General features: G+C 46.6%; 1 protein-coding gene across 1 annotated transcript; it reads left to right on the top strand.

The window, feature by feature from the left end:
* Nucleotides 1-36,900: 36,900 nt before the first annotated feature.
* On the top strand, nt 36,901-59,646 carry LOC141171691 (urokinase plasminogen activator surface receptor-like). The gene is made up of 7 exons (XM_073655345.1): nt 36,901-36,943; nt 37,367-37,480; nt 45,943-46,083; nt 46,591-46,731; nt 52,445-52,600; nt 53,399-53,530; nt 56,580-59,646. The coding sequence occupies exons 1-7, from the start codon at nt 36,901-36,903 to the stop codon at nt 56,825-56,827; spliced, it is 975 nt and encodes a 324-aa protein (XP_073511446.1). The 3' UTR covers nt 56,828-59,646.
* Nucleotides 59,647-71,807: the final 12,161 nt, after the last annotated feature.

The following is a 71,807-nucleotide window of genomic DNA, read 5'->3' as shown; positions in this document are numbered from 1 at the left end:
TATAGAGACAGGAGAGCAGGAGTCCCTCATGTCTGTGTGTGCTATACAGACAGAAGAGCAGGAGTCCCTCATGTCTGTGTGTGCTATAGAGACAGGAGAGCAGGAGTCCCTCATGTCTGTGTGCTATAGAGACAGGAGAGCAGGAGTCCCTCATGTCTGTGTGTGCTATAGAGACAGGAGAGCAGGAGTCCCTCATGTCTGTGTGTGCTATACGGACAGGAGAGCAGGAGTCCCTCATGTCTGTGTGTGCTATACAGACAGGAGAGCAGGAATCCCTCATGTCTGTGTGTGCTATAGAGACAGGAGAGCAGGAGTCCCTCATGTCTGTGTGTGCTATAGAGACAGGAGAGCAGGAATCCCTCAGGTCTATGTGTACTATACAGACAGGAGAGCAGGAGTCCCTCATCTGTGTGTGCTATACAGACAGGAGAGCAGGAATCCCTCAAGTCTGTGTGTGCTATACAGACAGGAGAGCAGGAGTCCTTCATGTCTGTGTGTGCTATAGAGACAGGAGAGCAGGAATCCCTCATGTCTGCGTGTGCTATAGAGACAGGAGAGCAGGAGTCCCTCATGTCTGTGTGTGCTATAGAGACAGGAGAGCAGGAGTCCCTCATGTCTGTGTGTGCTATACAGACAGAAGAGCAGGAGTCCCTCATGTTTGTGTGTGCTATAGAGACAGAAGAGCAGGAGTCCCTCATGTCTGTGTGTGCTATACAGACAGGAGAGCAGGAGTCCCTCATGTCTGTGTGTGCTATACAGACAGAAGAGCAGGAGTCCCTCATGTCTGTGTGTGCTATAGAGACAGGAGAGCAGGAGTCCCTCATGTCTGTGTGTGCTATAGAGACAGGAGAGCAGGAGTCCCTCATGTCTGTGTGCTATAGAGACAGGAGAGCAGGAGTCCCTCATGTCTGTGTGTGCTATAGAGACAGGAGAGCAGGAGTTCCTCATGTCTGTGTGTGCTATAGAGACAGAAGAGCAGGAGTCCCTCATGTCTGTGTGTGCTATAGAGACAGGAGAGCAGGAGTCCCTCATGTCTGTGTGTGCTATACAGACAGAAGAGCAGGAGTCCCTCATGTCTGTGTGTGCTATAGAGACAGGAGAGCAGGAGTCCCTCATGTCTGTGTGTGCTATAGAGACAGGAGAGCAGGAGTCCCTCATGTCTGTGTGCTATAGAGACAGGAGAGCAGGAGTCCCTCATGTCTGTGTGTGCTATAGAGACAGGAGAGCAGGAGTCCCTCATGTCTGTGTGTGCTATACGGACAGGAGAGCAGGAGTCCCTCATGTCTGTGTGTGCTATACAGACAGGAGAGCAGGAATCCCTCATGTCTGTGTGTGCTATTCAGACAGGAGAGCAGGAGTCCTTCATGTCTGTGTGCGCTATAGAGACAGGAGAGCAGGAATCCCTCATCTGTGTGTGCTATACAGACAGGAGAGCAGGAATCCCTCATGTCTGTGTGTGCTATACAGACAGGAGAGCAGGAGTTCCTCATGTCTGTGTGTGCTATAGAGACAGGAGAGCAGGAATCCCTCATGTCTGCGTGTGCTATAGAGACAGGAGAGCAGGAGTCCCTCATGTCTGTGTGTGCTATACGGACAGGAGAGCAGGAGTCCCTCATGTCTGTGTGAGCTATTCAGACAGGAGAGCAGGAGTCCCTCATGTCTGTGTGTGCTATACAGACAGGAGAGCAGGAGTCCCTCATGTCTGTGTGTGCTATACAGACAGGAGAGGAGGAGTCCCTCATGTCTGTGTGTGTTATAGAGACAAGAGAGCAGGAGTCCCTCATGTCTGTGTGTGCTATAGAGACAGGAGAGCAGGAGTCCCTCATGTCTGTGTGTGCTATACAGACAGAAGAGCAGGAGTCCCTCATGTCTGTGTGTGCTATACAGACAGGAGAGCAGGAAACCCTCATGTCTGTGTGTGCTATAGAGACAGGTGAGCAGGAGTCCCTCATGTCTGTGTGTGCTATAGAGACAAGAGAGCAGGAGTCCCTCATGTCTGTGTGTGCTATAGAGACAGGAGAGCAGGAGTCCCTCATGTTTGTGTGTGCTATACAGACAGGAGAGCAGGAATCCCTCATGTCTGTGTGTGCTATAGAGACAGGTGAGCAGGAATACCTCATGTCTGTGTGTGCTATAGAGACAGGTGAGCAGGAGTCCCTCATGTCTTTGTGTGCCATAGAGACAGGAGATCAGGAGTCCCTCATGTTTGTGCGTGCTACACAGACAGGAGAGCAGGAATCCCTCATGTCTGTGTGTGCTATAGAGACAGGTGAGCAGGAATCCCTCATGTCTGTGTGTGCTATAGAGACAGGTGAGCAGGAATCCCTCATGTCTGTGTGTGCTATAGAGACAAGAGAGCAGGAGTCCCTCATGTCTGTGTGTGCCATAGAGACAGGAGATCAGGAGTCCCTCATGTTTGTGCGTGCTACACAGACAGGAGAGCAGGAATCCCTCATGTCTGTGTGTGCTATAGAAACAGGTGAGCAGGAATCCCTCATGTCTGTGTGTGCTATAGAGACAGGTGAGCAGGAATCCCTCATGTCTGTGTGTGCTATAGAGACAGGAGAGCAGGAGTCCCTCATGTCTGTGTGTGCCATAGAGACAGGAGAGCAGGAGTCCCTCATGTTTGTGCGTGCTACACAGACAGGAGAGCAGGAATCCCTCATGTCTGTGTGTGCTATAGAGACAGGTGAGCAGGAATCCCTCATGTCTGTGTGTGCCATAGAGACAGGAGAGCAGGAGTCCCTCATGTTTGTGTATGCTATACAGACAGGAGAGCAGGAGACCCTCTTGTCTGTGTGTGCTATACAGACAGGAGAGCAGGAGTCCCTCATGTCTGTGTGTGCTATAGAGACAGGTGAGCTGGAGTTCCTCATGCCTGTGTGTGCTATAGAGACAGGTGAGCAGGAATCCCTCATGTCTGTGTGTGCTATACAGACAGAAGAGCAGGAGTCCCTCATGTTTGTGTATGCTATACAGACAGGAGAGCAGGAGACCCTCATGTCTGTGTGTGCTATACAGACAGGAGAGCAGGAGTCCCTCATGTCTGTGTGCTATAGAGACAGGAGAGCAGGAGTCCCTCATGTCTGTGTGAGCTATACAGACAGAAGAGCAGGAGTCCCTCATGTTTGTGTGTGCTATACAGACAGAAGAGCAGGAGTCCCTCATGTTTGTGTGTGCTATAGAGACAGAAGAGCAGGAGTCCCTCATGTCTGTGTGTGCTATAGAGACAGGAGAGCAGGAGTCCCTCATGTCTGTGTGTGCTATACAGACAGAAGAGCAGGAGTCCCTCATGTCTGTGTGTGCTATAGAGACAGGAGAGCAGGAGTCCCTCATGTCTGTGTGTGCTATAGAGACAGGAGAGCAGGAGTCCCTCATGTCTGTGTGCTATAGAGACAGGAGAGCAGGAGTCCCTCATGTCTGTGTGTGCTATAGAGACAGGAGAGCAGGAGTCCCTCATGTCTGTGTGTGCTATACGGACAGGAGAGCAGGAGTCCCTCATGTCTGTGTGTGCTATACAGACAGGAGAGCAGGAATCCCTCATGTCTGTGTGTGCTATAGAGACAGGAGAGCAGGAGTCCCTCATGTCTGTGTGTGCTATAGAGACAGGAGAGCAGGAATCCCTCAGGTCTATGTGTACTATACAGACAGGAGAGCAGGAGTCCCTCATCTGTGTGTGCTATACAGACAGGAGAGCAGGAATCCCTCAAGTCTGTGTGTGCTATACAGACAGGAGAGCAGGAGTCCTTCATGTCTGTGTGTGCTATAGAGACAGGAGAGCAGGAATCCCTCATGTCTGCGTGTGCTATAGAGACAGGAGAGCAGGAGTCCCTCATGTCTGTGTGTGCTATAGAGACAGGAGAGCAGGAGTCCCTCATGTTTGTGTGTGCTATACAGACAGAAGAGCAGGAGTCCCTCATGTCTGTGTGTGCTATAGAGACAGAAGAGCAGGAGTCCCTCATGTCTGTGTGTGCTATACAGACAGAAGAGCAGGAGTCCCTCATGTCTGTGTGTGCTATACAGACAGAAGAGCAGGAGTCCCTCATGTCTGTGTGTGCTATAGAGACAGGAGAGCAGGAATCCCTCATGTCTGTGTGTGCTATAGAGACAGGAGAGAAGGAGTCCCTCATGTCTGTGTGTGCTATAGAGACAGGAGAGCAGGAGTCCCTCATGTCTGTGTGAGCTATACAGACAGAAGAGCAGGAGTCCCTCATGTTTGTGTGTGCTATACAGACAGAAGAGCAGGAGTCCCTCATGTTTGTGTGTGCTATAGAGACAGAAGAGCAGGAGTCCCTCATGTCTGTGTGTGCTATAGAGACAGGAGAGCAGGAGTCCCTCATGTCTGTGTGTGCTATACAGACAGAAGAGCAGGAGTCCCTCATGTCTGTGTGTGCTATAGAGACAGGAGAGCAGGAGTCCCTCATGTCTGTGTGTGCTATAGAGACAGGAGAGCAGCAGTCCCTCATGTCTGTGTGCTATAGAGACAGGAGAGCAGGAGTCCCTCATGTCTGTGTGTGCTATAGAGACAGGAGAGCAGGAGTCCCTCATGTCTGTGTGTGCTATACGGACAGGAGAGCAGGAGTCCCTCATGTCTGTGTGTGCTATACAGACAGGAGAGCAGGAATCCCTCATGTCTGTGTGTGCTATAGAGACAGGAGAGCAGGAGTCCCTCATGTCTGTGTGTGCTATAGAGACAGGAGAGCAGGAATCCCTCAGGTCTATGTGTACTATACAGACAGGAGAGCAGGAGTCCCTCATCTGTGTGTGCTATAGAGACAGGAGAGCAGGAATCCCTCAAGTCTGTGTGTGCTATACAGATAGGAGAGCAGGAGTCCTTCATGTCTGTGTGTGCTATAGAGACAGGAGAGCAGGAATCCCTCATGTCTGCGTGTGCTATAGAGACAGGAGAGCAGGAGTCCCTCATGTCTGTGTGTGCTATAGAGACAGGAGAGCAGGAGTCCCTCATGTCTGTGTGTGCTATACAGACAGAAGAGCAGGAGTCCCTCATGTTTGTGTGTGCTATAGAGACAGAAGAGCAGGAGTCCCTCATGTCTGTGTGTGCTATACAGACAGGAGAGCAGGAGTCCCTCATGTCTGTGTGTGCTATACAGACAGAAGAGCAGGAGTCCCTCATGTCTGTGTGTGCTATAGAGACAGGAGAGCAGGAGTCCCTCATGTCTGTGTGTGCTATAGAGACAGGAGAGCAGGAGTCCCTCATGTCTGTGTGCTATAGAGACAGGAGAGCAGGAGTCCCTCATGTCTGTGTGTGCTATAGAGACAGGAGAGCAGGAGTTCCTCATGTCTGTGTGTGCTATAGAGACAGAAGAGCAGGAGTCCCTCATGTCTGTGTGTGCTATAGAGACAGGAGAGCAGGAGTCCCTCATGTCTGTGTGTGCTATACAGACAGAAGAGCAGGAGTCCCTCATGTCTGTGTGTGCTATAGAGACAGGAGAGCAGGAGTCCCTCATGTCTGTGTGTGCTATAGAGACAGGAGAGCAGGAGTCCCTCATGTCTGTGTGCTATAGAGACAGGAGAGCAGGAGTCCCTCATGTCTGTGTGTGCTATAGAGACAGGAGAGCAGGAGTCCCTCATGTCTGTGTGTGCTATACGGACAGGAGAGCAGGAGTCCCTCATGTCTGTGTGTGCTATACAGACAGGAGAGCAGGAATCCCTCATGTCTGTGTGTGCTATTCAGACAGGAGAGCAGGAGTCCTTCATGTCTGTGTGCGCTATAGAGACAGGAGAGCAGGAATCCCTCATCTGTGTGTGCTATACAGACAGGAGAGCAGGAATCCCTCATGTCTGTGTGTGCTATACAGACAGGAGAGCAGGAGTTCCTCATGTCTGTGTGTGCTATAGAGACAGGAGAGCAGGAATCCCTCATGTCTGCGTGTGCTATAGAGACAGGAGAGCAGGAGTCCCTCATGTCTGTGTGTGCTATACGGACAGGAGAGCAGGAGTCCCTCATGTCTGTGTGAGCTATTCAGACAGGAGAGCAGGAGTCCCTCATGTCTGTGTGTGCTATACAGACAGGAGAGCAGGAGTCCCTCATGTCTGTGTGTGCTATACAGACAGGAGAGGAGGAGTCCCTCATGTCTGTGTGTGTTATAGAGACAAGAGAGCAGGAGTCCCTCATGTCTGTGTGTGCTATAGAGACAGGAGAGCAGGAGTCCCTCATGTCTGTGTGTGCTATACAGACAGAAGAGCAGGAGTCCCTCATGTCTGTGTGTGCTATACAGACAGGAGAGCAGGAATCCCTCATGTCTGTGTGTGCTATAGAGACAGGTGAGCAGGAGTCCCTCATGTCTGTGTGTGCTATAGAGACAAGAGAGCAGGAGTCCCTCATGTCTGTGTGTGCTATAGAGACAGGAGAGCAGGAGTCCCTCATGTTTGTGTGTGCTATACAGACAGGAGAGCAGGAATCCCTCATGTCTGTGTGTGCTATAGAGACAGGTGAGCAGGAATACCTCATGTCTGTGTGTGCTATAGAGACAGGTGAGCAGGAGTCCCTCATGTCTGTGTGTGCCATAGAGACAGGAGATCAGGAGTCCCTCATGTTTGTGCGTGCTACACAGACAGGAGAGCAGGAATCCCTCATGTCTGTGTGTGCTATAGAGACAGGTGAGCAGGAATCCCTCATGTCTGTGTGTGCTATAGAGACAGGTGAGCAGGAATCCCTCATGTCTGTGTGTGCTATAGAGACAAGAGAGCAGGAGTCCCTCATGTCTGTGTGTGCCATAGAGACAGGAGATCAGGAGTCCCTCATGTTTGTGCGTGCTACACAGACAGGAGAGCAGGAATCCCTCATGTCTGTGTGTGCTATAGAAACAGGTGAGCAGGAATCCCTCATGTCTGTGTGTGCTATAGAGACAGGTGAGCAGGAATCCCTCATGTCTGTGTGTGCTATAGAGACAGGAGAGCAGGAGTCCCTCATGTCTGTGTGTGCCATAGAGACAGGAGAGCAGGAGTCCCTCATGTTTGTGCGTGCTACACAGACAGGAGAGCAGGAATCCCTCATGTCTGTGTGTGCTATAGAGACAGGTGAGCTGGAGTTCCTCATGTCTGTGTGTGCTATAGAGACAGGTGAGCAGGAATCCCTCATGTCTGTGTGTGCCATAGAGACAGGAGAGCAGGAGTCCCTCATGTTTGTGTATGCTATACAGACAGGAGAGCAGGAGACCCTCTTGTCTGTGTGTGCTATACAGACAGGAGAGCAGGAGTCCCTCATGTCTGTGTGTGCTATAGAGACAGGTGAGCTGGAGTTCCTCATGCCTGTGTGTGCTATAGAGACAGGTGAGCTGGAGTTCCTCATGTCTGTGTGTGCTATAGAGACAGGTGAGCAGGAATCCCTCATGTCTGTGTGTGCTATAGAGACAGAAGAGCAGGAGTCCCTCATGTTTGTGTATGCTATACAGACAGGAGAGCAGGAGACCCTCATGTCTGTGTGTGCTATACAGACAGGAGAGCAGGAGTCCCTCATGTCTGTGTGTGCTATAGAGACAGGTGAGCTGGAGTTCCTCATGCCTGTGTGTGCTATAGAGACAGGAGAGAAGGAGTCCCTCATGTTTGTGTGTGCTATACAGACAGGAGAGCTGGAGTCCCTCATGTCTGTGTGTGCTATACAGACAGGAGAGCAGGAGTCCCTCATGTTTGTGTGTGCTATAGAGACAGGAGAGCAGGAGTCCCTCATGTTTGTGTGTGCTATAGAGACAGGAGAGCAGGAGTCCCTCATGTCTGTGTGTGGTACAGAGACTGAGGAGCAGGAATCCCTCGTGTATGTGTGTGCTATAGAGACAGGAGAGCAGGAGTCCCTCATGTCTGTGTGAGCTATAGAGACAGGAGAGCAGGAGTCCCTCATGTCTGTGTGTGCTATACAGACAGAAGAGCAGGAGTCCCTCATGTCTGTGTGTGCTATAGAGACAAGAGAGCAGGAGTCCCTCATGTCTGTGTGAGCTATAGAGACAGGAGAGCAGGAGTCCCTCATGTCTGTGTGTGCTATACAGAAAGAAGAGCAGGAGTCCTTCATGTCTGTGTGTGCTATAGAGACAGGAGAGCAGGAGTCCCTCATGTCTGTGTGTGCTATACAGACAGAAGAACACGAGTCCCTCATGTCTGTGTGAGCTATACAGACAGGAGAGCAGGAGTCCCTCATGACTGTTTGTGCTTTACAGACAGAAGAGCAGGAGTCCCTCATGTCTGTGTGAGCTATACAGACAGGAGAGCAGGAGTCCCTCATGTCTGTGTGTGCTATACAGACAGGAGAGCAGGAGTCCCTCATGTCTGTGTGTGCTATACAGACAGGAGAGCAGGAGTCCCTCATCTGTGTGTGTGCTATACAGACAGAAGAGCAGCAGTCCCTCATGTCTGTGTGTGCTATAGAGACAGGAGAGCAGGAGTCCCTCATGTCTGTGTGTGCTATACAGACAGAAGTGCAGGAGTCCCTCATGTCTGTGTGTGGTATAGAGACAGAAGAGCAGGAGTCCCTCATGTCTGTGTGTGCTATACAGACAGGAGAGCAGGAGTCCCTCATCTGTGTGTGTGCTATACAGACAGGAGAGCAGGAGTCCCTCATCTGTGTGTGTGCTATACAGACAGAAGAGCAGGAGTCCCTCATGTCTGTGTGTGCTATAGAGACAGGAGAGCAGGAGTCCCTCATGTCTGTGTGTGCTATAGAGACAGGAGAGCACGAGTCCCTCATATCTGTGTGTGCTATACAGACCAGAGAGCAGGAGTCCCTCATGTCTGTGTGAGCTATACAGACAGGAGAGCAGGAGTCCCTCATGTCTGTGTGTGCTATAGAGACAGAAGAGCAGGAGTCCCTCGTGTCTGTGTGTGCTATACAGACAGAAGAACAGGAGTCCCTCATGTCTGTGTGAGCTATACAGACTGGAGAGCAGGAATCCCTCATGTCTGTGTGTGCGATAGAGACAGGAGATCAGGAGTCCCTCATGTCTGTGTGTGCTATACAGACAGGAGAGCAGGAAACCCTCATGTCTGTGTGTGTTATACAGACAGGAGAGCCGGAGTCCCTCATGTCTGTGTGTGTTATAGAGACAGGAGAGCAGGAGTCCCTCATATTTGTGTGTGCAATAGAGACAGGAGAACCGGAGTCTCTCATGTCTGCGTGTGCTATACAGACAGGAGAGGAGGAGTCCCTCATGTCTGTGTGTGCTATAAAGACAAGAGAGCAGGAGTCCCTCATGTCTGTCTGTGCTATAGTGACAGGAGAGCAGGAATCCCTCATGTCTGTGTGTGCTATACAGACAGGAGAGGAGGAGTCCCTCATGTCTGTGTGTGCTATAAAGACAGGAGAGCAGGAGTCCCTCATGTTTGTGTGTGCTATACAGACAGGAGAGCAGGAATCCCTCATGTCTGTGTGTGCTATAGAGACAGGTGAGCAGGAATCCCTCATGTCTGTGTGTGCTATACAGACAGGAGAGCAGGAGTCCCTCATGTCTGTGTGTGCTATAGAGATAGGAGAGCAGGAGTCCCTCATGTCTGTGTGTGCTATAGAGACAGGAGAGCAGGAGTCCCTCATGTCTGTGTGAGCTATATAGACAGGAGAGCAGGAATCCCTCAAGTCTGTGTGTGCTATAGAGACAGGAGAGCAGGAGTCCCTCATGTCTGTGTGTGCTATAGAGACAGGTGAGCAGGAGTCCCTCATGCATGTGCGTGCTATACAGACAGGAGAGCAGGAATCCCTCATGTCTGTGTGTGCTATAGAGACAGGTGAGCTGGAGTTCCTCATGTCTGTGTGTGCTATAGAGACAGGAGAGCAGGAGTCCCTCATGTTTGTGTGTGCTATACAGACAGGAGAGCAGGAGACCCTCATGTCTGTGTGTGCTATAGAGACAAGTGAGCTGGAGTTCCTTATGTCTGTGTGTGCTATAGAGTCAGAAGAGAAGGAGTCCCTCATGTCTGTGTGTGCTATAGAGACAGGAGAGCAGGAGTCCCTCATGTCTGTGTGTGGTATAGAGACTGAAGAGCAGGAATCCCTCGTGTATGTGTGTGCTATAGAGACAGGAGAGCAGGAGTCCCTCATGTCTGTGTGTGCTATAGAGACAGGAGAGCAGGAGTCCCTCATGTCTGTGTGTGCTATAGAGACAGGAGAGCAGGAGTCCCTCATGTCTGTGTGTGCTATACAGACAGAAGAGCAGGAGTCCCTTATGTCTGTGTGCGCTATAGAGACAGGAGAGCAGGAGTCCCTCATGTCTGTGTGTGCTATAGAGACAGGAGAGCAGGAGTCCCTCATGTCTGTGTGTGCTATAGAGACAGGAGAGCAGGAGTCCCTCATGTCTGTGTGTGCTATACAGACAGAAGAGCAGGAGTTCCTTATGTCTGTGTGCGCTATAGAGACAGGAGAGCAGGAATCCCTCATGTCTGTGTGTGCTATACAGACAGAAGAACACGAGTCCCTCATGTCTGTGTGAGCTATACAGACAGGAGAGCAGGTGTCCCTCATGTCTCTGTGAGCTATACAGACAGGAGAGCAGGAGTCCCTCATGTCTGTGTGTGCTTTACAGACAGAAGAGCAGGAGTCCCTCATGTCTGTGTGAGCTATACAGACAGGAGAGCAGGAGTCCCTCATGTCTGTGTGTGCTATACAGACAGGAGAGCAGGAGTCCCTCATGTCTGTGTGTGCTATACAGACAGGAGAGCAGGAGTCCCTCATCTATGTGTGTGCTATACAGGCAGAAGAGCAGGAGTCCCTCATGTCTGTGTGTGCTATAGAGACAGGAGAGCAGGAGCCCTTCATGTCTGTGTGTGCTATACAGACAGAAGTGCAGGAGTCCCTCATGTCTGTGTGTGGTATAGAGACAGAAGAACAGGAATCCCTTGTGCATGTGTGTGCTACAGAGACAGGAGAGCAGGAGTCCCTCATGTCTGTGTGTGCTATAGAGAAAGGAGAGCAGGAGTCCCTCATGACTGTGTGTGCTATAGAGACAGGAGAGCAGGAGTCCCTCAAGTCTGTGTGCGCTATACAGACAGAAGACCAGGAGTCCCTCATGTCTGTGTGTGCTATAGAGACAGGAGAGCAGGAGTCCCTCATGTCTGTGTGTGCTATACAGACAGAAGAACAGGAGTCCCTCATGTCTGTGTGAGCTATACAGACAGGAGAGCAGGTGTCCCTCATGTCTGTGTGAGCTATACAGACAGGAGAGCAGGAGTCCCTCATGTCTGTGTGTGCTATAGAGACAGAAGAGCAGGAGTCCCTCATGTCTGTGTGAGCTATACAGAGAGGAGAGCAGGAGTCCCTCATGTCTGTGTGTGTTATACAGACAGGAGAGCAGGAGTCCCTCATGTCTGTGTGTGCTATACAGACAGAAGAGCAGGAGTCCCTCATCTGTGTGTGTGCTATACAGACAGATGAGCAGGAGTCCCTCATGTCTGTGTGTGCTATAGAGACAGGAGAGCAGGAGTTCCTCATGTTTGCGTGTGCTATAGAGACAGGAGAGCACGAGTCCCTCATATCTGTGTGTGCTATACAGACAGAAGAGCAGGAGTTCCTCGCGTCTGTGTGTGCTATAGAGACAGGAGAGCAGGAGTCCCTCATGTCTGTGTGTACTATACAGACAGAAGAACAGGAGTCCCTCATGTCTCAGTGAGCTATACAGACAGGAGAGCAGGAGTCCCTCATGTCTGTGTGTGGTTTACAGACAGAAGAGCAGGAGTCCCTCATGTCTGTGTGAGCTATACAGACAGGAGAGCAGGAGTCCCTCATGTCTGTGTGTGCTATACAGACAGGAGAGCAGGAGTCCCTCATGTCTGTGTGTGCTATACAGACAGGAGAGCAGGAGTCCCTCATCTGTGTGTGTGCTGTACAGACAGAAGAGCAGGAGTCCCTCATGTCTGTGTGTGCTATAGAGACAGGAGAGCAGGAGTCCCTCATGTCTGTGTGTGCTATAGAGACAGGAGAGCAGAAGTCCCTCATGTCTGTGTGTGCTATAGAGACAGGAGAGCAGGAGTCCCTCATGTCTGTGTGTGCTATACAGACAGAGGAGCAGGAGTCCCTCATGTCTGCGTGTGCTATAGAGACAGGAGAGCAGGAGTCCCTCATGTCTGTGTGTGCCATAGAGACAGGAGAGCAGGAGTCCCTCATGTTTGTGCGTGCTACACAGACAGGAGAGCAGGAATCCCTCATGTCTGTGTGTTCTATAGAGACAGGTGAGCTGGAGTTCCTCATGTCTGTGTGTGCTATAGAGACAGGAGAGCAGGAGTCCCTCATGTTTGTGTATGCTATACAGACAGGAGAGCAGGAGACCCTCATGTCTGTGTGTGCTATACAGACAGGAGAGCAGGAGTCCCTCATGTCTGTGTGTGCTATAGAGACAGGTGAGCTGGAGTTCCTCATGCCTGTGTGTGCTATAGAGACAGGAGAGAAGGAGTCCCTCATGTTTGTGTGTGCTATACAGACAGGAGAGCTGGAGTCCCTCATGTCTGTGTGTGCTATACAGACAGAAGAGCAGGAGTCCCTCATGTCTGTGTGTGCTATAGAGACAGGAGAGCAGGAGTCCCTCATGTCAGTGTGTGCTATAGAGACAGGAGAGCAGGAGTCCCTCATGTCTGTGTGTGGTACAGAGACTGAAGAGCAGGAGTCCCTCATGTCTGTGTGTGCTATACAGACAGGAGAGCAGGAGTCCCTCGTGTATGTGTGTGCTATAGAGACAGGAGAGCAGGAGTCCCTCATGTCTGTGTGAGCTATAGAGACAGGAGAGCAGGAGTCCCTCATGTCTGTGTGTGCTATACAGACAGAAGAGCAGGAGTCCCTCATGTCTGTGTGTGCTATAGAGACAGGAGAGCAGGAGTCCCTCATGTCTCTGTGAGCTATAGAGACAGGAGAGCAGGAGTCCCTCATGTCTGTGTGTGCTATACAGACAGAAGAGCAGGAGTCCCTCATGTCTGTGTGTGCTATAGAGACAGGAGAGCAGGAGTCCCTCATGTCTGTGTGTGCTATACAGACAGAAGAACACGAGTCCCTCATGTCTGTGTGAGCTATACAGACAGGAGAGCAGGAGTCCCTCATGTCTGTTTGTGCTTTACAGACAGAAGAGCAGGAGTCCCTCATGTCTGTGTGAGCTATACAGACAGGAGAGCAGGAGTCCCTCATGTCTGTGTGTGCTATACAGACAGGAGAGCAGGAGTCCCTCATGTCTGTGTGTGCTATACAGACAGGAGAGCAGGAGTCCCTCATCTGTGTGTGTGCTATACAGACAGAAGAGCAGCAGTCCCTCATGTCTGTGTGTGCTATAGAGACAGGAGAGCAGGAGCCCCTCGTGTCTGTGTGTGCTATACAGACAGAAGTGCAGGAGTCCCTCATGTCTGTGTGTGGTATAGAGACAGAAGAGCAGGAGTCCCTCATGTCTGTGTGTGCTACAGAGACAGGAGAGCAGGAGTCCCTCATGTCTGCGTGTGCTATAGAGACAGGAGAGCAGGAGTCCCTCATGTCTGTGTGTGCCATAGAGACAGGAGAGCAGAAGTCCCTCATGTTTGTGCGTGCTACACAGACAGGAGAGCAGGAATCCCTCATGTCTGTGTGTTCTATAGAGACAGGTGAGCTGGAGTTCCTCATGTCTGTGTGTGCTATAGAGACAGGAGAGCAGGAGTCCCTCATGTTTGTGTATGCTATACAGACAGGAGAGCAGGAGACCCTCATGTCTGTGTGTGCTATACAGACAGGAGAGCAGGAGTCCCTCATGTCTGTGTGTGCTATAGAGACAGGTGAGCTGGAGTTCCTCATGCCTGTGTGTGCTATAGAGACAGGAGAGAAGGAGTCCCTCATGTTTGTGTGTGCTATACAGACAGGAGAGCTGGAGTCCCTCATGTCTGTGTGTGCTATACAGACAGAAGAGCAGGAGTCCCTCATGTCTGTTTGTGCTATAGAGACAGGAGAGCAGGAGTCCCTCATGTCTGTGTGTGCTATAGAGACAGGAGAGCAGGAGTCCCTCATGTCTGTGTGTGGTACAGAGACTGAAGAGCAGGAGTCCCACATGTCTGTGTGTGCTATACAGACAGGAGAGCAGGAGTCCCTCGTGTATGTGTGTGCTATAGAGACAGGAGAGCAGGAGTCCCTCATGTCTGTGTGAGCTATAGAGACAGGAGAGCAGGAGTCCCTCATGTCTGTGTGTGCTATACAGACAGAAGAGCAGGAGTCCCTCATGTCTGTGTGTGCTATAGAGACAGGAGAGCAGGAGTCCCTCATGTCTGTGTGAGCTATAGAGACAGGAGAGCAGGAGTCCCTCATGTCTGTGTGTGCTATAGAGACAGAAGAGCAGGAGTCCCTCGTGTCTGTGTGTGCTATACAGACAGAAGAACAGGAGTCCCTCATGTCTGTGTGAGCTATACAGACTGGAGAGCAGGAATCCCTCATGTCTGTGTGTGCGATAGAGACAGGAGATCAGGAGTCCCTCATGTCTGTGTGTGCTATACAGACAGAAGAGCAGGAGTCCCTCATGTCTGTTTGTGCTATAGAGACAGGAGAGCAGGAGTCCCTCATGTCTGTGTGTGCTATAGAGACAGGAGAGCAGGAGTCCCTCATGTCTGTGTGTGGTACAGAGACTGAAGAGCAGGAGTCCCTCATGTCTGTGTGTGCTATACAGACAGGAGAGCAGGAGTCCCTCGTGTATGTGTGTGCTATAGAGACAGGAGAGCAGGAGTCCCTCATGTCTGTGTGAGCTATAGAGACAGGAGAGCAGGAGTCCCTCATGTCTGTGTGTGCTATACAGACAGAAGAGCAGGAGTCCCTCATGTCTGTGTGTGCTATAGAGACAGGAGAGCAGGAGTCCCTCATGTTTGTGTGTGCTATAGAGACAGAAGAGCAGGAGTCCCTCATGTCTGTGTGTGCTATAGAGACAGGAGAGCAGGAGTCCCTCATGTCTGTGTGTGCTATACAGACAGAAGAGCAGGAGTCCCTCATGTCTGTGTGTGCTATAGAGACAGGAGAGCAGGAGTCCCTCATGTCTGTGTGTGCTATAGAGACAGGAGAGCAGGAGTCCCTCATGTCTGTGTGCTATAGAGACAGGAGAGCAGGAGTCCCTCATGTCTGTGTGTGCTATAGAGACAGGAGAGCAGGAGTCCCTCATGTCTGTGTGTGCTATACGGACAGGAGAGCAGGAGTCCCTCATGTCTGTGTGTGCTATACAGACAGGAGAGCAGGAATCCCTCATGTCTGTGTGTGCTATAGAGACAGGAGAGCAGGAGTCCCTCATGTCTGTGTGTGCTATAGAGACAGGAGAGCAGGAATCCCTCAGGTCTATGTGTACTATACAGACAGGAGAGCAGGAGTCCCTCATCTGTGTGTGCTATACAGACAGGAGAGCAGGAATCCCTCAAGTCTGTGTGTGCTATACAGACAGGAGAGCAGGAGTCCTTCATGTCTGTGTGTGCTATAGAGACAGGAGAGCAGGAATCCCTCATGTCTGCGTGTGCTATAGAGACAGGAGAGCAGGAGTCCCTCATGTCTGTGTGTGCTATAGAGACAGGAGAGCAGGAGTCCCTCATGTCTGTGTGTGCTATACAGACAGAAGAGCAGGAGTCCCTCATGTTTGTGTGTGCTATAGAGACAGAAGAGCAGGAGTCCCTCATGTCTGTGTGTGCTATAGAGACAGGAGAGCAGGAGTCCCTCATGTCTGTGTGTGCTATACAGACAGAAGAGCAGGAGTCCCTCATGTCTGTGTGTGCTATAGAGACAGGAGAGCAGGAGTCCCTCATGTCTGTGTGTGCTATAGAGACAGGAGAGCAGGAGTCCCTCATGTCTGTGTGCTATAGAGACAGGAGAGCAGGAGTCCCTCATGTCTGTGTGTGCTATAGAGACAGGAGAGCAGGAGTTCCTCATGTCTGTGTGTGCTATACAGACAGAAGAGCAGGAGTCCCTCATGTTTGTGTGTGCTATAGAGACAGAAGAGCAGGAGTCCCTCATGTCTGTGTGTGCTATAGAGACAGGAGAGCAGGAGTCCCTCATGTCTGTGTGTGCTATACAGACAGAAGAGCAGGAGTCCCTCATGTCTGTGTGTGCTATACAGACAGGAGAGCAGGAGTCCCTCATGTCTGTGTGTGCTATAGAGACAGGAGAGCAGGAGTCCCTCATGTCTGTGTGCTATAGAGACAGGAGAGCAGGAGTCCCTCATGTCTGTGTGTGCTATAGAGACAGGAGAGCAGGAGTCCCTCATGTCTGTGTGTGCTATACGGACAGGAGAGCAGGAGTCCCTCATGGCTGTGTGTGCTATACAGACAGGAGAGCAGGAATCCCTCATGTCTGTGTGTGCTATTCAGACAGGAGAGCAGGAGTCCTTCATGTCTGTGTGCGCTATAGAGACAGGAGAGCAGGAATCCCTCATCTGTGTGTGCTATACAGACAGGAGAGCAGGAATCCCTCATGTCTGTGTGTGCTATACAGACAGGAGAGCAGGAGTTCCTCATGTCTGTGTGTGCTATAGAGACAGGAGAGCAGGAATCCCTCATGTCTGCGTGTGCTATAGAGACAGGAGAGCAGGAGTCCCTCATGTCTGTGTGTGCTATACGGACAGGAGAGCAGGAGTCCCTCATGTCTGTGTGAGCTATTCAGACAGGAGAGCAGGAGTCCCTCATGTCTGTGTGTGCTATACAGACAGGAGAGGAGGAGTGCCTCATGTCTGTGTGTGTTATAGAGACAAGAGAGCAGGAGTCCCTCATGTCTGTGTGTGCTATAGAGACAGGAGAGCAGGAGTCCCTCATGTCTGTGTGTGCTATACAGACAGAAGAGCAGGAGTCCCTCATGTCTGTGTGTGCTATACAGACAGGAGAGCAGGAATCCCTCATGTCTGTGTGTGCTATAGAGACAGGTGAGCAGGAGTCCCTCATGTCTGTGTGTGCTATAGAGACAAGAGAGCAGGAGTCCCTCATGTCTGTGTGTGCTATAGAGACAGGAGAGCAGGAGTCCCTCATGTTTGTGTGTGCTATACAGACAGGAGAGCAGGAATCCCTCATGTCTGTGTGTGCTATAGAGACAGGTGAGCAGGAATACCTCATGTCTGTGTGTGCTATAGAGACAGGTGAGCAGGAGTCCCTCATGTCTGTGTGTGCCATAGAGACAGGAGATCAGGAGTCCCTCATGTTTGTGCGTGCTACACAGACAGGAGAGCAGGAATCCCTCATGTCTGTGTGTGCTATAGAGACAGGTGAGCAGGAATCCCTCATGTCTGTGTGTGCTATAGAGACAGGTGAGCAGGAATCCCTCATGTCTGTGTGTGCTATAGAGACAGGAGAGCAGGAGTCCCTCATGTCTGTGTGTGCCATAGAGACAGGAGATCAGGAGTCCCTCATGTTTGTGCGTGCTACACAGACAGGAGAGCAGGAATCCCTCATGTCTGTGTGTGCTATAGAAACAGGTGAGCAGGAATCCCTCATGTCTGTGTGTGCTATAGAGACAGGTGAGCAGGAATCCCTCATGTCTGTGTGTGCTATAGAGACAGGAGAGCAGGAGTCCCTCATGTCTGTGTGTGCCATAGAGACAGGAGAGCAGGAGTCCCTCATGTTTGTGCGTGCTACACAGACAGGAGAGCAGGAATCCCTCATGTCTGTGTGTGCTATAGAGACAGGTGAGCTGGAGTTCCTCATGTCTGTGTGTGCTATAGAGACAGGTGAGCAGGAATCCCTCATGTCTGTGTGTGCCATAGAGACAGGAGAGCAGGAGTCCCTCATGTTTGTGTATGCTATACAGACAGGAGAGCAGGAGACCCTCATGTCTGTGTGTGCTATACAGACAGGAGAGCAGGAGTCCCTCATGTCTGTGTGTGCTATAGAGACAGGTGAGCTGGAGTTCCTCATGCCTGTGTGTGCTATAGAGACAGGTGAGCTGGAGTTCCTCATGTCTGTGTGTGCTATAGAGACAGGTGAGCAGGAATCCCTCATGTCTGTGTGTGCTATAGAGACAGAAGAGCAGGAGTCCCTCATGTTTGTGTATGCTATACAGACAGGAGAGCAGGAGACCCTCATGTCTGTGTGTGCTATACAGACAGGAGAGCAGGAGTCCCTCATGTCTGTGTGTGCTATAGAGACAGGTGAGCTGGAGTTCCTCATGCCTGTGTGTGCTATAGAGACAGGAGAGAAGGAGTCCCTCATGTTTGTGTGTGCTATACAGACAGGAGAGCTGGAGTCCCTCATGTCTGTGTGTGCTATACAGACAGGAGAGCAGGAGTCCCTCATGTTTGTGTGTGCTATAGAGACAGGAGAGCAGGAGTCCCTCATGTTTGTGTGTGCTATAGAGACAGGAGAGCAGGAGTCCCTCATGTCTGTGTGTGGTACAGAGACTGAGGAGCAGGAATCCCTCGTGTATGTGTGTGCTATAGAGACAGGAGAGCAGGAGTCCCTCATGTCTGTGTGAGCTATAGAGACAGGAGAGCAGGAGTCCCTCATGTCTGTGTGTGCTATACAGACAGAAGAGCAGGAGTCCCTCATGTCTGTGTGTGCTATAGAGACAAGAGAGCAGGAGTCCCTCATGTCTGTGTGAGCTATAGAGACAGGAGAGCAGGAGTCCCTCATGTCTGTGTGTGCTATACAGAAAGAAGAGCAGGAGTCCTTCATGTCTGTGTGTGCTATAGAGACAGGAGAGCAGGAGTCCCTCATGTCTGTGTGTGCTATACAGACAGAAGAACACGAGTCCCTCATGTCTGTGTGAGCTATACAGACAGGAGAGCAGGAGTCCCTCATGACTGTTTGTGCTTTACAGACAGAAGAGCAGGAGTCCCTCATGTCTGTGTGAGCTATACAGACAGGAGAGCAGGAGTCCCTCATGTCTGTGTGTGCTATACAGACAGGAGAGCAGGAGTCCCTCATGTCTGTGTGTGCTATACAGACAGGAGAGCAGGAGTCCCTCATCTGTGTGTGTGCTATACAGACAGAAGAGCAGCAGTCCCTCATGTCTGTGTGTGCTATAGAGACAGGAAAGCAGGAGCCCCTCGTGTCTGTCTGTGCTATACAGACAGAAGTGCAGGAGTCCCTCATGTCTGTGTGTGGTATAGAGACAGAAGAGCAGGAGTCCCTCATGTCTGTGTGTGCTATACAGACAGGAGAGCAGGAGTCCCTCATCTGTGTGTGTGCTATACAGACAGGAGAGCAGGAGTCCCTCATCTGTGTGTGTGCTATACAGACAGAAGAGCAGGAGTCCCTCATGTCTGTGTGTGCTATAGAGACAGGAGAGCAGGAGTCCCTCATGTCTGCGTGTGCTATAGAGACAGGAGAGCACGAGTCCCTCATATCTGTGTGTGCTATACAGACCAGAGAGCAGGAGTCCCTCATGTCTGTGTGAGCTATACAGACAGGAGAGCAGGAGTCCCTCATGTCTGTGTGTGCTATAGAGACAGAAGAGCAGGAGTCCCTCGTGTCTGTGTGTGCTATACAGACAGAAGAACAGGAGTCCCTCATGTCTGTGTGAGCTATACAGACTGGAGAGCAGGAATCCCTCATGTCTGTGTGTGCGATAGAGACAGGAGATCAGGAGTCCCTCATGTCTGTGTGTGCTATACAGACAGGAGAGCAGGAAACCCTCATGTCTGTGTGTGTTATAGAGACAGGAGAGCAGGAGTCCCTCATATTTGTGTGTGCAATAGAGACAGGAGAACCGGAGTCTATCATGTCTGCGTGTGCTATACAGACAGGAGAGGAGGAGTCCCTCATGTCTGTGTGTGCTATAAAGACAAGAGAGCAGGAGTCTCTCATGTCTGTCTGTGCTATAGTGACAGGAGAGCAGGAATCCCTCATGTCTGTGTGTGCTATACAGACAGGAGAGGAGGAGTCCCTCATGTCTGTGTGTGCTATAAAGACAGGAGAGCAGGAGTCCCTCATGTTTGTGTGTGCTATACAGACAGGAGAGCAGGAATCCCTCATGTCTGTGTGTGCTATAGAGACAGGTGAGCAGGAATCCCTCATGTCTGTGTGTGCTATACAGACAGGAGAGCAGGAGTCCCTCATGTCTGTGTGTGCTATAGAGATAGGAGAGCAGGAGTCCCTCATGTCTGTGTGTGCTATAGAGACAGGAGAGCAGGAGTCCCTCATGTCTTTGTGAGCTATATAGACAGGAGAGCAGGAATCCCTCAAGTCTGTGTGTGCTATAGAGACAGGAGAGCAGGAGTCCCTCATGTCTGTGTGTGCTATAGAGACAGGTGAGCAGCAGTCCCTCATGCTTGTGCGTGCTATACAGACAGGAGAGCAGGAATCCCTCATGTCTGTGTGTGCTATAGAGACAGGTGAGCTGGAGTTCCTCATGTCTGTGTGTGCTATAGAGACAGGAGAGCAGGAGTCCCTCATGTTTGTGTGTGCTATACAGACAGGAGAGCAGGAGACCCTCATGTCTGTGTGTGCTATAGAGACAAGTGAGCTGGAGTTCCTTATGTCTGTGTGTGCTATAGAGACAGAAGAGAAGGAGTCCCTCATGTTTGTGTGTGCTATACAGACAGAAGAGCTGGAGTCCCTCATGTCTGTGTGTGCTATACAGACAGGAGAGCAGGAGTCCCTCATGTCTGTGTGTGCTATAGAGACAGGAGAGCAGTAGTCCCTCATGTCTGTGTGTGGTATAGAGACTGAAGAGCAGGAATCCCTCGTGTATGTGTGTGCTATAGAGACAGGAGAGCAGGAGTCCCTCATGTCTGTGTGTGCTATAGAGACAGGAGAGCAGGAGTCCCTCATGTCTGTGTGTGCTATAGAGACAGGAGAGCAGGAGTCCCTCATGTCTGTGTGTGCTATACAGACAGAAGAGCAGGAGTCCCTTATGTCTGTGTGCCCTATAGAGACAGGAGAGCAGGAGTCCCTCATGTCTGTGTGTGCTATAGAGACAGGAGAGCAGGAGTCCCTCATGTCTGTGTGTGCTATAGAGACAGGAGAGCAGGAGTCCCTCATGTCTGTGTGTGCTATACAGACAGAAGAGCAGGAGTTCCTTATGTCTGTGTGCGCTATAGAGACAGGAGAGCAGGAATCCCTCATGTCTGTGTGTGCTATACAGACACAAGAACACGAGTCCCTCATGTCTGTGTGAGCTATACAGACAGGAGAGCAGGTGTCCCTCATGTCTGTGTGAGCTATACAGACAGGAGAGCAGGAGTCCCTCATGTCTGTGTGTGCTTTACAGACAGAAGAGCAGGAGTCCCTCATGTCTGTGTGAGCTATACAGACAGGAGAGCAGGAGTCCCTCATGTCTGTGTGTGCTATACAGACAGGAGAGCAGGAGTCCCTCATGTCTGTGTGTGCTATACAGACAGGAGAGCAGGAGTCCCTCATCTGTGTGTGTGCTATACAGGCAGAAGAGCAGGAGTCCCTCATGTCTGTGTGTGCTATAGAGACAGGAGAGCAGGAGCCCTTCATGTCTGTGTGTGCTATACAGACAGAAGTGCAGGAGTCCCTCATGTCTGTGTGTGGTATAGAGACAGAAGAGCAGGAATCCCTTGTGCATGTGTGTGCTATAGAGACAGGAGAGCAGGAGTCCCTCATGTCTGTGTGTGCTACAGAGAAAGGAGAGCAGGAGTCCCTCATGACTGTGTGTGCTATAGAGACAGGAGAGCAGGAGTCCCTCAAGTCTGTGTGCGCTATACAGACAGAATACCATTAGTCCCTCATGTCTGTGTGTGCTATAGAGACAGGAGAGCAGGAGTCCCTCATGTCTGTGTGTGCTATACAGACAGAAGAACAGGAGTCCCTCATGTCTGTGTGAGCTATACAGACAGGAGAGCAGGTGTCCCTCATGTCTGTGTGAGCTATACAGACAGGAGAGCAGGAGTCCCTCATGTCTGTGTGTGCTATAGAGACAGAAGAGCAGGAGTCCCTCATGTCTGTGTGAGCTATACAGACAGGAGAGCAGGAGTCCCTCATGTCTGTGTGTGCTATACAGACAGGAAAGCAGGAGTCCCTCATGTCTGTGTGTGCTATACAGACAGAAGAGCAGGAGTCCCTCATCTGTGTGTGTGCTATACAGACAGATGAGCAGGAGTCCGTCATGTCTGTGTGTGCTATACAGACAGGAGAGCAGGAGTTCCTCATGTCTGCGTGTGCTATAGAGACAGGAGAGCACGAGTCCCTCATATCTGTGTGTGCTATACAGACAGAAGAGCAGGAGTTCCTCGCGTCTGTGTGTGCTATAGAGACAGGAGAGCAGGAGTCCCTCATGTCTGTGTGTACTATACAGACAGAAGAACAGGAGTCCCTCATGTCTCAGTGAGCTATACAGACAGGAGAGCAGGAGTCCCTCATGTCTGTGTGTGGTTTACAGACAGAAGAGCAGGAGTCCCTCATGTCTGTGTGTGCTATACAGACAGGAGAGCAGGAGTCCCTCATGTCTGTGTGTGCTATACAGACAGGAGAGCAGGAGTACCTCATCTGTGTGTGTGCTATACAGACAGAAGAGCAGGAGTCCCTCATGTCTGTGTGTGCTATATAGACAGGAGAGCAGGAGCCCCTCGTGTCTGTGTGTGCTATACAGACAGAAGTGCAGGAGTCCCTCATGTCTGTGTTTGCTATAGAGACAGGAGAGCAGGAGTCCCTCATGTCTGTGTGTGCTATAGAGACAGGAGAGCAGGAGTCCCTCATGTCTGTGTGTGCTATAGAGACAGGAGAGCAGAAGTCCCTCATGTCTGTGTGTGCTATAGAGACAGGAGAGCAGGAGTCCCTCATGTCTGTGTGTGCTATACAGACAGAGGAGCAGGAGTCCCTCATGTCTGCGTGTGCTATAGAGACAGGAGAGCAGGAGTCCCTCATGTCTGTGTGTGCCATAGAGACAGGAGAGCAGGAGTCCCTCATGTTTGTGCGTGCTACACAGACAGGAGAGCAGGAATCCCTCATGTCTGTGTGTTCTATAGAGACAGGTGAGCTGGAGTTCCTCATGTCTGTGTGTGCTATAGAGACAGGAGAGCAGGAGTCCCTCATGTTTGTGTATGCTATACAGACAGGAGAGCAGGAGACCCTCATGTCTGTGTGTGCTATACAGACAGGAGAGCAGGAGTCCCTCATGTCTGTGTGTGCTATAGAGACAGGTGAGCTGGAGTTCCTCATGCCTGTGTGTGCTATAGAGACAGGAGAGAAGGAGTCCCTCATGTTTGTGTGTGCTATACAGACAGGAGAGCTGGAGTCCCTCATGTCTGTGTGTGCTATACAGACAGAAGAGCAGGAGTCCCTCATGTCTGTGTGTGCTATAGAGACAGGAGAGCAGGAGTCCCTCATGTCTGTGTGTGCTATAGAGACAGGAGAGCAGGAGTCCCTCATGTCTGTGTGTGGTACAGAGACTGAAGAGCAGGAGTCCCTCATGTCTGTGTGTGCTATACAGACAGGAGAGCAGGAGTCCCTCGTGTATGTGTGTGCTATAGAGACAGGAGAGCAGGAGTCCCTCATGTCTGTGTAAGCTATAGAGACAGGAGAGCAGGAGTCCCTCATGTCTGTGTGTGCTATACAGACAGAAGAGCAGGAGTCCCTCATGTCTGTGTGTGCTATAGAGACAGGAGAGCAGGAGTCCCTCATGTCTGTGTGAGCTATAGAGACAGGAGAGCAGGAGTCCCTCATGTCTGTGTGTGCTATAGAGACAGGAGAGCAGTAGTCCCTCATGTCTGTGTGTGGTATAGAGACTGAAGAGCAGGAATCCCTCGTGTATGTGTGTGCTATAGAGACAGGAGAGCAGGAGTCCCTCATGTCTGTGTGTGCTATAGAGACAGGAGAGCAGGAGTCCCTCATGTCTGTGTGTGCTATAGAGACAGGAGAGCAGGAGTCCCTCATGTCTGTGTGTGCTATACAGACAGAAGAGCAGGAGTCCCTTATGTCTGTGTGCCCTATAGAGACAGGAGAGCAGGAGTCCCTCATGTCTGTGTGTGCTATAGAGACAGGAGAGCAGGAGTCCCTCATGTCTGTGTGTGCTATAGAGACAGGAGAGCAGGAGTCCCTCATGTCTGTGTGTGCTATACAGACAGAAGAGCAGGAGTTCCTTATGTCTGTGTGTGCTATAGAGACAGGAGAGCAGGAATCCCTCATGTCTGTGTGTGCTATACAGACACAAGAACACGAGTCCCTCATGTCTGTGTGAGCTATACAGACAGGAGAGCAGGTGTCCCTCATGTCTGTGTGAGCTATACAGACAGGAGAGCAGGAGTCCCTCATGTCTGTGTGTGCTTTACAGACAGAAGAGCAGGAGTCCCTCATGTCTGTGTGAGCTATACAGACAGGAGAGCAGGAGTCCCTCATGTCTGTGTGTGCTATACAGACAGGAGAGCAGGAGTCCCTCATGTCTGTGTGTGCTATACAGACAGGAGAGCAGGAGTCCCTCATCTGTGTGTGTGCTATACAGGCAGAAGAGCAGGAGTCCCTCATGTCTGTGTGTGCTATAGAGACAGGAGAGCAGGAGCCCTTCATGTCTGTGTGTGCTATACAGACAGAAGTGCAGGAGTCCCTCATGTCTGTGTGTGGTATAGAGACAGAAGAGCAGGAATCCCTTGTGCATGTGTGTGCTATAGAGACAGGAGAGCAGGAGTCCCTCATGTCTGTGTGTGCTACAGAGAAAGGAGAGCAGGAGTCCCTCATGACTGTGTGTGCTATAGAGACAGGAGAGCAGGAGTCCCTCAAGTCTGTGTGCGCTATACAGACAGAATACCATTAGTCCCTCATGTCTGTGTGTGCTATAGAGACAGGAGAGCAGGAGTCCCTCATGTCTGTGTGTGCTATACAGACAGAAGAACAGGAGTCCCTCATGTCTGTGTGAGCTATACAGACAGGAGAGCAGGTGTCCCTCATGTCTGTGTGAGCTATACAGACAGGAGAGCAGGAGTCCCTCATGTCTGTGTGTGCTATAGAGACAGAAGAGCAGGAGTCCCTCATGTCTGTGTGAGCTATACAGACAGGAGAGCAGGAGTCCCTCATGTCTGTGTGTGCTATACAGACAGGAAAGCAGGAGTCCCTCATGTCTGTGTGTGCTATACAGACAGAAGAGCAGGAGTCCCTCATCTGTGTGTGTGCTATACAGACAGATGAGCAGGAGTCCGTCATGTCTGTGTGTGCTATAGAGACAGGAGAGCAGGAGTTCCTCATGTCTGCGTGTGCTATAGAGACAGGTGAGCTGGAGTTCCTCATGCCTGTGTGTGCTATAGAGACAGGAGAGAAGGAGTCCCTCATGTTTGTGTGTGCTATACAGACAGGAGAGCTGGAGTCCCTCATGTCTGTGTGTGCTATACAGACAGAAGAGCAGGAGTCCCTCATGTCTGTGTGTGCTATAGAGACAGGAGAGCAGGAGTCCCTCATGTCTGTGTGTGCTATAGAGACAGGAGAGCAGGAGTCCCTCATGTCTGTGTGTGGTACAGAGACTGAAGAGCAGGAGTCCCTCATGTCTGTGTGTGCTATACAGACAGGAGAGCAGGAGTCCCTCGTGTATGTGTGTGCTATAGAGACAGGAGAGCAGGAGTCCCTCATGTCTGTGTAAGCTATAGAGACAGGAGAGCAGGAGTCCCTCATGTCTGTGTGTGCTATACAGACAGAAGAGCAGGAGTCCCTCATGTCTGTGTGTGCTATAGAGACAGGAGAGCAGGAGTCCCTCATGTCTGTGTGAGCTATAGAGACAGGAGAGCAGGAGTCCCTCATGTCTGTGTGTGCTATAGAGACAGGAGAGCAGTAGTCCCTCATGTCTGTGTGTGGTATAGAGACTGAAGAGCAGGAATCCCTCGTGTATGTGTGTGCTATAGAGACAGGAGAGCAGGAGTCCCTCATGTCTGTGTGTGCTATAGAGACAGGAGAGCAGGAGTCCCTCATGTCTGTGTGTGCTATAGAGACAGGAGAGCAGGAGTCCCTCATGTCTGTGTGTGCTATACAGACAGAAGAGCAGGAGTCCCTTATGTCTGTGTGCCCTATAGAGACAGGAGAGCAGGAGTCCCTCATGTCTGTGTGTGCTATAGAGACAGGAGAGCAGGAGTCCCTCATGTCTGTGTGTGCTATAGAGACAGGAGAGCAGGAGTCCCTCATGTCTGTGTGTGCTATACAGACAGAAGAGCAGGAGTTCCTTATGTCTGTGTGTGCTATAGAGACAGGAGAGCAGGAATCCCTCATGTCTGTGTGTGCTATACAGACACAAGAACACGAGTCCCTCATGTCTGTGTGAGCTATACAGACAGGAGAGCAGGTGTCCCTCATGTCTGTGTGAGCTATACAGACAGGAGAGCAGGAGTCCCTCATGTCTGTGTGTGCTTTACAGACAGAAGAGCAGGAGTCCCTCATGTCTGTGTGAGCTATACAGACAGGAGAGCAGGAGTCCCTCATGTCTGTGTGTGCTATACAGACAGGAGAGCAGGAGTCCCTCATGTCTGTGTGTGCTATACAGACAGGAGAGCAGGAGTCCCTCATCTGTGTGTGTGCTATACAGGCAGAAGAGCAGGAGTCCCTCATGTCTGTGTGTGCTATAGAGACAGGAGAGCAGGAGCCCTTCATGTCTGTGTGTGCTATACAGACAGAAGTGCAGGAGTCCCTCATGTCTGTGTGTGGTATAGAGACAGAAGAGCAGGAATCCCTTGTGCATGTGTGTGCTATAGAGACAGGAGAGCAGGAGTCCCTCATGTCTGTGTGTGCTACAGAGAAAGGAGAGCAGGAGTCCCTCATGACTGTGTGTGCTATAGAGACAGGAGAGCAGGAGTCCCTCAAGTCTGTGTGCGCTATACAGACAGAATACCATTAGTCCCTCATGTCTGTGTGTGCTATAGAGACAGGAGAGCAGGAGTCCCTCATGTCTGTGTGTGCTATACAGACAGAAGAACAGGAGTCCCTCATGTCTGTGTGAGCTATACAGACAGGAGAGCAGGTGTCCCTCATGTCTGTGTGAGCTATACAGACAGGAGAGCAGGAGTCCCTCATGTCTGTGTGTGCTATAGAGACAGAAGAGCAGGAGTCCCTCATGTCTGTGTGAGCTATACAGACAGGAGAGCAGGAGTCCCTCATGTCTGTGTGTGCTATACAGACAGGAAAGCAGGAGTCCCTCATGTCTGTGTGTGCTATACAGACAGAAGAGCAGGAGTCCCTCATCTGTGTGTGTGCTATACAGACAGATGAGCAGGAGTCCGTCATGTCTGTGTGTGCTATAGAGACAGGAGAGCAGGAGTTCCTCATGTCTGCGTGTGCTATAGAGACAGGAGAGCACGAGTCCCTCATATCTGTGTGTGCTATACAGACAGAAGAGCAGGAGTTCCTCGCGTCTGTGTGTGCTATAGAGACAGGAGAGCAGGAGTCCCTCATGTCTGTGTGTACTATACAGACAGAAGAACAGGAGTCCCTCATGTCTCAGTGAGCTATACAGACAGGAGAGCAGGAGTCCCTCATGTCTGTGTGTGGTTTACAGACAGAAGAGCAGGAGTCCCTCATGTCTGTGTGTGCTATACAGACAGGAGAGCAGGAGTCCCTCATGTCTGTGTGTGCTATACAGACAGGAGAGCAGGAGTACCTCATCTGTGTGTGTGCTATACAGACAGAAGAGCAGGAGTCCCTCATGTCTGTGTGTGCTATATAGACAGGAGAGCAGGAGCCCCTCGTGTCTGTGTGTGCTATACAGACAGAAGTGCAGGAGTCCCTCATGTCTGTGTGTGCTATAGAGACAGGAGAGCAGGAGTCCCTCATGTCTGTGTGTGCTATAGAGACAGGAGAGCAGGAGTCCCTCATGTCTGTGTGTGCTATAGAGACAGGAGAGCAGAAGTCCCTCATGTCTGTGTGTGCTATAGAGACAGGAGAGCAGGAGTCCCTCATGTCTGTGTGTGCTATACAGACAGAGGAGCAGGAGTCCCTCATGTCTGCGTGTGCTATAGAGACAGGAGAGCAGGAGTCCCTCATGTCTGTGTGTGCCATAGAGACAGGAGAGCAGGAGTCCCTCATGTTTGTGCGTGCTACACAGACAGGAGAGCAGGAATCCCTCATGTCTGTGTGTTCTATAGAGACAGGTGAGCTGGAGTTCCTCATGTCTGTGTGTGCTATAGAGACAGGAGAGCAGGAGTCCCTCATGTTTGTGTATGCTATACAGACAGGAGAGCAGGAGACCCTCATGTCTGTGTGTGCTATACAGACAGGAGAGCAGGAGTCCCTCATGTCTGTGTGTGCTATAGAGACAGGTGAGCTGGAGTTCCTCATGCCTGTGTGTGCTATAGAGACAGGAGAGAAGGAGTCCCTCATGTTTGTGTGTGCTATACAGACAGGAGAGCTGGAGTCCCTCATGTCTGTGTGTGCTATACAGACAGAAGAGCAGGAGTCCCTCATGTCTGTGTGTGCTATAGAGACAGGAGAGCAGGAGTCCCTCATGTCTGTGTGTGCTATAGAGACAGGAGATCAGGAGTCCCTCATGTCTGTGTGTGGTACAGAGACTGAAGAGCAGGAGTCCCTCATGTCTGTGTGTGCTATACAGACAGGAGAGCAGGAGTCCCTCGTGTATGTGTGTGCTATAGAGACAGGAGAGCAGGAGTCCCTCATGTCTGTGTAAGCTATAGAGACAGGAGAGCAGGAGTCCCTCATGTCTGTGTGTGCTATACAGACAGAAGAGCAGGAGTCCCTCATGTCTGTGTGTGCTATAGAGACAGGAGAGCAGGAGTCCCTCATGTCTGTGTGAGCTATAGAGACAGGAGAGCAGGAGTCCCTCATGTCTGTGTGTGCTATACAGACAGAAGAGCAGGAGTCCCTCATGTCTGTGTGTGCTATAGAGACAGGAGAGCAGGAGTCCCTCATGTCTGTGTGTGCTATACAGACAGAAGAACACGAGTCCCTCATGTCTGTGTGAGCTATACAGACAGGAGAGCAGGAGTCCCTCATGTCTGTTTGTGCTTTACAGACAGAAGAGCAGGAGTCCCTCATGTCTGTGTGAGCTATACAGACAGGAGAACAGGAGTCCCTCATGTCTGTGTGTGCTATACAGACAGGAGAGCAGGAGTCCCTCATGTCTGTGTGTGCTATACACACAGGAGAGCAGGAGTCCCTCATCTGTGTGTGTGCTATACAGACAGAAGAGCAGCTGTCCCTCATGTCTGTGTGTGCTATAGAGACAGGAGAGCAGGAGCCCCTCATGTCTGTGTGTGCTATACAGACAGAAGTGCAGGAGTCCCTCATGTCTGTGTGTGGTATAGAGACAGAAGAGCAGGAGTCCCTCATGTCTGTGTGTGCTACAGAGACAGGAGAGCAGGAGTCCCTCATGTCTGCGTGTGCTATAGAGACAGGAGAGCAGGAGTCCCTCATGTCTGTGTGTGCCATAGAGACAGGAGAGCAGGAGTCCCTCATGTTTGTGCGTGCTACACAGACAGGAGAGCAGGAATCCCTCATGTCTGTGTGTTCTATAGAGACAGGTGAGCTGGAGTTCCTCATGTCTGTGTGTGCTATAGAGACAGGAGAGCAGGAGTCCCTCATGTTTGTGTATGCTATACAGACAGGAGAGCAGGAGACCCTCATGTCTGTGTGTGCTATACAGACAGGAGAGCAGGAGTCCCTCATGTCTGTGTGTGCTATAGAGACAGGTGAGCTGGAGTTCCTCATGCCTGTGTGTGCTATAGAGACAGGAGAGAAGGAGTCCCTCATGTTTGTGTGTGCTATACAGACAGGAGAGCTGGAGTCCCTCATGTCTGTGTGTGCTATACAGACAGAAGGGCAGGAGTCCCTCATGTCTGTTTGTGCTATAGAGAGAGGAGAGCAGGAGTCCCTCATGTCTGTGTGTGCTATAGAGACAGGAGAGCAGGAGTCCCTCATGTCTGTGTGTGGCACAGAGACTGAAGAGCAGGAGTCCCTCATGTCTGTGTGTGCTATACAGACAGGAGAGCAGGAGTCCCTCGTGTATGTGTGTGCTATAGAGACAGGAGAGCAGGAGTCCCTCATGTCTGTGTGAGCTATAGAGACAGGAGAGCAGGAGTCCCTCATGTCTGTGTGTGCTATACAGACAGAAGAGCAGGAGTCCCTCATGTCTGTGTGTGCTATAGAGACAGGAGAGCAGGAGTCCCTCATGTCTGTGTGAGCTATAGAGACAGGAGAGCAGGAGTCCCTCATGTCTGTGTGTGCTATACAGACAGAAGAGCAGGAGTCCCTCATGTCTGTGTGTGCTATAGAGACAGGAGAGCAGGAGTCCCTCATGTCTGTGTGTGCTATACAGACAGAAGAACACGAGTCCCTCATGTCTGTGTGAGCTATACAGACAGGAGAGCAGGAGTCCCTCATGTCTGTTTGTGCTTTACAGACAGAAGAGCAGGAGTCCCTCATGTCTGTGTGAGCTATACAGACAGGAGAGCAGGAGTCCCTCATGTCTGTGTGTGCTATACAGACAGGAGAGCAGGAGTCCCTCATGTCTGTGTGTGCTATACAGACAGGAGAGCAGGAGTCCCTCATCTGTGTGTGTGCTATACAGACAGAAGAGCAGGAGTCCCTCATGTCTGTGTGTGCTATAGAGACAGGAGAGCAGGAGCCCCTCGTGTCTGTGTGTGCTATACAGACAGAAGTGCAGGAGTCCCTCATGTCTGTGTGTGGTATAGAGACAGAAGAGCAGGAGTCCCTCATGTCTGTGTGTGCTATACAGACAGGAGAGCAGGAGTCCCTCATCTGTGTGTGTGCTATACAGACAGGAGAGCAGGAGTCCCTCATCTGTGTGTGTGCTATACAGACAGAAGAGCAGGAGTCCCTCATGTCTGTGTGTGCTATAGAGACAGGAGAGCAGGAGTCCCTCATGTCTGCGTGTGCTATAGAGACAGGAGAGCACGAGTCCCTCATATCTGTGTGTGCTATACAGACCGGAGAGCAGGAGTCCCTCATGTCTGTGTGAGCTATACAGACAGGAGAGCAGGAGTCCCTCATGTCTGTTTGTGCTTTACAGACAGAAGAGCAGGAGTCCCTCATGTCTGTGTGAGCTATACAGACAGGAGAGCAGGAGTCCCTCATGTCTGTGTGTGCTATACAGACAGGAGAGCAGGAGTCCCTCATGTCTGTGTGTGTGCTATACAGACAGAAGAGCAGGAGTCCCTCATGTCTGTGTGTGCTATAGAGACAGGAGAGCAGGAGCCCCTCGTGTCTGTGTGTGCTATACAGACAGAAGTGCAGGAGTCCCTCATGTCTGTGTGTGGTATAGAGACAGAAGAGCAGGAGTCCCTCATGTCTGTGTGTGCTATACAGACAGGAGAGCAGGAGTCCCTCATCTGTGTGTGTTATACAGACAGGAGAGCAGGAGTCCCTCATCTGTGTGTGTGCTATACAGACAGGAGAGCAGGAGTCCCTCATCTGTGTGTGTGCTATACAGACAGAAGAGCAGGAGTCCCTCATGTCTGTGTGTGCTATAGAGACAGGAGAGCAGGAGTCCCTCATGTCTGCGTGTGCTATAGAGACAGGAGAGCACGAGTCCCTCATATCTGTGTGTGCTATACAGACCGGAGAGCAGGAGTCCCTCATGTCTGTGTGAGCTATACAGACAGGAGAGCAGGAGTCCCTCATGTCTGTTTGTGCTTTACAGACAGAAGAGCAGGAGTCCCTCATGTCTGTGTGAGCTATACAGACAGGAGAGCAGGAGTCCCTCATGTCTGTGTGTGCTATACAGACAGGAGAGCAGGAGTCCCTCATGTCTGTGTGTGCTATACAGACAGGAGAGCAGGAGTCCCTCATCTGTGTGTGTGCTATACAGACAGAAGAGCAGCAGTCCCTCATGTCTGTGTGTGCTATAGAGACAGGAGAGCAGGAGCCCCTCGTGTCTGTGTGTGCTATACAGACAGAAGTGCAGGAGTCCCTCATGTCTGTGTGTGGTATAGAGACAGAAGAGCAGGAGTCCCTCATGTCTGTGTGTGCTATACAGACAGGAGAGCAGGAGTCCCTCATCTGTGTGTGTGCTATACAGACAGGAGAGCAGGAGTCCCTCATCTGTGTGTGTGCTATACAGACAGAAGAGCAGGAGTCCCTCATGTCTGTGTGTGCTATAGAGACAGGAGAGCAGGAGTCCCTCATGTCTGCGTGTGCTATAGAGACAGGAGAGCACGAGTCCCTCATATCTGTGTGTGCTATACAGACCGGAGAGCAGGAGTCCCTCATGTCTGTGTGTGCTATAGAGACAGGAGAGCAGGAGTCCCTCATGTCTGTGTGTGCTATACAGACTGGAGAGCAGGAATCCCTCATGTCTGTGTGTGCGATAGAGACAGGAGAGCAGGAGTCCCTCATGTCTGTGTGTGCTATACAGACAGGAGAGCAGGAAACCCTCATGTCTGTGTGTGTTATACAGACAGGAGAGCCGGAGTCCCTCATGTCTGTGTGTGCTATAGAGACAGGAGAGCAGGAGTCCCTCATGTTTGTGTGTGCAATAGAGACAGGAGAGCAGGAGTCCCTCATGTCTGTCTGTGTTATAGTGACAGGAGAGCAGGAATCCCTCATGTCTGTGTGTGCTATACAGACAGGAGAGCAGGAATCCCTCATGTCTGTGTGTGCTATAGAGACAGGTGAGCAGGAATCCCTCATGTCTGTGTGTGCTATAGAGACAGGTGAGCAGGAATCCCTCATGTCTGTGTGTGTTATACAGACAGGAGAGCAGGAGTCCCTCATGTCTGTGTGTGCTATAGAGATAGGAGAGCAGGAGTCCCTCATGTCTGTGTGTGCTATAGAGACAGGAGAGCAGGAGTCCCTCATGTCTGTGTGAGCTATATAGACATTAGAGCAGGAATCCCTCAAGTCTGTGTGTGCTATAGAGATAGGAGAGCAGGAGTCCCTCATGTCTGTGTGTGCTATAGAGACAGGAGAGCAGGAGTCCCTCATGCTTGTGCGTGCTATACAGACAGGAGATCAGGAATCCCTCATGTCTGTGTGTGCTATAGAGACAGGTGAGCTGGAGTTCCTCATGTCTGTGTGTGCTATAGAGACAGGAGAGCAGGAGTCCCTCATGTTTGTGTGTGCTATACAGACAGGAGAGCAGGAGACCCTCATGTCTGTGTGTGCTATAGAGACAGGTGAGCTGGAGTTCCTCATGTCTGTGTGTGCTATAGAGACAGAAGAGAAGGAGTCCCTCATGTTTGTGTGTGCTATACAGACAGGAGAGCTGGAGTCCCTCATGTCTGTGTGTGCTATACAGACAGGAGAGCAGGAGTCCCTCATGTCTGTGTGTGCTATAGAGACAGGAGAGCAGGAGTCCCTCATGTCTGTGTGTGGTATAGAGACTGAAGAGCAGGAATCCCTCGTGTATGTGTGTGCTATAGAGACAGGAGAGCAGGAGTCCCTCATGTCTGTGTGTGCTATAGAGACAGGAGAGCAGGAGTCCCTCATGTCTGTGTGTGCTATAGAGACAGGAGAGCAGGAGTCCCTCATGTCTTTGTGTGCTATACAGACAGAAGAGCAGGAGTCCCTCATGTCTGTGTGTGCTATACAGACAGGAGAACACGAGTCCCTCATGTCTGTGTGAGCTATACAGACAGGAGAGCAGGTGTCCCTCATGTCTGTGTGAGCTATACAGACAGGAGAGCAGGAGTCCCTCGTGTCTGTGTGTGCTTTACACACAGAAGAGCAGGAGTCCCTCATGTCTGTGTGAGCTATACAGACAGGAGAGCAGGAGTCCCTCATGTCTGTGTGTGCTATAGAGACAGGAGAGCAGGAGTCCCTCATGTCTGTGTGTGCTATAGAGACAGGAGAGCAGGAGTCCCTCATGTCTGTGTGTGCTATACAGACAGAAGAGCAGGAGTCCCTCATGTCTGTGTGTGCTACAGAGACAGGAGAGCAGGAGTCCCTCATGTCTGTGTGTGCTACAGAGACAGGAGAGCAGGAGTCCCTCATGTCTGCGTGTGCTATACAGACAGAAGAACAGGAGTCCCTCATGTCTGTGTGAGCTATACAGACAGGAGAGCAGGTGTCCTTCATGTCTGTGTGAGCTATACAGACAGGAGAGCAGGAGTCCCTCATGTCTTTGTGTGCTATACAGACAGAAGAGCAGGAGTCCCTCATGTCTGTGTGTGGTATAGAGACAGAAGAGCAGGAATCCCTCGTGTATGTGTGTGCTATAGAGACAGGAGAGCAGGAGTCCCTCATGTCTGTGTGTGCTATACAGACAGGAGAGCAGGAGTCCCTCATGTCTGTGTGTGCTATACAGACAGGAGAGCAGGAGTCCCTCATCTGTGTGTGTGCTATACAGACAGAAGAGCAGGAGTCCCTCATGTCTGTGTGTGCTATAGAGACAGGAGAGCAGGAGTCCCTCATGTCTGCGTGTGCTATAGAGACAGGAGAGCACGAGTCCCTCATATCTGTGTGTGCTATACAGACAGAAGAGCAGGAGTCCCTCGTGTCTGTGTGTGCTATAGAGACAGGAGAGCAGGAGTCCCTCATGTCTGTGTGTGCTATACAGACAGAAGAACAGGAGTCCCTCATGTCTGTGTGAGCTATACAGACAGGAGAGCAGGTGTCCCTCATGTCTGTGTGAGCTATACAGACAGGAGAGCAGGAGTCCCTCATGTCTGTGTGTGCTTTACAGACAGAAGAGCAGGAGTCCCTCATGTCTGTGTGAGCTATACAGACAGGAGAGCAGGAGTCCCTCATGTCTGTGTGTGCTATACAGACAGGAGAGCAGGAATCCCTCATGTTTGTGTGTGCTATACAGACAGGAGAGCAGGAGTCCCTCATCTGTGTGCTATACAGACAGAAGAGCAGGAGTCCCTCATGTCTGTGTGTGCTATAGAGACAGGAGAGCAGGAGCCCCTCGTGTCTGTGTGTGCTATACAGACAGAAGTGCAGGAGTCCCTCATGTCTGTGTGTGGTATAGAGACAGAAGAGCAGGAGCCCCTCGTGTCTGTGTGTGCTATAGAGACAGGAGAGCAGGAGTCCTTCATGTCTGTGTGTGCTATACAGACAGAAGAGCAGGAATCCCTCATGTATGTGTGTGTTATACAGACAGGAGAGAAGGAGTCCCTCGTGTCTGTGTGTGTTATACAGACAGGAGAGCAGGAGTACCTCATGTCTGTGTGTGCTATACAGACAGAAGAGCAGGAGTCCCTCATGTCTGTGTGTGCTATAGAGACAGGAGAGCCGGAGCCCCTCGTGTCTGTGTGTGCTATACAGACAGGAGAGCAGGAGTCTCTCTTGTCTGTGTGTGCTATACAGACAGGAGAGCAGGAGTCCCTCATGTCTGTGTGTGCTATAGAGACAGGAGAGCAGGAGTCCCTCATGTCTGTGTGTGCTATACAGTCAGGAGAGCAGGAATCCCTCATGTCTGTGTGCGCTATACAGACAGGAGAGCAGGAGTCTCTCTTGTCTGTGTGTGCTATACAGACAGGAGAGCAGGAGTCCCTCATGTCTGTGTGTGCTATAGAGACAGGAGAGCAGGAGCCCCTCGTGTCTGTGTGTGCTATAGAGACAGGAGAGCAGGAGTCCCTCATGTCTGTGTGTGCTATACAGTCAGGAGAGCAGGAGCCCCTCGTGTCTGTGTGTGCTATACAGACAGAAGAGCAGGAGTCTCTCATGTCTGTGTGTGCTATACAGACAGGAGAGCAGGAGTCTCTCATGTCTTTGTGTGCTATACAGACAGGAGAGCAGGAGTCCCTCATGTCTGTGTGTGTTATACAGACAGGAGAGCAGGAGTCCCTCATGTCTGTGTGTGCTATACAGACAGGAGAGCAGGAGTCTCTCATGTCTGTGTGTGCTATACAGACAGGAGAGCAGGAGTCCCTCATGTCTGTGTGTGTTATACAGACAGGAGAGCAGGAGTCTCTCATGTCTGTGTGTGCTATAGAGACAGGAGAGCAGGAGTCTCTCATGTCTGTGTGTGCTATACAGACAGGAGAGCAGGAGTCTCTCATGTCTGTGTGTGCTATACAGACAGGAGAGCAGGAGTCCCTCATGTCTGTGTGTGTTATACAGACAGGAGAGCAGGAGTCTCTCATGTCTGTGTGTGCTATACACACAGGAGAGCAGGAGCCCCTCATGTCTGTGTGTGTTATACAGACAGGAGAGCAGGAGACCCTCATGTCTGTGTGCTATAGAGACAGGAGAGCAGGAGTCCCTCATGTCTGTGTGTGTTATACAGACAGGAGAGCAGGAGACCCTCATGTCTGTGTGTGTTATACAGACAGGAGAGCAGGAGACCCTCATGTCTGTGTGTGCTATACAGACAGGAGAGCAGGAGTCCCTCATGTCTGTGTGTGCTGTACAGACAGAAGAGCAGGAGTCCCTCATGTCTGTGTGTGCTGTACAGACATGATGCTTCTCATAGTTTATAGGTCTATAAAGGTTTTTCAGCCTCGGCATATAAATAAGAATGTTTTTATTTAATGACAGCAAGTCCATGTTCACTATATGGTAAAACTGACCTGGCAATATGATTCTCCACGTCAGTACGAGTACACACATACCAAACATGTATATATTGTTTTTTATTTAACTGGTGAAAAAAAAATTCAGAAATTAGTAAAAAAAAAATTTCGCTTTCGTCGCCATTTTCCGAGACCTGTAATGTTCTCATTTTTGAGATCTTGGGCGGGGTGACGGCTTATTTTTTGAACCTTGTACTGATGTTTTATTGATACCATTTTGAGGTAGATGCAATGTTTTGATCGTCTTTTACTGTATTCTATTGCCATGTTGCGGACACCAAAAAAACGTAATTCTGGCATTTTGATTTTTTTTCTCCTTACACCGTTTATAGATCATATTCATTTATTTTACATTTTGATAGATCAGACTTTTCTGAATGCAGTGGTACCAAATATATGTATTTTTTTACTTGTTTTATTTTTAATAGAGCAAAAGGGGGGTGATTTGATTTTTTTTTTTTTATTAAGTTGTGTAATAGTTTTTAAACCTTTTAATTTTTTTTCCTGTATTTAATCGTCCCCTTAGGGGACTTGAAGTTGCGATTGTCCGATCGCCTGTGCTATACATAGCAGGACTTCAGCACTGCTATGTATAGCAAAAATCACGATCTCCTATGAATGCCGGCCAAGAGCCGGCGCTCACAGGAGGATCATGATGACAGGCAAAGTGGTCTTCAGCAGTCCCTTAGAAGAAATCGGTAATCAAATGAGGGGAAAGATGCGGGCTCAGCGCCGGAACCCGCATAAAAGGAAGGGACACGACCGATGGCGTAAATATACGTCATCGGTCATGAAAGGGTTAAACTAAAGGGTCGAGAAGGACTATGACAATAGGGAGAAGTTTACAAAAGTTGGGAGGATTATGGAAGTTGACGCAATGGTGAGATCCAAGGACAGAAAATTCCAATATTAAATGCATCAGAGCCACAAACCTAAAATGTCCATGTCGTTCCCCGCCAAAGTGTCCCTGCCTACGCGTCCCGACAAGGTAATGGGTTGGAGGGGCACGGATATATTGGTTGTTACCCATTTAGGAGACATACATAAATGATTTAATATAAAGACTTGATACGAGAGGATACAATTAATACTTTGTGTCTTGCCTTTTACTTTTCCCCTAGTGCTTTGCCTGAAATGCTTACAGTGCGTTGGTACAAGCTCATCGTGCCGTATGGTGGTGAGGACGTGTCCATCCTATGAAACCAGCTGCATCTCCATAGCTTACAGGTCACAAGGTGAGACAAGATGCCTTAAAGGGTTTGTCAAGTTCTCAGTAAATAGAGGGGATTACTTTAAGGCAAGAGCATTTACAAAGAACCTGTCCAGTCCTTTCCTTCATTGTACAGACAATACGTTCATTTTTATAAACGCCATGTAATACTTCATTTGCCCTGCGGGGGAGCTGCAGTGAAACAAAGCACTTATTAGAATCCCCTTTAATTGATTTCAATCGTTCTGTATCTAGGCTAAAAGCAAAGAATTTCGGGATATGTCCATAACATAAACAAGATGGCAAATAGTCTTCTATCGCTTTGTGTATGCAACTCCTATGAAAAACTATGCAAAATAATCGCTATAACCAAACTGAGAGGCAGCTCTCTGCTCTTGATAATTAATGGGGTAGGATAAAATCCCACAAAATCTTCCGCTGCCTTGCTGTAGGCAGAACGTCCTTGGAAGGGTTAATGTTGCTCCATGCAGCGCAGAGGGTTTGGAGCGTTTGTCTACGTCCTGTATTCTCATTTCCAGCTGAGATTTGCTCGATATGCAGGTCTGGAGAAAGGAGAAGATTGTCGTAAGTAGATCTGTACTGTTCTCCTTCCATAAAACCGTCCTATGGGCATTCGCCTGGTGCCAGCTTATAGATCTTTTTAAGGTTCAGTGGACCAAAGTCCTGCTTGTTCATGCATTTCTCCGCTCCCTGGAGCCCTTCAGCAGCAGTCTTTCAGTTAATTTCACCCGATCGCAGGAGACTTACGAGCATCAAGGAGTAACAAAAACGGCAAATAAGATAATACAGGATGAATGCTAAGAGGAAAGATATCTGTGGAGTCATTCATCACCTCCGACAATTACAGACAAAACGGGTGAAGAGATCAGAGAAAAAAACAATAGCGCTCAATTTCTAACCTTTATAATTACATCGTTAGTTCCAAGGCTGTGTGCTGATTGTTTTCTTAATACGTCTATATAGCGGTCAGAGTATCATTTTTTATGATATAAAGTTAGCAAATGTGATGCTAGTCACTACTCACGGACAAGCCGCAAGGCTAGAGTAGTCAAGAAGGCTCATCATATTCAAAGGGATAAGGCAAAAGTGTAGTCAGGTCACAGTCCGAGGTCAGAATTCCTGGAAAGCAGTGGATCTAGACAAAAGGGGCTAGGCAAACAGATGGTCAAAGGCCAATCCAAGGTTGGGCAACAAAGATCAAATACAGGAACACAGAGAACAGATCAATCGTACACCATTTGAGCAAAGCTACAACTAATTGGAGGCAGAGAGCCATCTAAATAGCCAGGTAATCATTCGAATAGCTGACACATGGAGGAAGCCCCGCCTGGCACTCCCACGGCTGAACTGTTACTCCAGACACTGATAGCTCAGCACACTCCAGCCTCCGATTGGACGGCTGAACAGTCCATCACCAGATACGCAGCTCAGCACGCCCCTGTCCTAAATTGGACAGCTGAACTGTCCCTCACTGCTTTCAGACACACAGATAAGTGGCACCAAACCTCTGCATATACATATAGTTAAAGCATAGAATTTTAAATCCCTGCAGCCACCACTAGGAGGAGTTGAGAAGTTTACTGCATACTGTGCTATTATTAAAGGGATTGTCCGCTCTCTGGACAACCCCTTTTTTCAATTACGTAAAATAAAAAATAAAAAACTCACTTCTGACACCGGTGCAGTTCCAGCAACGCCGGGGTTCTTGTGGCATTATTATACAGCTCTGCAGCCAATCAGTGGCCGTTATTGGTCTGCTGCATTTTCACTTTTTCCACTTGTTTGACATTCGTCCGAAGCAAGAAAGAACGCAGCAGCCCAAAAAGGCCGAAGATTGGCTACTGGGCTCACATGATATAACAATGCCAGATGACCACAGCAGACCCGGCCAAGGTGAGTATATATTTCATCTATTTTACTATTGGACTATTTAATTGAAAAAGGAGTTGTGAACAACCTGACATTTCAGAATGTTCCGAATAAGCTGTCTTGTATATAAAATAATTATATTTCTGGGCATTACCTGACCTGTATCCTGCAGTTTTATCCTCTGCAGGTTCCATCTTTGATTTTTAGTTGTTTCTGAGCTAGTGAGTGGAGACTAGCTGCTATTATGTCACACAGACATGAGGGACTCCGGCGCTATGTCTATGTAGCACATATTTAGAAGCACTGAGCAGTGCAGCTGTGAATCCTGCTTACTGTACTGTTATTAAAGCCTAACTGTCATTTCAAGTGACTGTTGAGAATAAGCTTTCTTGTGAATAAATGAGGAGTAACACTCTTTCTGTCCATTAAATGATTTGTACCCAGCAGTTTTCCCCTCTGCAAGCTCTATCTCTAATTTTCAGTTGTCTCTGAGCTTGTGAATGGAGACGAGCAGTTATGATGTCTTCCATAAACTACACACACAGATATGAGAGATTCCTGCTCTCCTGTCTCTAGGTAGCACATGTTCAGAAGTAGCAGCAGCATGAAGGACATTACCGATCAGTACAGAGCAGTGTAGCTGTGAATCCAGCTCTGACATTTGATAAACTCTTACTAAAAAGCAGCAGCACCTTCTCTCTGCCTCTTCCTCGTTCTCTCCTCCTACCTCCTATAGACTTCAATAGGCATGTATACCATGGTCCTTCAGTGAGTTGCCAGTCATTCTGATGGATTTTAGCTGTCTTTTTAGAGTGAATGATGAGTTCAGGAGGTGGGAGGAGAGAAAAAGTAGCACATAAGAGGGGAATGAAGCATATATCTTTGATAAAATAATTTGCAAAGTTTCCTATATTTACTTACACTATTCGTTTATGTAAAGTAAGTTGAACAGTATGCAGTCAGCACCTAAGCTCCCCCTAGTGGCAGCTGCAAGCAGGAAAAAATAGGATGTTTCAGTTGTTTTAACTTTCTATCTATGAAACGGATTCTGGGTAAGAGATAAACTAAGCTGCTACCAATATAAAGATATATGATGAAATTAATCAGCACAAAATTAAACTTATCTCCATTTACTAATTAATGACTCCCATTAGCATCCTTCTGAACATGTTTTTGCTCCTGCACATTTGTCACTTAGTTTTAAATACCCCCCACCTCTCCCAAAGATAAGCAATGTTTTGTGCAATTGTCAACTATTTTCTGCAGCCTTGGTGGATGGGATCGAAACAAGTCTGTGGAAGATCAGAAGGCAGTCTACTGTACAGCAGATATGATTCTCTTTAACTTTGTGTACTGGATAAGGTTGACTACCTACTAGGGTATATCTACTGCCATGGCTGCCAAAATGAACCATCAGGTCCCAAAACTGACAATTTTTTTAACTTTGTTTTGGCAGAGACGGCACCCATTAGAGACCTGCTAGGGTGTGCGGAATCCCTATGGTGATTAGTCGTACACACTTTATCAAAAGTGGTACTTAAAATATGGATCCAATTTTGTGCCCCTTAAAATTTGAAAGGAAAAGAAAAGATCATATCTCGAGGTGGCCACCAGCTCGTATGGATCCCAAGAGGGACCACTCAAGTTGGTCCATACTCTTTCATTATTGGGTATGTAATGGGGTCTCCTCATGTAGCAATAGCACACAAGTGAGGGCCTGAGGTTCATACATTTATTTTTTTTTGCATCAGGGAAGCAAAACGAGGGTGTGTGCAAGAACTGGATTGGCGGAAATGACAATAGGTGGTGCCATGTCTGTCAGAGGCCAAAGGCTCAAGAAGGTTACCTTGGACAGACGACTTGGCGCAAGCCACTCTGTTTGGCAGATTCCAAAGGAACCCCGGCCTTCACTCTTGAACCCCTACAGGGATCTGGTGTCACGCAGTGCCTTGGGACTGTGGGCGCTAACCAGGTTCATAGAACTAGGGGTGCCATAGTCTATCCCTATCCCCTGGATTACTCCTGAAGGTGGAGATGCCGAGTTCACATGCCTTGCTATTCTTCTATATAAACCCTTATCTGTCCCCTCCCCACCCAGTGAGGTAGGAAGCTGATGTGTATAAGTATATACTAACCAGACAAACAAGGGAAGACGGACAGGGATAAATGAAAACAACAATCATACAAAATATACTCAACAAACAACAGAGTGTAACACAGGGGAGTTAAAGGAAGGAGAAACCAAATAGGAGAAGATGAGGATGTGCACACAAACAAACCTCCAAACAACAATCTCCCGAACAATCTCCAAATGCCAACTCTAACCACAACTACACATCCAGCTCCAGAAACAGGCAGTAAGAACTAACACTGTCAATCCCTAAGTGTTAGTTGTGAGCATAAATAGGAGAGGGGAGTGGTCAACACTGAACAGCTGAGACAATCCAGGTAGGAAAGCTCCAGGAGTTTTAACTGAACAGATTAACCCTTGCACTGCTAGCAAGGAAAAAAACCTGTTCCCCCACAATGCCAGCAACGAGAGCATGGCAGAGACAGAAAGAGCAAGCACTAATTCATATGTCACAAGTGGTCCATATATTTACTCTTCTCTTCTTGGTTTACCTCTAATTTAGGAAGCTGAAGATTCTGCTAGCCCAGAAACAATAAAGAATTTGTTTAAACTGACAAAAAAAAAGGAATTTGGGGATTTTTTTTTTAAGTAGAAGAGAAATTTTTTCATCACATTAATCTCACAGATGAGAGAACAATATGCAAATATATGAACCGGCGGAGCCTGTGCAATGGCTTAGATACCTGTTATTTCATACATTTTACATTGCTGAGACTGCTGTTATGAGACTGAAGTTGTCTAGACTGGTTCTGTCACAGTAAATTCACGGTAAGCCCCCAAGCCGGGAAAATCTTTATACATTCCGAACGCCACTGACGTCCTTCTGGCAGAATGATTTCGAGCCCTTCAATATCTCAGTCATCTATAAATTTTTACTAAGCAGAATATTTAACATGACGGCATCGCCCCACCCTGTAGAATAGTACAGCTGGGAACATAGCCGGCGCTCTTGTGAAAAATTAGCACATGTATCAATCAACGTCTTCACGTCTTTTACCGGGGTCTTATTTAAATAGACACAGTTGGTGATCACTTAGGATCCGGTTTTAGGAAGCCATGACCTATGAAGGGAAAGTGCATGACCGACCATGGACGTGGACAGGATGGTTGAACCAGAATGAGAGCGGTTCCTTTAGAGGGGCTCTCTAAATCTGGCTCATAAGATGATCATTTATGATGTTTAAGGGGAGAGGTAATACAGTTGAAACCAGAAGTTTACATACACTATATAAAAAGACACATATCCATGTTTTTCTCAATATCTGACATGAAATCAGAATAAACCTTTCCTGTTTTAGGTCAATTAGGATTACCATAATTTTTAATATTGAGAGAGAGAGAATGTTTTAAAGCATTTTTATTACTTACTGCAAAGTCAAAAGTTTCCATACATTTCATTAGTATTTGGTACCATTGCCCTTGCACTGAATGACTTGGGTGAAACGTTCGGGATATCCTTCCACAAGCTTCTCACAATAGTTGGTCGGAATTTGCGCCCATTCCTCCTGACAAAACTGGTGTAACTGATCCAAGTTTGTAGGTCGCCTTGCTCGCAGCCTTTTCAGCTTTGCCCATACATTTTCAATAGGATTGAAATCAGGACTTTGTGATGGCCACTCCAAAACATTGACTTTGATATCCTTAAGCAACTTTGTTACCATTTTGGCAGTATGCTTCGAGTCATTGTCAATTTGGAAAACCTATTTCCGCCCAAGCTTTAACTTCCTGGCTGATGTCTTGAGATGTTGCTTCAGTATTGCCACATAATCTTCTTTTCTCATGATGCCATCTATTTTGTGAAGTGCACAAGTCCCTCATGCAGCAAAACAACTCACAACATGATGCTGCCACCCCCATGTTTCACAGTTGGGATGGTGTTCTTAGGCTTCCAAGCTTCTCCCTTTTTCTTCCAAATGTAACAATAGTCATTATGCCCAAAAAGCTAAATGTTAGTTTCATCAGACCACAGGACATGTCTCCAAAAATTAAGGTCTTTGTTCCTGTGTGTATTTGCAAACATTAAGCTGCTTTTTTTATGTTTATTTTGGAGTAATGGCTTCTTCCTGGCAGAGTGGCCTTTCAGCCCATGTTGCTACAGTACTCATTTCACTGTGGATATTGACAAAATCTTGCCAGCTTCTGCCATCATCTTCACAATGTTTTCTGCTTTTTTCATTGGGTTGATATGCACATGTCAGACCAAAGCACGTTCATCTCTGGGACACAGAACCCGTCTCCTTCCTTAGCGGTATGATGGCTGGACATTCCCATCTTGTTTGTACTTGTGTATAATTGTTTGTACAGATGAATGAGGCACCTTCAGGGATCTTGAAATTGTACCCAAGGATGAGCCAGACTTGTGCAAGTCCACAATTCTCTTCCTGATATCTTGGCTGATTTCTTTAGACTTTCCCATGATGCTAGATTAAGAAACAGTGTGTTTCAGGTGTGCACTAAAATATATCCACATGTGTGTCTCTAATTAACTCAGATGTTGCCAAAAAACCTATCAGAAGCTTCCAAACACATGACATCATCATATGGGCAGTCCAGATTTTTTTAAAGGCATAGTAATCTTAGTGTATGTAAACTTTTGACTTTGCAGTAGGTAATAAAAATGCCTTAAAACATTATCTCTCTCTCATTATTCTGGCATTTGGCAAATATTAAAAATTATGGTAATCCTAATGGACCTAAAACGGGGAAGGTTTATTCTGATTTAATGTCAGATATTGAGAAACACATGCAGATGTGTCTTTTTAAATAACATATGTAAACTTCTGGTTTCAAATGTATATCTTCAAGGGGCTGTTCACTTTGGTCAATGATGGTATAGATGGAGGTAATAAATGGGCTTCCCCAATCGAGACCCTCCATTACGAGACAGAACAGAAAGCTGAGAGGAACTCTTGAAGGTCTGCAATGTTAGACATCTCTCTCTAACTTCTAAGGGGGTTCGGATTCTATATGCCTCCTAATTCTCCACATTTTTATTCTGCCCACTAGTCCTGGGCCTTGTTAGGGCATGTACTGCTAGATAAAACTGAGAGTTGTGTCCAACAACTCCTTAAAAATCAATGAACATGGTGGACAGCAATTAATTTCAATGCTTATCCTATAAGGAACTGTTATCTCTGGAGTGACACTAGAAAGAAAACCAACACTTACATTTCAGCATCGAAACTGAGAGAGTCATTAAAGATTGGCCTGTTTTGGGCTTTTAGAACAGAGCAATTTTAATTTTTTAATTTTTCCTATGACTTAGTCATAGGAGGGAAGATTACTTTTCAATGGAACCCTAAATTATTAGTTAACATTTATTCGCCTTAAAGGGGTACTCCCATCTCCAAAATCATATCCCAATATGTAGTAGGTGTAATAATAATAATAATATTTTCAAATATCTCCAAGTAAAATGGAGTAAAGTACTTCTGATTCCTTATGTTGCTTACCCCATGTGCAGGGCATTGCAATAGCTTAGGTATCTATGGTTACGATCACTAACAATTAACTGTCACTATATGAGTGGTCATAACCATGGATACCTAAGCTACTGCAATGCCCTGCACATGGGGTAAGCGACATAGCGAATCAGAAGAATTCTACTACATTTATAATTGGAGGTATTTGCTAATATTATCATTACGCCTACTACATATTGAGATAGGAAAAATGGCATAGAAAAAAACAGCAATACTACCTTTTTGCTTAGGCTTTCCATCATTCACATGCAGTATAAATGGGATGCTAACTCTATTATATCGGTCATTACAATAGCTAAGAATATGTAGAGATGAGTGAATCGATTTGGGAGGTCTGTATTCCATGGCCGCTGGATGAGAGTCCTACAAACCTCCTTCTATCTCCCTCAGCTCCTCTTTTGATTAGGTGGTCTGGTGCAAAGATATTATTACAGTGTGATGAGCACATGACATTGCGCAACGCTGGCTAATCAAAAGAGGATCCGGTGATGCCAGGGGGAAGGAGGCGGTTCACAGGTCTCCCATCCAACAGCCAAGGAATACTGACCTGGCCGCTGGAGCACGGTCCTGCAAATTTATTTGCTCCTCTCTAAAGTATTTTTTGCTACATTTTGTGAACTAAACACACATTTTATGGAATTTTGTTCTTAACTTGATGCCATTTATTTGTGTTTTACTCCTACTAGTAGACTTAAAAATGCAATTTGATCGCTTCTACACAATACTTCTATTCAAGAAGGAAAAAGTTTTATTATCACCCTTATTGGTAAATTTAGCTGTAGGTCCTGTAAAGGGCACTTCACTCATGCTTGCCTAACATATGATCAGTAACAATGGAGCAGAAAGACCAAAGAATGACCCAAAGATGGTGGCAGTCATTCAGTAACTTAAACCTTAGAATTAGGAAGATTCGGGCAGGCAAGTCTTATGAAGAACGACTTGAAGAATTAATGACTAATACATTGACCAATTTGTAATCTGCAGGTGATAGTAACACTGTGATGAAGGGCTGTTCCACCACCGATCTGTGCAACCAAACCTCAATCATCGATACAGGGACTCGATCAGTCTACATGACTTCAACATGCTGCGAGAGTAACTACTGCAACCTCAACCGGTACTCCAGTAAGTATTCACATAATCTGTAGCTATCAGTATGCTAGAGGTTGTAGTTTGGCCATACCCGGATAGTTCACTTTGTAATTTGTGAAAATTATTGCAAGTTTTTTTCATTGGTCTTCCCCTAAAAGCCACCATGTTTTTACAGACAAATAGTTAAAAGGGTTTGCAACGATGATTCAAAAAGTCTTTCCAATCTTGTATGGTTGAGGGGGGCTGGCTCTCTTGGTCAGCTCATCAGCTAAGCCAGTCCCCTTCATCACAGCATGGGCACAGAGAGGGGAAGGAAGCTCTCTGTCTGTGTCAGAACCACAAAACCATCAGTGAAACTGCAACATCATCATCTTTGATTCAATTCATTTACATTTGGAAACCAATGAAAACCCTTTTTATCGCCAGATGATTATTAGCAAGCACCTGCAATGTCACTAGCTCCTTATCTATAAAATATTGCTTTCTCCCCATGTATCTTTTCCAATAATACGAGTATCACTGACTGTTTCCCTTCTTCAGCTTCTCAGGTTTACATGAACCGCTTAACATGTAATTCTTGTCCAAGTTCTTCTGCTACCTGCTCATCCTCGTATAAACCCATATTTTGTGATGAAGTCAGCAATTATTGCGTGAACATGGCCACGAAGGAATGGAGGAATGGTGAGAGCCTTGGTTGCGCCATATTTTATGTGATTTGATACTGCTGAAACTTGTACATTGCTTCATTTGGTGTAAAGCGGGCAAGATCTGAATATCCACTATAATTCCAATAAGCCAGCATCGTAAGAATATTCTGACAATTTAACCCCTATCCAATGGGATATAATTTGCTGTCCACTGGAGGTTCAACCACTTGGACCCCCAGTGATCCTGGGAATAGGACTTTACACATGCTTGGCCTCCGCGCCATTCATTTTTTATAGGGCTATCCCACAGACATAGAATGGAGCACAAGTCAAGCATGCAAAAAGTCCTGTTCTCAGGTTCCCAGAACCCCGATCCTGGAATGATTTGTTGTCAGAGTAGTTCCAGAGCCCCGATCTTGGAATCGTTTGTTTTCCCAGTAATTCCGAGCTCCGATCTTGGAATCGTTTGTTGTCCCAGTAATTCCAGAGCCCCAATCCTGGAACGATTTGTTGTCCCAGTAGCTCCAGAGCCCCGATCTTGGAATTGTTTGTGTTAGAACCCTCCTGATTGTTTTTTTCCATCTTGTGTTTTGCGGTCACGTGACCATCTGCCTTTATATTCCATCTCCGCCCTTTTGGCTGTGCTGGACTTCAGTGTTCGGCTGTTTCTCTAGCCAGGTGCTTCTGTGCCTTTCTCTGTCAGTTCTTGGTCCTTCTGGGACCTCTAGTACCCTTTTGTCTGTTTGTCTTTTTGTGTTCTGCAACAACTTCTCTGTTTAGGAGGTTTCCCATTTTTGTTCCAGTCCTTAGTTCTATAGGGACCCCTCCCCTTATGCTATAGGTCTTCATTCAGACTAGACGATGACTAAGGCGGGTCTGATCGCTAGGAACATGGTAGGGATTCAGCTTAGTCTTACTGTAGGGACAGTTTTCCCTTATCTTTCCTTAGTACTTGTTGCAGATCATAACAGTAAGTCCAGCCCAAAAAAAAACAAAACCTAAAAGGAAAGAAATTCGGGGATCAGTATGGTTTCCATCCAGGATTTGGCTTAATGCCTGCAGGGATTGTCTCTGGAGGTAGCCAAGTTCCAGCAACATGTGAGTAGCTGTTCTGAAGCGCATTTTGTGGAACCCAAAGTAGGACTGCCTGATGTTTTTTTATGGTAAGCAGCAAGATTTTTTTTCCATTAAAAATGCTTGTTTGTTATATTTTCGTTTGAGACCAAGGTCCTCTGGGAATGAATCACAGCGCATTGGTTTTATTATGTCACTTTTGCGCAAAGAACCACAGGGGTGGGCCTTTTCTCTCCAACCTAATGATCCATGTTTAAGGTCTGTAGAAGAATTTTTTTCTGCTATGGGGCTATTATATGACGATCCTGATCGAATCTCATCTGCTGAGGCAGAACTCAGGAGTTTGAATCAGGGGTCAGGTGATGTTGAAAATTATTGCACACACTTCAGAAGATGGGCCTCAGAAGTTAAATGGAATGATCTGGCTCTGAAATGTCTATTTCTTGCTGGTCTGAGTGAAAGGGTTAAGGATTTGCTAATTGCATTCCCGGCACCTGAGACTCTGCAGGATGCCATGCAATTAGCTGTTCATGTGGATAGGAGACTGAGATTTAGACAGAATGAGGTAAAGACTCCTGTAATGCCAGGTCCTAGTCCCGAGAAAATCTACTCTGACGGCGGAGAACCGATGGAGGTTGGGGTGAAGTCGCTCTCCTCTCAGGAAATAGACCGGAGGTTTCGCCGAGGGATTGTGTCTTTATTGTGGTAAAGCTGACCATTTCATTAAGTATTGTGAGCTTCGTTTAAGTAAAGAAAAAAAAAGGTCAGTTACGTCCGTATAGCTTGTTTACACTGTGCAGGAGTGTTTCTTTCAGGGAGTTCTACTTTGCAGGAAAATTTTATTGAATTTTAGGTATTTGTGGATTGTGGTTCAACACTTAATGTTATTGATAAAGGGTTTCTGGAAAACCTTATATTGAAATCCAAACCTTTGTCATCACCTATTTCTGTGATTGCAATTGATAACACTCCTTTGAAATGTATTACTCACAAGGTTGCTGCATTTCCCCTCACTATCAATGAAGTTCACCAAGAAACTTTGGACTTGGTTGTATTAGATAATTTACCCTCTCCGGTCGTTTTAAGTTTGCCTTGGTTAAAACTGCACAATTCTTTACTGGACTGGTCTACTAATGTGATTAAGTCTTGGAGTCCGAAGTGCTATGATAAATGTTGTAATGGTCGCATTGTGGCTGTGGAAAAAGGTGAATTACCTGTACCTATTCAAGATTTTTGAAGGGTTTTTTCAGAGGAGTCGCAAGTTTTACCTCCTGATAGGGATTATGATTGCGCCATTGAGTTTGTTCCTGGAGCTACTCTTCCCAAGAGTCACTTGTTTAATCTGACTATCCCTGAAAGAAAGGCATTGGAGGAGTACATACAGACTAGCCTGGCTGCTGGTCACATTAGACCTTCTAAGTCGCCTGTGGCAGTTGGATTTTTCTTTCTTAAAAAAAAGGACTGGGGTTTACGTCCATGTCTGGATTTTCGTGAAATTAATAAGATTACCGTACACAATTCCTACCCATTGCCATTAATTCCTGACTTGTTTAACCAGTTGGTGGGGGCCAAGTGGTTCTCTAAAATTGATCTCCGGGGGGCATACAATTTGTTACGAGTGATGGAGGGTGATGAATGGAAAACTGCTTTCAACACTCTGGTAGGTCATTTTGAGAATCTGGTGATGCCCTTCGGTCTTACCAATGCACCTGTATTTTTTCAGAACCTTATCAATGACATCCTGAGACCTTTGATTGGTAAGGACGGATGATGTCTCTGCTCCTAGGCTTGTTAAAGCTTTCCACAAGAGGTTTCCGGATAGGCCTGGGCCTGGGGGATCTGGAGGATCCTAATAAAAGAGGGGGTACTGTTAGAACCCTCTTGATTGTTTTTTTCCATCTTGTGTTTTGCGGTCACGTGACCATCTGCCTTTATATTCCAGCTCCGCCCTTTTGGCTGTGCTGGACTTAAGTGTTTGACTGTTTCTCTAGCCAGGTGCTTCTGTGCCTTTCTCTGTCAGTTCTTGGTCCTTCTGGGACCTCTAGTACCTTTTTGTCTGTTTGTCTTTTGTGTTCTGCAACAACTTCTCTGTTTAGGAGGTGTCCCATTTTTGTTCCAGTCCTTAGTTCTTTTAGGGACCCCTCCCCTTATGCTATAGGTCTTCGTTCAGACTAGCCGAGAACTAAGGCGGGTCTGTTCGCTAGGAACAGGCAGCCCGCTACATCATAGGGATTCAGCTTAGTCTTACTGTAGGGACAGTTTTCCCTTATCTTTCCTTAGTACTTGTTGCAGATCATAACAGTTTGGTGTCCCAGTAGTTCCAGAGTCCAGATCTTGGAATCGTTTGTTGTCCCAGTAATTCCGAGCTCCTATCTTGGGATCGTTTGTTGTCCCAGTAGTTCCAGAGCCCCGATCTTGGAATCATTTGTTGCCCCAGTAGTTCCAGAGCCCCGATCTTGGAATCGTTTGTTGTCCCAGTAGTTCCAGAGCCCCGATCTTGGAATCGTTTGTTGTCCCAGTAGTTCCGAGCCCCGATCTTGGAATTGTTTGGTGTCGCAGGTGTTCCTGAGCCCAGATCTTGGAATTGTTTGGTGTCCCAGTAGTTCCAGAGCCCCAATCCAGGAATCGTTTCTTGTGCCAGTAGTCCCGAAGCCCCAATCTTGGAATTGTTTGGTGTAGAAGCAATTGGACCGTGAGCAATCAGCAAGTTTTCCCTTATCCTTTTTTCTTTGATTTCATGACTAAATAATTAAAACCTGGCAAAAATAAAATGAATTTTCTTGTGCCCCATCTGCCTTGTAAATTTGCCCTCAAGGTATAAAGCTAAAGTTTTTCTTTGACTTCCACTTTTTTGAAGAGGAAACTTTGACACCCCAGTGATCAGCTCATAATGGCCTATTTTCAAGCCAGACTGGGCAGAGTGACGCCCCCAAGAGACCATTTAATCATATGAGCCGGCTGCTATCCTGTCATTACAAATAAAGTCTTGAAGTCTAATTTCCATTTGGTTTTTGATGTGCGCGTCAGAACTCTTTATCCCATCTCTTCTTAACACTCCATGAAATAGATCTGCTATTTACATATTGCTGTTTGCAGCGCTCCTCTAGTTAACGTGTCACTGGGTTCCCGCTGCAGACAAGAGAAGAATGTTCTTTTGGAATATAGTTCACAGTTTTAGATTTTTTTTAATTCTAATGATTTACGTTGAGAAAATTTACAAAGGAGACCAAGAAAAAGGTGTACATAATGACACATTAAAAGTCACAGCATGAGGGAAAATGAAGATGCAGTAAAGTTCAATGCAGGAGGAACTAAAATGTAGTCTTCTTCTATTTCTGGTGCACAACCCAAGTTACACCAGTCTTTAAGGTCCTTTTCCATGGATCAATAATAATGAGAATGCTCGTTCACGATCGATGGGCCATGTAAACATGGTAGTGATCAGCAGATGAATGAACAAAGTCACCTCGTTCAAGAGGGCTTGAAAATAATTGTTGCTGGCAGCTAATTTCCTTGTGTAAACAGCGGATGTACATGAAGTCCTACGGAAAGAAGGAAGCCAAAACACGTCTCTATTTACTTCCCCAAGGATGATGTCAACCTATAGTGGTTTACATCACCTGGAGATGAAGGTACAATAAACCCTTTAAATGCTATGAGACCTATGGAAAGAAGGAAGCCTAAATTCTACTGGTCTCCATCTCCCACCCCAAGGTTGATGTCAACCTATGGTGGTTTACAGCAGCTGGAGATGAAGGTACAATAAACCCTTTAAATGCTATGAGACCTATGGAAAGAAGGAAGCCTAAATTCTTCTGGTCTCCATCTCCCACCCCAAGGTTGATGTCAACCTAGGGTGGTTCACATGACCTGGAAATGAAGGTAAAAGAACAAACTCACGTGGTCTCCATTTCTTTCCCCAAGGATGATGTCAACCTATGGTGGTTCACATGACCTGGAGATGAAGGTACAAGAAACCCTTTACATGCCACAAGACCTATGGAAAGAAGGAAGCCTAAATTCAAGTGGTTTCCAGCTCCTTCCGCAAAGATGTATCTGTAAAAAGTCTGTAACATATTTCTTCTATGGCCAACCTTTTGCTCCCGATTAATCCTAAGGAGGAAGGAACATTCCTCCAAATGATTTCAAACTGTGGTGGTTCATTGTGTCCACATGCACCACTGCGGTAAGAAGGAGGCTGCCCCATAAAATGGATATTGAGTATAGATGAGTGTTCCCAGATTTTTGGCCATAACAAACACCGATTGTTGATAATTTAATTAGTGCTTGTCTAAGACTCTTTGAAATGGGACGCTACAAACTCGATGGAGACTAATGATAGCCATTCCCCCTAAAGTACATATATTGTCAGCAGCACTTCCTACAGTATGACCAGGAGTTTGAGCTTCTTTCTTTGCATAGTTCTCTTAGCATCTGAAGAGCTTCTTATTCCTTTATGTCCAGGTGATGTGAACCACCACAGGTTGATATCAACTTTGGGGAAGGAGATGGAGAAAACATGTGTTTGGGCTTACTTCTTTCCTTAGGTCTCATAGAATCGAAAGTGCTCATGTAACTTTATCTCTGGGTGATGTGAACCGCAATAGGTAACACATCTATCGTCAAGGATATTGAATTCATGCAATCAACAGCTCGGCAATGTTTTCTTTCAGGTGTACTTTCTACATCATCGAATGTGATAGGGTGTGGATCAGGAAACATTCTAGAAACATGTACAGACCTGTTTGCCTTCAACACAGGAAGCTATGAACGTTACACTTATCTTTCATGCTGCAAAACGGACCGCTGCAACACAGCCAGCCAGCAAGGTAAGAACAACATGCTTGGGGGTCTCATATAGTGCTATCATGTCGATCCCATAGGAGATGTTCTTGAAACTGTCGAGAACATCCATCTTTTGCCCTTTGAAATATGACAGCTGAGAACTTTTACCTTAATGTTATTTGACATCATAAAGTCCATATATTTAGTGAGTAAAGAAAGTTTTCAAAGAGGGCGTTGATAGTATTTTCTTTTCACAGGACATAGACAACCCATAGATGAACCAACCCATAGAAATCTACGATTACACAACTGTTAGCATCTACAGCATGGGATGGAAATTTTTTAGACTTGCACCATAAAACAGCTTGAAGTCGCCTCTTTCACATTCTGCCGGCTCAATCACCAAAAAAAATCCATCTTGTGTTGCAAAGAAAGTAAAAGGCAGAGAGGAGGGGTGTGCAGCTGCAGTTTCTCTATCAGTGTGTATGTGAGACTGCATGCTGTGAGAGGGGAGAGAGAGCAGCTGAGGGAATCACCTTATTGGCTCCCAGCACACCTCTTATGTATCGCCAGACACTGCACTACCACATTAGTGATGAGCGACTGTATCTAGTAAATCAATCGAAATAAATGATCGAACTGATATTTTGATAAATATTACAAATAATTTTCTTTTTGGAGAGTCACATTGAATTAGGGCATTTATTTATCTTTTTTTAAGTTAAAGAAAATTATTGTATGTTTCAGAAAAATGCCCAGCTTTTTATTTTAGAGTGTAAAAGAGCTTTTACTCATTGATGTTGATGTGTTTTTTTTTTTTTTTTATTGTTTTCCTTTCCCAGTTCCTAAACTTACTAACAACAATGGAATATCATGTTTTGGATGTTTGGAGACCGGAAAAAATGAGTGCGCTATACAAAATCAAGTGTCGGTGCAGTGTAAGGGCCTGCTCCTCAGATGCATGGAGGTTTATGGTAAGCAATGATATTCAGGCATAGGGGCAGTATTACAGTAGTTATATTCTTGTACATAGGGGGCAGTATTATAGTAGTTATATTCTTGTACATAGGGTGCAGTATTATAGTAGTTATATTCTTGTACATAGGGGCAGTATTATAGTAGTTATATTCTTGTACATAGGGGAAGTATTATAGTAGCTATATTCTTGTACATAGGGGCAGTATTATAGTAGTTATATTCTTGTACATAGGGGCAGTATTATAGTAGTTATATTCTTGTACATAGGAGTAGTATTATAGTAGTTATATTCTTGTACATAGGGTGCAGTATTATAGTAGTTATATTCTTGTACATAGGGGCAGTATTACAGTAGTTATATTCTTGTACATAGGAGTAGTATTATAGTAGTTATATTCTTGTACATAGGGGGCAGTATTATAGTAGTTATATTCTTGTACATAGGGTGCAGTATTATAGTAGTTATATTCTTGTACATAGGGGCAGTATTACAGTAGTTATATTCTTGTACATAGGAGTAGTATTATAGTAGTTATATTCTTGTACATAGGGTGCAGTATTATAGTAGTTATATTCTTGTACATAGGGGCAGTATTATAGTAGTTATATTCTTGTACATAGGGGAAGTATTATAGTAGCTATATTCTTGTACATAGGGGCAGTATTATAGTAGTTATATTCTTGTACATAGGGGGCAGTATTATAGTAGTTATATCTTTGTACATAGGGGCAGTATTATAGTAGTTATATTCTTGTACATAGGGGGCAGTATTATAGTAGTTATATTCTTGTATATAGGGGTCACTATTACAGTAGTTATATTCTTGTACATAGGAGCTCTATTATATTAGCTATATCCTTGTACATAGGGGGCAGTATTATAGTAGTTATATTCTTGTACATCGAATCAGTATTATAGTAGTTATATTCTTGTACATAGGAGCAGTATTATAGTAGTTATATTCTTGTACATAGGAGCAGTATTATAGTAGTTATATTCTTGTACATAGGGGCAGTATTATAGTAGTTATATTCTTGTACATAGGGAGCAGTATTATAGTATTTATATTCTTGTAGATAGGGGCAGTATTATAGTAGTAATAGTCTTGTATATAGAGGCAGTATTATAGTAGTTATATTCTTGTACATAGGAGCAGTATTATAGTAGTTATATTCTTGTACATAGGAGCAGTATTATAGTAGCTATAGTCTTGTACATAGGAGCAGTATTATAGTAGCTATATTCCTGTACATAGGAGCAGTATTATAGTAGTTATATTCTTGTACATAGGGGGCAGTATTATAGTAGTTATATTCTTGTACATAGGGGGCAGTATTATAGTAGTTATATTCTTGTATATAGGGGTCACTATTACAGTAGTTATATTCTTGTACATAGGAGCTCTATTATATTAGCTATATCCTTGTACATAGGGGGCAGTATTATAGTAGTTATATTCTTGTACATCGAATCAGTATTATAGTAGTTATATTCTTGTACATAGGAGCAGTATTATAGTAGTTATATTCTTGTACATAGGAGCAGTATTATAGTAGTTATATTCTTGTACATAGGGGCAGTATTATAGTAGTTATATTCTTGTACATAGGGAGCAGTATTATAGTATTTATATTCTTGTAGATAGGGGCAGTATTATAGTAGTAATAGTCTTGTATATAGAGGCAGTATTATAGTAGTTATATTCTTGTACATAGGAGCAGTATTATAGTAGTTATATTCTTGTACATAGGGGGCAGTATTATAGTAGTTATATTCTTGTACATAGGAGCAATATTATAGTAGTTATATTCTTGTACATAGGGAGCAGTATTATAGTATTTATATTCTTGTAGATAGGGGCAGTATTATAGTAGTTATATTCTTGTACATAGAGAGCAGTATTATAGTAGTTATATTCTTGTACATAGGAGCAGTATTATAGTAGTTATATTCTTGTACATAGGAGCAGTATTATAGTAGTTATATTCTTGTACATAGGGGCAGTATTATAGTAGCTATATTCTTGTACATAGAGAGCAGTATTATAGTAGTTATATTCTTGTACATAGAGAGCAGTATTATAGTAGTTATATTCTTGTACATAGGAGCAGTATTATAGTAGTTATATTCTTGTACATAGGGGGCAGTATTATAGTAGTTATATTCTTGTACATAGGAGCAGTATTATAGTAGTTATATTCTTGTACATAGGGGCAGTATTATAGTAGCTATATTCTTGTACATAGAGAGCAGTATTATAGTAGTTATATTCTTGTACATAGAGAGCAGTATTATAGTAGTTATATTCTTGTACATAGGAGCAGTATTATAGTAGTTATATTCTTGTACATAGGGGGCAGTATTATAGTAGTTATATTCTTGTACATAGGAGCAGTATTATAGTAGTTATATTCTTGTACATAGGGGCAGTATTATAGTAGTTATATTCTTGTACATAGGGGCAGTATTATAGTAGTTATATTCTTGTACATAGGAGCAGTATTATAGTAGTTATATTCTTGTACATAGGAGCAGTATTATAGTAGTTATATTCTTGTACATAGGAGCAGTATTATAGTAGTTATATTCTTGTACATAGGAGCAGTATTATAGTAGTTATATTCTAGTACATAGGGGGCAGTATTATAGTAGTTATATTCTTGTAGATAGGGGCAGTATTATAGTAGTTATAATCTTGTCTATAGCAGAAGATTTTAGATTTATATTTAGTTTTTGTTAATATTAAATGTTGCGCAAGGAAGAAAATCACTAGTGCAAAAAAATGATTTCCTTGTTTTGAAGAAGCTTGAACTACAAACTATTCTCGCCCTAGGCTTAAAAAGTGCATACACCCAAATAATCGCCCTCCTCCAGCAATATACACCAAGCACATAAAACAAATATTGTACTGTACCTTTGCACGGTGGGTGCTGCGTCATGTAAACATCGCCAAGTAGACCCTCCCGTCTCTTGATATTGTTAGAGAATTATCCCTTTAAAGATGAATAATGTAGACTTTCTTTTCCATCTTTTTTTATCTGTAGATAAGAACCGGACAACGATCATGAAAGGCTGCAGTACCGTGGGCTTCTGTTCATCTACGTACCCTTCGCTGGACATACCCAACGTTTCGGAGATCCAGTGCTGCGCTGGAAGCTACTGTAATAACTTTACACGGGAAACCTACACTCCTGCCAACGTGATCAGTAGCTCCACGAGACTAGACACAGACTTAAGGCTCCCGGCCTTCCTTATAGGCTTAATATATGCCATAATGCGACACTTTCCCTAGCAGTATCCTACAGAAAACGCTAAGGAATACTTGTACAGAAGACTTGTTATTTATATTGGAGAACTCAGGACGTGTCCTTAATTTTGGATACCAACTGGATCTACCAAAATTCTCCGACTCCTTCTCGCACTCCGTTGTGTTGTTTCTTATGGAAATGATTGGAGACTTAGCTGAAATACCAGGTCCAATTTCCAATTGTACCTCAAGAGACAAGGTATCCATAGCAGAATGGGTTATCGTTCCTAAATAAGTTGACTTTCCGCCATCCAATAGACCATTACTGGGGTCAATGGTGACACCACCACCTCCAATGGTCAACATTTGACTTCTGAAGTTTCGACTTATTGCTGAGGCTCCTGGTTTGTTTTCTTTTTTTTAAGTATTATGAAATGTAACCTTTATTAGTTTTTTAAATTCTCGACGGGAATAACAAAATTAAGGTCGATCATGAGAAAAGAAGAAAAATTAATAAATCCGCCATGCCTCGAGGTGCCGCTCCACTGCCCCAATTTCGTCTTTTCTTCCCCATCGTCAACTCTCGGAAAACTGTTGCGTATATATTGTACCTCTCCTGGAACGTCTAATGTCATTGCAGAATGTCTTACGTGTTCCCTGGAAATTAAATTTATTTTCTCACACATTCTTAAAAGTCTTCAGTGTGAACTTGACAAACTACAAAAGTTGGCATGAGACGAAAAAGTAAAGTCTGCACCCTCGAAGCCGGCCTCGGGGATGATGGGGGGAGAAGTCACGTGTTTTTCAGCATTGAAATGTGTTATTTAAAGAATAAATAGGTCACGGAGATTACAGTTTTACATGGGAACACAGTGTTCTTTCAAGATTCCAGAGCTTTATGGAGAAACACGTCACTGCCAAGTCACCTTTTTCTTTTTTGGAGCCCCATAGGGGTGACATACCCTGCCTCTAAAATTGATGTTAAAATTTAACTCAGAATGAGTCTTTGGTCAACATTTATCTGACCAGCTTTCTACATAGCTCCAAATCACCTAAATAGCTATAGAGGTAAATGTTAAAATATTTCTTGTTTTTAGCCACCACTAGAGGGAGCTACTGCATACTGGTAATACATTGAACGTCATGATAAATCAATATAAAGTTAATTTACGTAAACAAAAAATAATTGTCCCCAAAAGGTTGACAACCCCTTTAAGTCTATGAAGGGGATTTGGAACTCTGCATAGGGAGCTCAAACCTCTCTGATGTTTGGGTGAAATTCTAGGAGAAATGGTACCAATTTTATGAGACAAGTCTTATATGGGATTATATAAGACTCAATGATGACTTTGTGGCTTTTGGCCCGAGGGTCAAGCAGAAGCATTTATGGTCATGTAGCACCAATTGTTTTTTTAAAACAATGGCCAAAAAAAGAAGCTCGTTCTCCAGGATTTCCCTGCACCTTGTGACATAGTTAGGACAATTTCCTGGCTCTGTAGTAGGTATTTGCTCAGCTAAATGATAGTTCCTGATAATTGATAAATGCAGGTTTTCCTGTAAGAATGACTCTTGTTTGTTCCAAGCAAAATTATATAGATCAAGGCTGTGATAATACTGGGGAATAATAGCTGTAAATTCATCAGATTTTTTTTGTGACATTTCAACCAATGGAAAGAAAAAAGAAACTTATTTTATAAGCCAATAGTGCCCTCTGCTGGGAAAGTGTGCAAAATGCAGCAAAACGTAAATGATAAGTCGGAATACAAGCTATGCTGGTCATAGATATATTAATATTGTTATTACATTATATGTTTAAGTGTAACTTTAAACTTTGTTATAGTTTATATATAGATATAATTTACAAAAAATGTAGGTAACATTGAAAATATATTACATTACTTTTCTTGTTCTGATCCTGAGTTACACCCTGTATTATACCCCAGAGCTGCACTCACTATTCTGCTGGTGCCGTCACTGTATACATACATTACATTACTGATCCTGAGTTACATCCTGTATTATACTCCAGAGCTGCACTCACTATTCTGCTGGTGCAGTCACTGTGTACATACATTACATTACTGATCCTGAGTTACATCCTGTATTATACTCCAGAGCTGCACTCACTATTCTGCTGGTGCAGTCACTGTGCACAGACATTACATTACTGATCCTGAGTTACATCCTGTATTATACTCCAGAGCTGCACTCACTATTCTACTGGTGCAGTCACTGTGCACAGACATTACATTACTGATCCTGAGTTACATCCTGTATTATACTCCAGAGCTGCACTCACTATTCTGCTGGTGGAGTCACTGTGTACATACATTACATTACTGATCCTGAGTTACATCTTGTATTATACTCCAGAGCTGCACTCACTATTCTGCTGGTGGAGTCACTGTGTATATACATTACATTACTGATTCTGAGTTACATCCTGTATTATACCCCAGAGCTGCACTCACTATTCTGCTGGTGGAGTCACTGTGTACATGCATTACATTACTGATCCTGTACTGATCCTGAGTTACATCCTGTATTATACCTCAGAGCTGCACTCACTATTCTGCTGGTGGAGTCACTGTGTACATGCATTACATTACTGATCCTGAGTTACATCTTGTATTATACTCCAGAGCTGCACTCACTATTCTGATGGTGCAGTCACTGTGTACATACATTACATTACTGATCCTGAGTTACATTGTGTATTATACTCCAGAGCTGCACTCACTATTCTGCTGGTGCAGTCACTGTGTACATGCATTACATTACTGATCCTGTACTGATCCTGAGTTACATCCTGTATTATACCCCAGAGCTGCACTCACTATTCTGCTGGTGGAGTCACTGTGTACATACATTACATTACTGATCCTGTACTGATCCTGAGTTACATCCTGTATTATACTCCAGAGCTGCACTCACTATTCTGCTGGTGCAGTCACTGTGTACATACATTACATTACTGATCCTGTACTGATCCTGAGTTACATCCTGTATTATACTCCAGAGCTGCACTCACTATTCTGCTGGTGCAGTCACTGTGTACATGCATTACATTACTGATCCTGAGTTACATCCTGTATTATACTCCAGAGCTGCACTCACTATTCTGCTGGTGCAGTCACTGTGTACATACATTACATTACTGATCCTGAGTTACCTCCTGTGTTATACTCCAGAGCTGCACTCACTATTCTGCTGGTGCAGTCACTGTGTACATACATTACATTACTGATCCTGAGTTACATCCTGTATTATACTCCAGAGCTGCACTCACTATTCGGCTGGTACAGTGACTATATACATACATTACATTACTGATCCTGTCCTGATCCTGAGTTGTATCCTGTATTATACCCCAGAGCTGCACTCACTATTCGGCTGGTACAGTCACTATATACATACATTACATTACTGATCCTGTCCTGATCCTGAGTTATATCCTGTATTATACTCCAGAGCTGCACTCACTATTCTGCTGGAGCAGTCACTATATACATACATTACATTACTGATCCTGTCCTGATCCTGAGTTATATCCTGTATTATACCCCAGAGCTGCACTCACTATTCTGCTGGTGCAGTCACTGTGTACATACATTACATTACTGATCCTGTACTGATCTTGAGTTACATCCTGTATTATACTCCAGAGCTGCACTCACTATTCTGCTGGTGCAGTCACTGTGTACATACATTACATTACTGATCCTGAGTTACATCCTGTATTATACCCCAGAGCTGCACTCACTATTCTGCTGGTGCAGTCACTGTGTACATACATTACATTACTGATCCTGTACTGATCCTGAGTTACATCTTGTATTATACTCCAGAGCTGCACTCACTATTCTGCTGGTGCAGTCACTGTGTACATGCATTACATTACTGATCCTGAGTTACATCCTGTATTATACTCCAGAGCTGCACTCACTATTCTGCTGGTGCAGTCACTGTGTACATACATTACATTACTTATCCTGAGTTACCTCCTGTATTATACTCCAGAGCTGCACTCACTATTCTGCTGGTGCAGTCACTGTGTACATACATTACATTACTGATCCTGTCCTGATCCTGAGTTATATCCTGTATTATACTCCAGAGCTGCACTCACTATTCTGAAACCTTTCATTGTAAGACTTTGGTAATTCCTGCACCTCCACTCTGGCTTGAGCTGCTTCTGCCGTGCATCGTGACCAGGAGAGTGGGCTTTGGGCTATGATACAAGCTGTGACAGGGTCAGCCTAGTTACTGCAATGTAGAGACCGTGCTGTAACCCAAAGTTTTTATTTTTTAATGTTGCCCCCTGCTTCGTTTTGGGCAGAGTGTGGGAATGAACAGCCCTTGTGTTTGTGAACCACTGTAAATCATGACTGCTGTATTATTAAGATTCACTATCATGGAAAAATAAAGCCGCCATATAGATATTTTTATATATTGTGTGTTATGAATCAAGTCTCAGAGAAAAAGTTGCCTTGTTCTTCCCGATCCCCCCTACACCTGAACATTCGGTTTTGGCGAGCATGAATGTGAAGAAGGAGCTTGTCATAAGTTGCAGCTTATCTCCCTAGATATCGGAAAGATTGGGCATGTTAAAATGGGCATGTTAATATGCCCAATCCTTCTTCCTCGAGTTTGTCTGACCATTTGGACACTTTTTTTATTCCTACTCATTAGGAACATCTAAAAAAATACACAAAGGTAAATTCATATGGTGTTGTCCACTTTTGAAGACTTTTTTTATTTAAATTCTTGTATTTTGGGTTAAAAAAATCATTTTTGTAATTGGATTCCATTAAAAAATTTGCACCGCTTGCCTTCTACAGCCTCCGTGCTGCACTGTCTATTGCTGGCTGCAGAATGAGCTAAGTGAGAATCTATCAGTGAGCTTACTTGTTTTTTTCTGACCTCCTCTAAGCTGATTTATGACCATAGACCACATCAAAGTTGAAATTGCAGGGGAATAAAGATCATCTAAAAGCCAAACGGTGCAAAATTTTTAATAATACCAAATTGCAAAAATGATTTTTAGCCCCAAATACATGCATTTAAGAAAAAAAAAAGTGAGTTCAATTAACCTCTTTAATTGTTTTTTCAACAACCGATCAAATTAATGCTTTTATTTTTTCACCTGCTGTAATTTGCTCCGTCTAAGTGGCTGCAGAATGAGTTAAGTGCGAATCCATTAGTGAGCTCATTCTGACAATCTTAGGGTTTTTTTTTTTTCCTTCTGACCTCCTTGAAGTTGATTTATGACCATAGACCACATCAAAGTTGAATGTGCCGGAAATAAAAATCCTCTAAAAAACAAACGGTGCAAAATTTTTAATAAAACCAAATTGCAAAAATTATTTTTAGCCCCAAACACATGCATTTAAGGAAAAAAAAGTGTCAATTTAATTAACCCCTTTAATTATGCTTTTTCAACAACCATGAAAGTCCATGTCATGGCTGCAATATGGATACTGGCGGCGCCATTTTTACATGATAGTGATGCTTATATGACGATCCATATATTGTATGATATGTACGATGCACTTTATGGGACGATACATTGTATATTTTGCTCTTAGCATCGTTTCTGGGCATCGCAAAAGACATACAAAAGTCAGAAAAAGTTTTGTACCTTGTACAGCAATGCAATAAGAATAAAGATTGTCGTATTGTGCGCAGCCTGATTCTTCTACCCCCAATAAAAAGTCAATTAAAACTTTCAGTTTAAGTTAAAATTGTAAAAAAATAACTTTTTTTGCATTGTTATTAATGCTCATCTGCTTGTGTGTTCCTATGATAACACTCCCTGTTATGTGCCCTGACAGATCAGTGCTATCATAGGGACATAGAATTAGATTTACTAATGCAATTTACACTTTTCATTTTTGCTTTTTCGGGTTTTTTTTTCCAAGATTTTTAACTTTTTTATTTCTTTTTTTTTTTTTTTGCTGGAAGAGTTGTAGTTTTAAATGACTACTCATTTTATTAATTAATTCATTCATGAATATTCATTAATATTAATGAATAGTCATTAATATGAATTAATGTACAAAGAAAATGGGAAAAAATCCAAATTGGTGTGAAATGGTAAAAAGAATGCAATTCTGCAATTTTTTGGGTGGTTTTGTTTTTACAGTGTGCCGGTAAAAATGACCCGGTGACACAATTCTACAGTTCGGTATAATTACAGCAATACTAAACTTGTATAACTTTTTTTTTATTATTATTTTAGTGGTTAAAAAATGGTGACCAAAAAATGTTAATTTTGTCATTTCAATTTTTTTTTTCTGTGCGTCGTTTTTCCATACAGGATACTTAATTTTGTATTTTCCCATATTTGGACAGCACCAATTATGTTAATTTTTTCTTTTTAAATTTTTATATATATCTACAGAGATAGATACATATACAAGTGCATCTCACAAAATTAGAATATCATCAAAAAGTTAATTTATTTCAGTTCTTCAATACAAAAAGTGAAACTCCTATATTATATAGAGTCATTACACACAGAGTGATCTATTTCAAGTGTTCATTTCTGTTAATGTTGATGATTATGGCTTACAGCCAATGAAAACACAAAAGTCATTATCTCAGTAAATTAGAATACTTTATAACAACAGCTTGAAAAATGTTTTTAAAATCCGAAATGTATGTTCAGTAAATGCACTCAATCAGTAGTGTAGCTACTGGGGAGCAAAGGGGGCGGTGGCCCCGGGCCCCGCGCTCTGAGGGGGCCCACCCGGAGCTACGCCAGCACGCCGATACAGTTACACCCTGGGCAATGCAAGCAGACTCTATCCCTGCACTGCTCGGCGGCCGCTATGGGGTCCTTGAGCAGGAGGGGGGGGCCCCCGGTGCCAGCATCAGGCCCCCCCGCCCGTCACCGCCGCAAGTTTACTGATGAGAGAGGGAGCGCGACGCTCCCTCTCTCATCAGTCCCTCTCTGTGACGGACGTCTCTGATGTCATCACTTGGCGCCTGGCCCGCTGTGCTGAAGATGTGTGCAGGCCGGGCTCTCGGAGCAGCAAGGGAACCAGGAGGAGAGGTGAGTACTGTGTTTATTTCTTTCTTGCCAGGCGGGCGGCATTATATTACAGCCTCTGCCTATGGGGAGGGGGGAGCATTATACTAAAGACTATGTCTATGGGGAGGGGGGGAACATATTATCCTACAGACTCTGCCTATGGCGGGGGGGAGCATTATACTACAGACTCTGCCTATGGGGAGGGGGGAAGCATTATACTAAAGACTGCCTATGGGGGGCATTATACTAAAGACTCTGCCTATGGGGAGGGGGGAAGCATTATACTAAAGACTCTGCCTATGTGGTAGGGGGGGAAGCATTATACCAAAGACTCTGTCTATGGGGAAGGGGAGCATTATACTAAAGACTCCGCCTGGGGGGGTGCATTTTACTACAGACTCTGCCTATTGGGGGGGGGGGTGCATTATACTATATGAAGGACTATGGGGAGTGCATTATACTATATGTAGGCTATTTATACAGTGTGGGAGATAATGTGGGGTCTTTGCACAGTGTGGGGGCCATCATACAGTGTGGGAGATAATGCGGGGTCTTTGCACAGTGTGGGAACCATCATACAGTGTGGGAGATAATTTGGGATCTTTGTATAGTGTGGGGGCCATCATACGGTGTGGGAGACAATGTGGGGTCTTTGCACAGTATGGGGGCCATCATACAGTGTGGGAGATAATGTGGGGTCTTTGCACAGTGTGGGGCCATCATACAGTGTGGAAGATAATGTGGGGTCTTTGTATACTGTGGGGGCCATCATACAGTGTGGGAGATAATGTGGGGTCTTTGCACAGTGTGGGGACCATCATACAGTGTGGGAGATAATGTGTGCATTATACTACAGACTCTGCCTATGAGGAGGGGAGGGAAGGATTATACTAAAGAATCTGCCTGTGGGGGGGAGCATTATACTAAAGACTCTGCCTATGGGGAGGGGGGAAGCATTATACTACAGACTCTGCCTATGGGGAGGTGGGAAGCATTACACTACAGACTCTGCCTATGGGGAAGGGGAGAAGCATTATACTAAAGAATCTGCCTATGAGGAGGGGGGGGGAAGCATTATACTAAAGACTCTGCCTATGGGGGGGTATTATACTGAAGACTCTGCGTATGGGTTGGGGGGGAAGCATTATACTAAAGACTCCGCCTATGGGGAGAGGGGAAGCATTATACTAAAGACTCTGCCTATGGGGATGAGGGAAGCATTATGCTAAAGACTCTGCCTATGGAGAGGGAGGAAGCAATATACTACAGACTCTGCCTATGGGGAGGTGGGAAGCATTATACTACAGACTCTGCCTATGGGGAAGGGAGGAAGCATTATATCAAAGACTCTGCCTATGGGGAGGGGGGAAGCATTATACTAAAGACTCTGCCTATGGGGGGAGCATTATACTAAAGACTCTGCCTATGGGTTAGGGGGGGAAGCATTATACTAAAGACTCCACCTATGGGGAGGGGGGAAGCATTATACTAAAGACTCCGCCTATGGGGTAGGGGGGAAGCATTATACCAAAGACTCTGCCTATGGGGAGGAGGAGCATTATATTAAAGACTCCACCTAAGGGGGGTGCATTTTACTACAGACTCTGCCTATGGGGGGTGCATTATACTATATGAAGGACTATGGGGAGTGTATTATACTATATTGAGGACTATCTGGTGCATTATACTATATGTAGGCTATTTATACAGTGTGGGAGATAATGTGGGGTCTTTGCACAGTGTGGGAGCCATCATACAGTGTGGGAGATAATGTGGGGTCTTTGTATAGTGTGGGGGCCATCATACAGTGTGGGAGATAATGTGGAGTCTTTGCACAGTGTGGGGACCATCATACAGTGTGGGAGATAATGTGGGGTCTTTGTACAGTGTGGGGACCATCATACAGTGTGGGAGATAATGTGGGGTCTTTACACAGTGTGGTGGCCATCATACAGTGTTGTAGCCATCGGACTGGAGGCTACTAAGGGGTCAGTATAGTGTGTGAGGGGTACTATACAGTGAGGGGGCATTATACTATGTATAGGAGAGCATCATACTGTGTAGAGGGGAGCTGTACATGGGGGGAGACTCAGGACATTATTAAATCTTCAGTGGGCACTTATCGTTATAGGGGAACTCAGGTTATTGTGACTGTCAAAGGGGCACACAGAGGGCATTATTACTTTCTAGGGGGCACAATATGGGCACTGTTTTCTAGGACCCTTACGGCATTACTATATTTTAGAGGGTTGTTTTACCATCTAGAGAGCACACAGCAGGTGCAATAATAGGGACACGTACAGCAACAGAGGCTCAGTACTGGGGTATCAGCAGGATGAGGTGTTTGTGCAGGTTGGGAATAGATGGGGACGGGTCCTGAAATGTAATGAGTCAAATGTGTCTTTGTTGTGATCTCTGCAGACCTGAGACTCTGAGTCCTGGATGGAGGAGTTGTCGTGTCGGTCTGGACCAGATGGAAAAGTCGGGAAAAGTGAACAATTTAGTCAGAAAGAACGTCACATGTAAGGTGCACGCCACTGCTCGAGATGCTCGGCGCTCGCCGACTATTTCCGGGGTTGCTCAGCGGGAGCCCGGGTACCCTCCCTGCATGTTTGGCTCTCTTTACAGAGCCAATGAACATGCAGGGATTGCCTGCCACTCACTGTAATGCCGTAGCCATGTTGGTTGTGATGTAGCACCCCGAGGGTTCGGCCGCTACAGAGGTATTGCATCTCAACCAGATGTGCGATATCTCACTTCCAGGTAAGGATGGAGTGTGGATCAGGACCCTGACACCTGCATGCATTACACCACATTTCCGGGGGGCAGGGCGACCGATATGCTCCAAGTAGAGCACGACAGTCCCTGTCCCTGGCTGGAGTGGGGGGAGGGAACACCGAGGAAGGGGGAACCCTGTAGTGCAGGAGCAGGGAGGAAGCAGTTCCTGGGTGCACCTAGAGGGAGGTATAATAGGTGGGCACCATCTTAGTTCAGTGGTGAGTTCAGACAGACAGAAGAAGAGGGAGCAGGAGGTGGGAGCAGAGGCTCTGCATGGGCTCTGCTCCGCAGGCAGGCCTAAGAGAGAGGCCGGAGCCTGGAGGAAGCAGAAGGAAGGAGAAGGAAGGAAGAGGAGCGAAGGAGGCTCAAGGAACGAAGGGACCCCAGGGGTGCGGACCGGTGAGTGTGCCACCGCACGCCCGAATCTACCTGCGTAGAAGGGTCAGGCCAAAGGGGGAGACCGGTCCCCGAAACTAGTGGAGGCGGGGAACTACCCTCAGCTAGAAACCGGAGGCTGTGACATTTCACGTGGCGCAGCCCCTCGCTACACCCGCTAGGAAGGCACCACATAGGGTCAGGGAGACTGGCGCCAAGTTTACCAAGAGAAGGCCCGAGGCAGCCGGACAGAAGCGAGGCCACTGGCGGGCTATGACAGGCCAGAGAAAGGACACACAAAGGGGGTCCTGTGAAACACTCCGGAGATACCTGGGAGTCGGCAGAGCCCCTCACCTGGTGAGCACAGTGCGACGTGGGCAGCCGTTACCTGCAGAAGTGGTCTGGATAATAAAAACTGTAAGTAAAGACCCTGGACTGCATCACTGACTCTGTGTCGTCACTGCTACTCCTGCACCATCACCCCCATCCTCCGCATACACTGCCCTGAGGCTACACTCCTCCCGTGGGGAGTTGTACTACACTCTGCTGCACTCACAACACCAGCCTCAGCGGTCTGCCCTGCAGCGGCGGTTCATCCTGACCGCACTCCACGGGTGGCGTAGTCGGACATTTATTAATCACAAAAACCACATAAATAGACTGCCGTTTGAGTTGACTACTCTTAGCCATGGGACCGGGTCCCCGACACACGAGGACTACAACCCCCAGCATCCGCAACGGGTCCGGTTCCGGGTATCCCCACACACGCGCAGCCCAGGGGGCGCGTCAGTGGCATTACAGTGATTGGCTGGCCGCATAGCATCATCGGGTCTATATCAGACCTGGCGCCGCCATGCTCGTCACAGTCGACCGGAATCAGTGTAAGGAGAGCTGCTGCTGCGTCAGGGAGAGATTTGCTTGTGTATTAGGTAGTGTAGGGAGAAAAACCGTACATTACACATATCCATTTTAACAAACAGTCCTTCTGAGGACTAATCTATCTGCAGAGATATCAGGCAGGCAGTGTATATAGCAGACTGCAGTGCATATAGAACAAGAGGCTCCATTCCAATTCTGCCTTCTGCTGCTGTTAGATATTTCTATACAAAGGCCCAGGTCTCAGGGGCCAGGAATACTTTTCTTTGGATCTTAATCCTCATTATTTGCTTAAAAATCAATCCAGAGAACACCGTTTTTCTGCGCCATTCGCTTGTTGGCACTGCAGAATACAGGCAGGTCCTTTCCATATTAGAGCGCTAGAAATACAGCTATCTAAAACTGTGTTTTCTCCGTCATACGGATCACATATACGTTGTCAGAAAATACTGCCATTTCTGGCCTCCATTAAAACATTTTTTCAGTGTGTCAGTGAAGCAATTGACACCAGATTGCTGTTCAAACTGCTTACCTACAGGCCAGGTATTTAAAACTCTGTTTTCTCCGTCACACGGATCACATACAAGTTCGCTCCCAAGTCAGTCATTTAGAGTGAGCGTGGAAGATACTGTCCTCCATTTAAAATGGGCAAGGTGCGTGGCAAGGGACGGGGAACTGGACGTGATGGTGAATGCAGAGGCTGAGGACAAGGCAGTGGGCAAGCTGAAATTGTGCCACAACAAACACCCACATCTTCTCGCCTGACCTGTCCCAATTTCTAGGGGACCGCAGCACACCACTATTGAACCCATAGCAGTGTCAAAAGGTTGTTGGTTAGATAGTGAATAATGCTTCCAGTCACTTAGCCACCACCACCACCACACGGTCAAGTCTCAGTAGCGTGAGTCTGGACCGCATATTCCTCACCCTGATCCTCCTTCCTCCCACCATGCCCAGAGACAACTGATCCCACACTTGGACACTCTGAAGAGCTGTTCACTTTTCCATTGATAGATTAGGGCCTCTCGCCCGGTCCACTTGAAGCGGGGCAAGAGGAGATTGCGTGTAGCGATGCCCAAATATTTGAGCAGCCACGGTCACACGAAGGCGACGGTGGGAAAGTGTCACAAGAGGTGGACGATGATGAGGCACAATTGCCAGAAAGTCAGGAGGAGGACCAGGGTGCGGAAGTGGAAGACGAGGTGGTGGATGATATAGTAACTGACCCAACCTGGCAGGAGGACATGCAGAGCGAGGACAGCAGCACACAGGGGAGGGAGGCAGAGCACCCCAACAGGCAGGAAGAAGCAGTGTGGTGGCCGCAGACAGAAGGCAGGCAACCGTTCCCCGTAACACCAACACGAAGGAAGTTGCCAGTACAACTGTTAGGTCTTCCCGAGTCTGGTTGTTTTTTAAAGACTCTGCCGAGAACCCCAAAAGGCCATTTGCACCACCTGCCAGGCCAGCATCAGCAGGGGTGGCAAAACGACCAGCCTGACCACCACCAGCATGATCAGGCACATGGCAGCAAAGCACCCGACTTTGTGAGCCGAACCCCAGGGTCCAGGAACAGTGTCTGCAGGTAGCACCATTACTTCTTCCGCTGTTGTGCATGCAAGCCAATCCCCTGTCCATGGTGCATGCGAAGATGCTTCCTGCCCTGCACCTGTCGTTGCACACTCTCAAGTAGCAGCATCAGGAAGCACGTCCACGTCCTTGTCCCAGCCCAGCATTCAATTGTCCATACCCCAGTCCTTGGAACGCAAGCGCAAATATGCAGCCAACGCTCCATAGGCCACACTACTAAATGCTCACATTTCACGACTGCTTGCGCCCGAAATGTTGCCTTTTAGGCTCGTGGAGACAGAATCATTCCGCAACCTGATGGCGGCGGCCGTTACTCGGTACTCGGTCCCCAGCCACCACTAATTCTCCCGGTGTGCCGTCCCCGCATTACACAAGCACGTGTCCCAAAACATTAACCATGCCCTCAGCAACGCAGTTACCTGGAAAGTCCACCTAACCACGGACACGTGGACAAGTGTAAGTGGGCAGGTACGGTACATGTCGCTGACGGCACACTGGGTTAACATAGTGGAAGCCGGGACCCAGTCGGACCTTGGGACGGAAAACGTCCTCCCGACGCCAAGGATTGCGGGCCCTAGGTCAAAAAGGGTTGCCCCAAGGTCTACAGCTCCTGCACCTCATCCTCCTCAGCCTCCCCCTCCTCTTCAGCCTCCATCTCCGAAATGACCGCATCAGTCACAAGCTGGAAGCACTGCAGCACTGCCTCGGCCAAGCGGCAACAGGCTGTGCTGAAGCTAATATGCTTAGGTGGCAAACAGCACAATGCTGAAGAGTTGTGGACAGCTCTGAAAGAGCAGGCAGATCTGTGGCTCATACCGCTGAACCTACAGCCAGGCATGGTCGTGTGTGACAATGGCCGGAACCTGGTGGCGGCTCTGAGGCGAGGCGAGCTCACACACGTACCATGCCTGGCCCATGTGCTTAACCTCGTGGTTCAGCGGTTTCTCAAATCCTACCCAGAGCTGCCGGATCTGCTTGTTAAAGTACGCCGCCTGTGTGCCCATTTTAGAAAATCAGCTACAGCTTCTGCTGCCCTTGCCGTGTTTCAGCAGCGTTTGCAGCTTCCGGCTCACAGACTGGTGTGTGATGTCCCCACACGTTGAAACTCTACACTGCAGATGTTGGGAAGGATTTGTGAGCAGAAGAGGGCAGTTGTTGAGTACCAGCATCAACAAGGCCGTCGATATTCAGTTCAGACTCCACACATAAGACCTGGATGTCAGACATATGTACCATCCTCCAAAACTTTGAGGACTCCACCAAGATGGTGAGCGGCGATGACACCATAATTAGCGTCACCATCCCGCTTCTCTGTCTTCTGAAACGCTCTCTGCTCACAATCAAAGAGGACGCATTGCAGGCGGAGCACCATGAGATGGAGCAAGGAACCATACAGGGTGATTACACACAAGCCTCATCTCATCCCAACGTGGATTGGGTGACAATTAGTGTTGAGCATTCCGATACTGAAATATCGGGTATCGACCGATATTCGCTGTATCGGAGTTCCGATACTGAGTTCCGATACTTTTACAATATCGAATACCGGAATCGGAAGTTCACATAATGCCTGCGCTCTGCAGTGTCTCTGATGGATGACAAGCTGGATGGCAGCGCTCAGCTGCGATCCAGCCTGTCATCAGAATGCCATCCCAGCGTGGGAGAATTCTCCTGCTCAAGCGCTGACATTACATTATCTCCCTTACATTACAATTAAATGGAATAGCAGGAATTAATATTTTTTAAGACGTTAATGCCACAGCCATGGTGGTTGTGGCATTACAGTGGTTGCCCAAATCGATGGGAACGGTGCTCACAGTGAAACATGAAAAGCCGGCAATTCATCAGCGGCATATACTGGTACCCGACAATTTAGAACAGAAAGAATAGAGCTTCACACATAGATTAGATAGATAGAAACATGACAGTCACATATATAATAAGTACAGTGACAGTGTTGCTTACTGTACTTGTCATTTAGTGTAAAGGATTTATTTAAAAAAATAATAGTGTTTTCATGCACCGTCTCTTTAAAAAAGCCAGCCGGCAATTCAGCATCTGTACCCCACAATTTAGAACATGAAGATAGAGCATCACACGTAGATTAGATAGATAGAAACATGTCAGTCACTTACATAATAAGTACAGTGACAGTGTTGGTTACTGTACTTGTCATTTAGTGTTAAAATAAAGGATTTATTAAAAAAAAAATTGGCGTGAGGTTCCCCGTAATTATAGTCTCTAGCGGAGGTTAAGCAGACGGCTGGGGCAGATGTTTTAAGCCTGGGAAGGGGGTAATACCCACGGAGATTCCCAGGCTACTAATATCAGCCCCCAGCTGAATACCTAGCCTTTACTAGCTATTAAAATGGG

Source organism: Phyllobates terribilis, unplaced genomic scaffold, assembly GCF_046119375.1.
Source record: "Phyllobates terribilis strain yellow unplaced genomic scaffold, ASM4611937v1 Scaffold_12__6_contigs__length_324123572, whole genome shotgun sequence".
NCBI classification, from domain to species: domain Eukaryota; kingdom Metazoa; phylum Chordata; class Amphibia; order Anura; family Dendrobatidae; genus Phyllobates; species Phyllobates terribilis.
The sequence above is the reverse complement of the archived record's forward strand: the minus strand, read 5'-3'. Positions and strand labels throughout refer to the sequence as shown.

Coding starts and splice junctions, on each gene's coding strand:
- LOC141171691 (XM_073655345.1), top strand. CDS start 36,901: ATGACAGGCAAAGTGGTCTTCAGCAGTCCCTTAGAAGAAATCG. Junction 52,601..53,398: donor CAACACAGCCAGCCAGCAAG/GTAAGAACAACA, acceptor TTCCTTTCCCAG/TTCCTAAACTTACTAACAAC. Junction 53,531..56,579: donor CAGATGCATGGAGGTTTATG/GTAAGCAATGAT, acceptor TTTTATCTGTAG/ATAAGAACCGGACAACGATC.